At 35.6% G+C, this 72,089-nt stretch overlaps 2 protein-coding genes across 3 annotated transcripts; both read right to left on the minus strand.

The window, feature by feature from the left end:
• Positions 1-6,431: 6,431 nt before the first annotated feature.
• Positions 6,432-27,712, minus strand: LOC133805820 (rho GTPase-activating protein REN1-like). The gene is made up of 23 exons (XM_062243971.1): positions 27,536-27,712; positions 27,182-27,283; positions 26,763-26,799; positions 26,472-26,548; positions 25,873-25,943; positions 25,673-25,751; positions 25,298-25,445; positions 24,637-24,756; positions 23,846-23,923; positions 23,336-23,391; positions 23,168-23,237; positions 17,736-17,820; positions 17,353-17,596; positions 16,645-16,977; positions 14,935-15,252; positions 14,699-14,748; positions 14,490-14,550; positions 14,326-14,409; positions 13,894-14,007; positions 13,641-13,810; positions 13,428-13,491; positions 7,429-7,644; positions 6,432-7,226 (listed from the first exon to the last, which is right to left on the minus strand). Exons 1-23 carry the CDS (start codon positions 27,563-27,565, stop codon positions 6,882-6,884), a joined length of 2,952 nt encoding a protein of 983 aa, XP_062099955.1. The 5' UTR covers positions 27,566-27,712; the 3' UTR covers positions 6,432-6,881.
• Positions 27,713-49,421: 21,709 nt separating this feature from the next.
• Positions 49,422-54,226, minus strand: LOC133805291 (receptor protein-tyrosine kinase CEPR2). 2 transcript variants are annotated; one of them, XM_062243426.1, is made up of 4 exons: positions 53,687-54,226; positions 50,356-53,022; positions 49,861-50,217; positions 49,422-49,553 (listed from the first exon to the last, which is right to left on the minus strand). In XM_062243426.1, the coding sequence occupies exons 2-4, from the start codon at positions 52,901-52,903 to the stop codon at positions 49,546-49,548; spliced, it is 2,913 nt and encodes a 970-aa protein (XP_062099410.1). In that variant the 5' UTR covers positions 52,904-53,022; positions 53,687-54,226; the 3' UTR covers positions 49,422-49,545. The 2 variants fall into 2 exon arrangements, with proteins under 2 accessions (XP_062099410.1, XP_062099409.1); XM_062243425.1 differs by lacking the exon at positions 49,422-49,553 and having other exon boundaries at positions 49,588-50,217; positions 53,687-54,225.
• Between the last annotated feature and the right edge of the window lie 17,863 nt (positions 54,227-72,089).

The raw sequence follows: 72,089 nt of genomic DNA on the forward strand, positions 1-72,089 counted from the left end.
ATTTACTAAACAAAATAATAAAAAGAAATTATTGAAATTTATTATTCATAATAATTTCCATATTAATAGAAAATCAATAAAATATCTCTTTCTACAATTTATTAAGGGTCTATTTAAAAACAAATAATTGGGCAGCGCAGTGCCTATAAAATGGACAATCCCAAAATCAAAACATGTATCAAATATACATATAATCTCAGACAGCTAGTATAATTATAGAAAATATTCAGCTCATTAAGAATATATAAATATATACTATAAATACACATAATAACAATTACTCTAATTAGTCACAATTAAATCACAATATATTGGTCAAATAAATTATATCACAATGATCGGGTTTCAAAACAAGCTAAACGATGATTTTTGAAGCTCAAAACAAGCTTCGGAACCTCGAAAACTAAGTTTTTACCGTCGGTCAACGGTAGATCACGGTGGCTCGTGGTTGGCTCGCCACCCAACTATAGTAGACGTGGGAACAATTTATTGGGTTTTGAAGCCCACAGCACAAAGAGCACGATGGTGATGAAGGATCAGCTAACAGATGCTCGAGGTGGCCGGATCGCAACTTTGAAGTCGTGTGGTGGCCGAAGATAAATCGACCGATTGAGGTGCTTAATCGGTGAGTGAGCTCCAGATTCTTGCCTGGTCGATAGTTCGGAGGCCTCTAAATCCAACAGCCTAGCGCATGGCTATATATGGCAGCGGGAAAGTGGTGTTCATCGTCGGCAACAGTAGTACACCAAAGAGGAAAGAGAGAGGAAGAAAGAAGAAGAGAGAAAGAAAAAGAAAATTTTGAGAAGAGAGAGAGTTATGGGAAAAATAAGGTTGAGGTCTTTTTTTTCTTGAAATTACATTTGGACCCAAAATATTGAATTATTTTCATATAAGCCCTTTAGCAAAACTTTCTTAATTTTATAAAAAATAGTCAGTTAAAATTATATGGTATTTGGGTCAAGTCTCTCTTTCTTTAATCTTGTTAATAGCATAAAATAATGCTTTAAACACCATTTTTTTATTACTATTTCATAAATTATAAACTTATACATTTTATGTATTAAAAACTCTGATTTAAATAAAAAAAATGTATTATGAAAATGTTGGGTGTTACACTTACTGCATTTGAGGGGTTTGTCCTTCGGGTTGTTCGGGAATTTTATGCAAACTTCAGTGATGAATTGTTTGATTCCAAGTCTTTTATGTTTCAAAAGGTGTATGTCCGAGGTCATTGGTACCATTTTAGTGAATCTGAAATTGCTAATATTTTGCATATTCCTCTTGGTGTTGTTTCTGAGAATGTTGAGTTTGATAAGGGCATGGTGCTATATGAATTAGTGGGTCAAACTATGAAGGTGGAACCTCATGCCACAATAAAAGTCTCTGACCTCACTCATTTTTGTGATGTTCTTCACATTTTTGTGATGTTCTTCATAAATTTGCCCTCTCAAATTTGATGCCAACCACTCACTCATCCACCATCACTATTGAGTTGGCATTTTTTCTATTTTGCATCAGTATCGGAGTTAAGGTAAACTTGGCCTCTCTTATTTTTTATCAGATTACTGCTTTGGGAAAGGCTAAGAAAAAGGACATCATCTTGTTTTTCCCTCTATCATTTACAAAATCCTTGACTCTCAAAAAGGATTATGAAATTCTTGTACCACCATCTGTTGGGCTTCCCTACAAAGTCAAGGAGGATTCTAGTTCTTCAGTCAAGAAAACAAAAGGAATTTCTTTGAATTTTGATGCTTCGGACTCGACTCTCTCTGAGCTTGCTGCTGTCAAAACAGGGGTACACAACATTCATGAAAAGCTCACTGGGATGGACGCGCAACACTCCGACTGACACTTCCACTTGAACACTTTCTTAGTTTTTTTTTCTTCCATTAATCACTAATTTAAAAGAACAATTGTTATCGTCTTTTCTTTGGCTTTTTGCTAGACAAAAAGGGGGAGTTGGTTTATTTCACTGTTGAAGATGTTATTAGATAAAACTTTGTTAGAAAGTTGTCTTGTCTCTGTTATTACTGTTCGCAGGGGGAGTTTGTAGGTTTAAAACTAGTCCTTGTTTGTCTGCAGGTGTTCTTTATAGCTGTCTTATTTGCTCAACTTTTGCTTGGTTATTTGTTCTTGTTCTCAGTGAGAGTTTACTTGGAAACTCTTGTAAAATCATTTATTAGCATATTTGATAATATTGACAAAATTAATTAAAGAAGAATTTTCAAAATAGGTAGTTTCCTGTGTTGGTGTAATGTGTTTTCTATAATCAGATTATTCTATATATGTTAATAAAATAAATATATAATTTCCTATAAAAGAATATCTTTTCTTGAAATTTGTTTATATGGAAATTATTGGTATTTATTTTTTGAGCTGATTTGTTTGTCTAAAAACCATGTACAGCTTGCAGAGATAATGTATATTTTGTTTCCTTATTTATTTAAGGAAACTGGGTTTAAAAACTGTCCAGGTTCAATGAATCTGTTTGAACGGATTGCCAGTCTGTTTGAACAGATTATGACTTTCCTGTTTGGAAAAATTTTCCATTTATTGGCTGATTGGTTTCTGATTTGTTTTTCATGACCTAAAGGGATTCTAAAAAGTATATAATCATCCATAAGTCGTTGATTTTTTATCATCCCTCTTGGTGTATTATTTTCCAAATATTTTTCAAGTTTTAGAGAGACTTTTTATTATGTGAAGTACTTGAGTCCAGCAAGTTCTTAGTGGTTTATTACAATGTACTTCTGTATTGTTTTCTTTGTGTTAATTGTGCAGGTTGAACACACTTGGACATTGTTCATCAAGCTTCAGGAGAAGTCTTGTTCGTGAGTCACTTTTCAGGAGGAAAAGTGCAAGTGTTATGATTTGAAGGGAGTTCAAGATCTTAGCACTTCATAAATTTGATTAGGAGTTTAGATTACAATAGTTGCGACAAATTCAAGAGGGAGTCTTTATTTGTATAAGCCAATTTGGTTTTGTAATCGTTTAGATATTCTTCTAATAAATTTCACTCTCTGGGCGTGGCCCCGTGGACTAGTAGCAATCTGCAAAGATTGCTGATACCACGTATAATTTCGTGTGCTCTTTACCTTATGTTTGTTTTTATCTTCTGGTGATAAACTGTTTAAACATATATGATTTCTGTTCAAACAGTCTCTGTGTCCGTTTAAACATTTTTGTAACAGTTCACCAATTAATTATTTAATTTGAATAATTAAGTTGGTAATCATTAAAAAAAAAACGGAATTTCAACTCTTATTAAAAAAAAACTAAAACTAATCATTTGTCTCTGTAGGTACTTTTCTGAGTTGTAAAATAAATTGTTTTTTTTCCTATCGAATTGCCAAAGGGAGAATGTAAAATCTTTATTTTTGGCTAACTTTTTTAGACAAATATTCTACAACTCAAGTAGATCTTGTCATTCTATTTTAACATGGTCTTTGAGCTGAGCTTGCAAATTGTGTCCAGATTATATGGATTTTTGATGATTGATTGTATATTTTGTATAATCTTATATGTGATTGATTGTATATTATCTTTTTTCTCTAAATCAGATAATTTGAAGATTTCATGAAAATCACTTAAAACCGTGTGTGTACAACTTGGTTATACAATTGATCACAAAAAGGTTTTCATGTGTGTACACAAATCTCGGAGTTTAATATTTGATTGATGTTTTAAATATTTGATCATTATCTTTTAGATAAGTGAAGATATTTTTTAGTTAAATCAAATTTAGTCCCTTTGAACGTGGGCTTCTAATCTCTTATTGATGTGGTTAAAAAGATGTATCTAGACTGCCTAAATGACCAGGAATTGGGAATCCGTCAAAACTGATTGGTAAGCTGCTTTGACAAAATCAACAAGCTGGCTGATTTTTTCCTTGATCAAAGGAATTTTCCAAATCAACTTTCAATGTCTTCAGATCCCATTGGACGTCCTCTCCACAATAAATACCAGTCCAAAGGCTTCGGAAAAATGTGCTCTTTATCACATATAATTTTCTCATATTTACATCGCATTGGAAGGGTACTTTGTCTTTGTAAAAGATTAAGTTTGTTGATCTTGTTTTTCTTGTGTGTTGTGTGCACCATTTGTGCTTGCTTTGTTTATTGTGATTACAGGTAAAACAAAGCTGTGAATGTGAAAATAAAAATCTTCAAGAGAAGATTTGTTCAAGTCTCACTTCGGGAAGAAGAGAGCATCACTAAATCTTTGAAGGGATTTCAAGAGATACAATGGTTCATCAAAACTGGATTTTTATAGAGGAGTACATCATAGTTTGCGACAAGAGTTTAAGTTGAAGTCTTACATTGTTTAAGTCAGCACATTTTGTCTTTTTTGATTCTTTACTAATCAGTTTTTTTCTCTGGGCATGGTCCCGTAGAGATAGGGTATCCGAAAAGATATTTGAATCACATATAATTCTTCTTTGTGAATTTTTTTTTCTGCACTGGTTCATTAATCTGTTTCTACTATTCTCTAAGTTGTCGGGCCACAGAACACACATATATTTATATAATAAGGTACTGATTTTTTTTATAGTGTCAAAATAGTCGCCAGGTGTGCTTCCATGCATTACTTAGGAACTGATGGTTCATGATTCAAAATTTATATATTTGAAAAAGGTGAATTGGAACATAGAATTTGGAAATAATAGTAGAAAACAATAACAACATAATATCATCATTTTTCCATTTTTGTAGGATGCTACTTGGATTGAGTTTTGAAAAATGAATGACAAGCAAAAATTTAGAGCATTTCTAATGGATTGTCAAAAAGCTGATGCAATGCTATATTTAGTACACCTTACAAAAAAAAATATGATTCTAATGGTATTCCAAAAAGTGTGCCAAATTTGGCACATGTTAAAGTTGTGTCAAATTTGGTACAAAATATAGCATGGGCTAAATTTGGCACATCAATATATGTTACTTTTTATTTACCATATTAGCACTAATCATTATAATTTAGTAGTTGACAATTAATAACCAACCATACATCATTTTTTTAGGAAAATTTACAACAAGTGACAAAAAAGTCACTTTTTAAGCATTTTTTCTAATACACAGATTTTTTAACACTTTTATTGTTCATCATTTTTTTCTTTCATTTTTACGGACTCTCCTCTTCGGCTCCGGTGGAGCTCTTGCAGGCGGGAAGTTGGTGGGGCTGTGTGGGTGCTGGTAGAGGGGCTCACGCTAAGGGACTCTCGGCTAGTGGTTGGGACAAAGCGTGGGAGAGGCTCAGCATCGACATCAGCGTTTTGGGTGCTGGGTCTGTGGCTTTGCGACTGGGATCTCGGAGGTTGGTTTTGCGCACAATAAGGCTAGGTGCTTGGGGATCTAACAACTTGGAGCTAAGATGGGGAGAGGTGAAGGGTCCTGGGCTTGAGCAGAGGACTGGGTCGGGTCAGGCTTGCACAAGTGGAGTCGCACCTGTGACGTGCATAGGCGACCCAGCTCGGAGCTTGGACGGGGTCGCGAATCACAGGGATGCTCGGAGCTTTGGACTCGATGCACCTGGGCTCGATTTTGGGGCTTCGGTGAGGATGAGGCTAGGGGTTCTGGGTTCAAGGTTGGTTGGGTAGTGAAGTTTGGGTGCAAGTTCTGGATTTTTTTCAATGTTGTTGTTGTGAGGTTGTTGTCGTGTTGTTTTTAAGTGTAATGGGTTTCATTGTGTTGTTGTGAGGTTGTTGTTTAATGTTGGTTTTTAGTTGTTTAAGTTTATATATAGGTGTTATATTGTTGTGTTAATATCAATTTGTTGTTTAGTTGTTTTCATATATATTTTGATTTTTTTTTTAAAAAAACCATGTTAGCATGCAGTGGGTTAATGTTTAGTTGTTGTATTATTGTTGCTTTTAAGTTGTTTCATTGACACCGTAATTTTGTAAATATAAAACTTTAAAAAAACATATTTTTCAAAAACTTAAGGTAGTATTTTTGAAGAAAAAAAATCAGAGACCGTAAAAAAGTTAAAAAAACACCAAAAAAAGTATATTTTTGAAAGAAAAAATACCCTTTTTTTATTTCTTTTTATTTCTTGGAATACACAATTTGGATTAATAAAAAAATTAATTTTTCTATATTCTCAATAAATATTAAAGGAATTATTGATAATTACAAATATTTGGTCAAATATAGCAATAACTCATTTTTTATGCTAAATTTGGCCTAAAATTTGCATCTTTCATTGTAGATGGTCTTAAGTACGCTGACCAAAATCAACTATTTAATTAGTATTGATGTCAAAAAATTTACATTGGTAAGTGTTACAAAAATAACTAGTTAGAGAATTTTACCACAAATTTCTCTAATAATTATCAGTTGTTTGTAATATATATATTTTTTTTTTGAAAAAAAAAAGGTGACAAATTGAATTTATAAACACATCAACTATCAAAAGGTTCCTTGTAGCTTTGATTTCATTGGGGTTGTATAAGATGAGAGGGGTGACATGGAGTCTATGGGTCTCAAAAATAATACACTTAAACCACAGATGTGTGCAATAATACAGTTTACCAGTTTCTTCTGCATCAAGGCTGAACCACCAAAACAAATAGCAGTTAAACTGACAAAACTTATTTCGGTTACACTCAAGTGAAGGAGATGATTTTGTACAACTGACCAATGAAGATACAACCTCTACTTTACATACATCCTCTACTTTCTTTCTTTTTTCTTTTTCAAATGACTGACATGAAAATCAGAAACACAACCAATGAGAGATTGTACAACACCTCTTATCTGGTGTTTGTTCTTGAAGTGATGAACGATTGTTGTTGGCCTTCTACAGCTCGACCTTTATCCAGGTTAAGAGACACATGGTTTTCTGACTTTCCTCTGTCCAGGATGTGTGTTTTGCACATCTGATCATTTTGCTCTGTCTGTGTAGTTGGGTACATGACTCTCTGCCTTTTTAATCTTAACTGGACTTTCAAGCGATTGGCCTTCAGTCACCAGGTTCTGAAACAATTCGGGATTATCTAAGTCTATACCTTTTTCGGGGTTTGGGTTTCCTTGGACATCAGATCTTTGACCTTTCTCTGGGTTGTTGTGGGGCATTTTTCTACCCTTAACCGGATTTTGGACAGTCTGTGATGAACCTCGGCCTTTGTCCATATTTTGGAGTTCTGTAGCAATTTGGCTCCGCCGTTCCTTCAAAAAATTCAGTCGGGTGGTCAACTTTGATAGTGCAGAAGTCGTTGAATTCACTCCCTATTTTGCAGGTGAACAAGTGTTAAAAAAATAATGTCTAGTTCTTTCTCATGCAGCCTTTGGAGTGATATAAGAAGCTAACCATACCAAGCATATTTTGACTAATGCAAGAAGAAAGAAGAAAATGCAATTAGATATATTATGGAGCAAAGATCAGTGAATCTAGAATTAAAGTCAACTAGATAACATACAACAAACCTACCTCACCCTTTGTACCAATCCTCTTTGAGTTAGGAAGCGTATAACGTTTGGCTGCGAATAGCTCTGCAGGAGATGGATCTGCTGAAACCCCAACAGATCGATAGTTTGTACTAGATATCTCTCGCTGCTGCTGGTTTTGTTGTGCCTGCTTATTTGTTAAGGATGAAGAATCAACCGTCCTCTCATTCTCATTTTCTGTGGCACCTAAATGAGCCTCCTATTCCACCATAACATTGAAGTTTCAATGAAGATATAGAAACCAATCTATTATAGTTCAATAGTTTTCTTTTAACAAATTTCACAAACAATAACCTTCATCAGTTAAATTTCAAACCAAACTGGATCAACTCTAACCCATTTGTATGAAGGTATTTTCAAAGCTACATTTACTCTTGCCACATCCACTTTTTTAACATGCATACGACTCACCTGATTCTTCAACATATCTTCTCTAATATCCATCTTTAGTTTTTAACCTCCATAAATGCGCCAAACATCTCCAACTTGAGTCAAATAGTCAACTGTGACTTAAGTTGTTTGGGATGATGATAAGTTATAACTAAAATCTTAGCAAATATTTACTAGAAACTCAATCATGACGCAGTCACTTATGGCTATTGGCGAAGGCAAGTTCAAGATCATCAAAATATCACAATCCACCATCAAATGAATCCGTTTGCTGGATTCAAGTATAAAAAGAATAAAACTTCATTAGTTTAGCTATTAAAGTATCATCTAAAATCTGAATGTAGATTCTGCAGTTAAAACTTCTCATATAGAATAATCAGTTAAGCTTGATGACTCCAAAGCATAATAATTCCTTGGCCACAATACACCATCTATCCTCAATCTACTAATTCCAACCAAAAACATTGTTCCATGGTTACTGATGTAGAGACACAGGACCACAACGAACAAAGAGTATGAAAATGCTAATTGAGATCAGCTTAGCAAAAGCTGATCAAACAATTAGAGCTAAGTCTTTATTTATAGACAGAGAGTTTGATTACAAAACAGAATCAAGAAAAGGAAAACCAACTAACTAACTACCTTTAACAACTAACAACTAACTACTGAAAAACAGAAAGAGGTTAGGTGTTAATATCCCCCCTCAAACGAAACAAGGAGACAGCCATGTGAAGTTTGGATTTAAGGTAGTTAAGTCTCTCTGTAGACAAGGACTTTGTAAGTATGTCTGCCACTTGATCAATGGATGGGACAAAACGAACTGCTAACTTTTGTGCCACAATTTGATCACAAACAAAGTGTAAATTAATCTCAATGTGCTTCGAACGGGCATGAAACATAGGATTAGCCGCAAGAGCAGTAGCACTTTGATTATCAACCCATATCACAGGACATCGATTCATGTGAACTTTAAGCTCAGATAACAAAGATGTGATCCATTTTAGTTCAGCAGCAGTGTTAGCTAATGCTCTGAACTCGCTTTCAGTACTAGAACGAGCAACAACTTGCTGCTTTTTAGAAGACCACGATATCAGATTTCCTCCCAAGAAAACAACATATCCACCTGTAGAGCGTCGATCATCAATATAGCTCGCCCAATCCGCATCCGAGTAACTTTCTAGAACCATTTTAGTAGCAGGGCAAATGACTAAGCCTTCTGAAATGGTACCTTTGAGATATCGTAGTAGCCGTTTGCAAGCCTCCCAATGACAAGTAGTAGGAGCCTTGATGAATTGACTGAGTTTATTTACAATAAATGCCACATCTGGTCTTGTTAGTAACAAGTACTGTAGAGCTCCAATTGTACTTCTGTATAGTGTCATGTCTGAAAATGGTTCACCTTCAGCTAAGGAAAGTTTAGTGGCAGCACTAGTTGGATTAGGGGAACTCTTTGCACCTTCCATATGAAGCTTCACAAGAAGATCAGTGATATACTTAGTTTGAGAAAGGTACATACCAGTTGAATCTCGAAAAATTTCCACCCCCAAGAAGTAATGAACTTCACCTAGATCTTTAAGTGAAAAATGTTTGTTGAGATCATACGTGAGCTTGTTTATTAGAGTCAAATCAGGTCCTGTTACTAGTATGTCATCCACATACACTAGTAAAATGATTAGAGAAGTTCCTGAGCTGTAAACAAACAATGAGGTATCAGCTTTTGATGCTGTGAAACCCCACTGAAAGAGGCAATTTTTCAGCTTATCATTCCAAGCCCGTGGTGCTTGTTTGAGACCATAGATAGCTTTATGCAAAAGACACACATGATCTGGTCTTTCTGGATCAACAAACCCTGGGGGTTGACGCATGTACACTGTTTCAGTTAGAGATCCATTAAGAAATGCATTGCTCACATCAAGTTGTTTGACAGACCACTTGTGAGAGACAGCCAAAGAAAGGACAGTCCTGACTGTTACTGGTTTTACAACAGGGGAAAAAGTCTATTCGTAATCTATCCCTTGTGTTTGTAGGTATCCTTTGGCCACAAGTCTTGACTTGAATCGATCTAGTGTACCATCAGCATTCAGTTTTACTCTGTGCACCCATTTGTTAGCTATGACATGCATACCAAATGTATAGGGTACAAGAGTCCAAGTTCCAGCAGATTTAAGAGCACCAAATTCATTTTTCATGGAGGCAAGCCACTGAGGATTCTGTAAAGCATCTTTGAGACTTTTGGGTTCAGTTGGGAGAAGGGACTCTGGCAAAGGATGCTTTGTGGCCATATATGCTTTTGGCTTGACTATACCACTCTGTGATCTGGTTCTCATCAGGTGAGTTCGATTTGTAGCAACATCAAGTGAACTTCCTGGATTGGATTGTAGAGGAACCTGTGGTATGGCAATTGAGACATTTGTGTGATGGGGTAAAGTTGCTGCATTGGTAGTTGTATTTTGAGTAGGTAATGGAATAGGAGATGTGTTTGATGGTGCTGTGTTTATTTGTATTTCAGGGACAGGGTCAGGGATATGGTGTTGAGGTGTAGTGAGGGAAGGACAGCTCTGAAAGGGTGCAGCGGTAGGAAATTGAGTAGGAACAGATGGAGATTCGGATGGAGTGGCATTGACTTGATTTGTCTCAGTACCATTGGGAAACATAGTAGTAGAAGAACCAGGATTAGTATGTGATTGAAAGCATGATGTCGTAAAGCTAGTAGTAGGAACATTAGTAGTTTGAGAATGTACCTGAGCTGTAGCTTTGAAAGAGAGAACACCAGGGTAGTGGCTTTCATTAAAGACAAAATTTCTAGCAATAAAAATCCTTCCTTGAGCATTCTCACACAAATAACCCTTGTGATATGATGAATACCCTAGGAAAAGACATTGTTCAGATCTGAAATTCATCTTATGAGAGTGATAAGGTCTGAGATGTGGAAAACAAGCACACCCAAATGGTTTCATCATAGCATAATCTGGTGAAGAACCAAACAAACACTCAAAGGGACTGATATTGTTGAGAGTTGGAGTAGGCAGCCTGTTTATAGTGAAGGTTGCATATTGAAAAGCATGCCACCAATAAGAAAAATCTAGGCTAGATTGTGCAAGAAGTGTAAGTCCTGTCTCAACAATATGCATGTGTTTCCTCTCTGCCCTACCATTCTGTTCATGTGTGCGAGGACAAGGATGAGAAAAGATAATACCTTGATCAGCTAGAAATCTCTTAAATGGTGTGTATTCGCCTCCCCCATCAGCTTGAACACCTTTAATTGGCAAACCAAATTGTTTCTCAGCCATGCTTTTGAACTGAAGGAACATGTCAAGTGCTTGAGACTTAAGGGACAAAGGATAGATCCATGTAAATCTGCTAAAATCATCTATAAAGTGAATATAGTATTTGAATCCATCTTTAGATTGTATATGAGAGGGTCCCCAAAGGTCAGTATGGATTAGTTCAAGAGGTTGACTGGCACGGCTTGTGGATAAGGGAAATGGTAGTTTATGATTCTTGCCTTGCTGACAGGCATTGCAAAATTGCAGTGTCTTGATGGATCCAGTATGGGGCAATTTAGGTAGTAATTTGCTTAGTGTGGATAAGGATGGATGACCTAACTTGCAATGCCATACATTGATATCATGAAAAGGGGAAGCATAAAATGCAGAAGGCAGTGAAAAAAAGAAATTATCTTTATTGATAGATGATTCAGTACAATGAGATACAACATTATTGATAGTACAATTACTAGACTGAGAAATACAATTTGGACTTTGAACTGAATTGGATTCAGTAGCAAGAAGACACTGCAGAAAGGAATTGGATTTCACTGAACCATCACTCAGCATGTACAGACCATCCTTACGCTTTCCTTTGAGGAGAAGTGCACCTGTTTGCTTGTCCTTAACAAAACAGCAGTGTTTATGAAATTCAAGAAAAATGTCATTGTCATCAACAAGTTTAGAAACACTGACAAGATTCTTAGTTATGGAAGGCACTTGTAAAACAGAGTGTAATTTTAGAGGACAAGGTGGATTATAGGATGGAAGAGCAGAATGACCAACATGGGAAATGAGAAGTTTCTTACCATCACCCACTGCTAGAGTCTCAGTTCCAGTGTAAGGCTGCTGAGTTTCAAGATTAGCTTAATCGAATGTAACATGAGCTGTGGCCCCAGTGTCAGCATACCAAGAACAATCGTCACCAAAGTCTTGAACCAATGTTGTTGAGTAGGCCTGAGGATCATACTCAAAATCCACCTCTGTAAGATGAGCCCTTGCTGAAGGTTGATTAGACCTTGGAACGACCCAATTTTTGTCAAAACGATAGTAACAAACTGGAGTTGTATGGCCTGTTCTTAAGCACACTTGACAGATGACCCTTTGTTGATTGTATCGAGGATAACCCCTACCACGACCTGAGAAGGGTTGAGACAATTCAGGTTGAGGATTCTTGGAGTTGGCATAAGGTCGAACACCACCTCATCTGCCATTTCCAAAAGCAAGATTGGCTTGCATTTTGATAGCAAGATCAGACATGGATTGGTGATGTTCCAGTCTGCTTTCAAGGGAACTTCTTCAATGGTCAAGGCATCACTTCTTGACGTAATACCTGAGACAACAGAATCAAATTCTGGTCCAAGACCATTTAAGAGCTGTAGAATTAAATCTTGATCATTAACAGGGGAACCAGCAACACTCAGAGCATCAGAAATAGATTGAATCTTGTCAACAAACTCAGAAATAGAGAGACTTCCCTTTTGAATGTTGGAGAATTGTCCCTTGAGTTGAAGACGTCGAGCCTTGGTTTGGCTAGCAAATTTCTGTTCCAGAGCTTGCCACACAGCAAAGGAGGTGTTGTAATTGGCAACAGATGCAAGAATACTCTCCGTCATCGATGGGCGAGGCCAAGAAAGTAAGAGCTGATCCTTCCTCCGCCATTGAGCATACTCAGGATTTGGTATTCCAGTAACAAGATTCTGGGGTGGAGGAACTCCAGTGAAGAGAATCTCATCAAGATCGTGGCCAATCACAGTTGGAACCACTTGAGATTTCCATGACAGAAAGTTTAGACGATCGAGTTTGAGAGTGAGAGAAGAAGTGAGTGAGTTGGAGAACGGATTCCATGGTTGAGTTGGAGGAGCAGCGGAAGTAGTGGCATTCTCCATTGTTGCAGGAGCAGGATCGGTTGTAGAAGACGACATTGACGTTAGTCAACGGCTCGGATACCATGTAGAGACACAGGACCACTACGAACAAAGAGTATGAAAATGCTAATTGAGATCAGCTTAGCAAAAGCTGATCAAACAATTAGAGCTAAGTCTTTATTTATAGACAGAGAGTTTGATTACAAAACAGAATCAAGAAAAGGAAAACCAACTAACTAACTACCTTTAACAACTAACAACTAACTACTGAAAAACAAAAAGAGGTTAGGTGTTAATAACTGATACTAGAAAAAACTGCATCAAGAACGTAATGGTTACACCCAAGACACGAAAATACCAACGATAAAGAAATAGTTAATTTTGTAAGAGAAAAATCATAGTAATAAATCAAGTGTAAGCAATCAAAATTTTGTTCAAAAGAAAAATCATAGAATTACCTTATTTCTTGACCTTTCAAAATTTGATGGGGCTACGACTTCAGTGTCTTTTTGTTTTTCCTTCCTGTATCCATTGTTAGTTAACAAAAATTTAACTAAGCACCAGATAAAAATAAAGGTTCAAAATTCAAATCTGAGCATGTATTTTATGTTGGATTCATAGATAAAGTTGAGGCAAAGAGATTTGAATCCCAACTAGGAGGGAAAACATACAATTTGGTTTGAAAATCTTGATTATTTTGTGTTAGATTGCAAACGTTTGGGATAGATCCATGGTGTAGTTCGCGTTGTTGATTAAGCTGCATTCCGAGATCATCAAGTTTCTGCTTCAAATTGACAACATCTGCCTCTGCTTTGGCTATTTCTTCAAGCTCTGCTTTTGTCTTTAGCACATTTGTAGGTTACATTTTTGGTACATGACCAGAAATTTCATGGTATATAATGCCCTTTAAAGAAAAAGACTAACCTTTTCATCAATAGTAGCTAGATAGGGCAATGGTCCATGAGACATTTTAAGTCCTGCCTCAAGAACCAGTCTTAGATCTCTCTCCTTCTGCAACTGTTCTTGTAGTCTTGCTACCTACAAGTACGTTAAATTCCCACTGACAACAATAAGTTATCGTCATCAATGCAATAATTTGTCACTGAAAAAATCAATATTAACACTTCTCAAAGACAAGAATTATATCTATCATAAACTGGCAAGCTGAGTTTTTTAGTTCAATGCAGGAAATAATTTTTGTAATTTAGTTCAATGACAGCTGTAAATTCATATGCAATTCCAAATTTCTAGTCAAACTTATTTCATTATATGAAAATTTCATTTAACAAGAGAACCAGGAGACAGCAATTATTCTTAATTGGTAGGAAAAGAATAAAGAAAAATATTCTCCATTACATCTTGCTCAAGAGCTAGACGATGTTGAGTCAAATTCGTCTTCCTTCTTTCCAGATTTATTTTCAGAACTGCATTCTGATTAACCTATAACAAAAAGAAGACCTGATTATGAAAACTACCCAAACTTGATACAGAAGTTCATAAGAAAGAGGACAGATGCTTACCTCTTCTGCAATTCTGTGTTCTAGCTCAGATTTAGTGACCTCAAGTCTCTGGACTTCAACCCTTCATATTAAAAAATAAAAATAGTATGCTTGAGATCTAACTTTACGGATCACAAAAATCAATGTATCATGTGAAATAATTTAACAAATTATAGATGAATTTATCCAAAAAAAAAATGGTTGAAGACATATGTAGATGCATCACTTACTCATCTTCAGTACCATAATTAATGGATTCCATGGAAAGATTCTTTCTTCCCTACATTGTGCAAAAAGAAAACAGGTACTGTGTTAGGATCAAGCTAGCGTAATTTATGCAGAAGACAATTATCCTCGTAGTCAAGCAATATTTATTACCATTCCAAAACACAGAACATGGAGAATAGCATAACTAAAGGCCTAATGTGCAAACTGTTACATTAGCATCTTGTAAACATATACTCACAGAGGTACGTCCCCATGAAGTTCTATTCCGTCCACCACGCTCTGGTACGCTGGATATTGTTGTGGATATCTGACTCCATGAGGTAGCAATTGATGTCTGAGCTAAACTCATTCCTGAAGAAATATCTCTTACTACTTCACCCGGATCATTAGCCATTACCACTGAACTATAACTATTTTCAGTAAGATCATTAGCGTTGCATTGAACAATAGATTGAGATGGGGAAGTTTCACAAAAACTTGTCACCAAGTTTTGTTTAGGTTTGCTGTCATCACCTACTTCAGGTGAGTCTGGACCTGAGTCAGAGTCAGGACATTCCTGCATCTTTAAAGTAGTTAAAAAATATTGCATAGTTGTTTTATTAGACCAAAAGATAAGAAAATGCATGCATATTTTTATAGACTTATATATGACAGCTTTATAGCAGTGGATAGAATGAAACAAGGGGCAGAATCAAATCAAAATATTTAAAAAAAAACAAACAAACAAACAAATAAATCAACATGCGGTAAAATAAACTTTCGTTTTTAATCACTAACCATAAGTACTTTTAATATTTTCAGTATACGAGTAAGTTGCAATTATTTTAATGACCGTGTATATTGTAGTTATAGGAGACCTCTCGCAAATTTTAAGAAAATTTCAGCTAATTTAGTATGTCAAAACCATGATTCAAATAGTTTGTTGCACGTGCATATAAATTTTGAAACAAGCATTCATGCAACAAGCTGTTTGAATCATCATTTCGACATTTTAAATTATTCGAAATTTCCTAAAAATTTGTAGCACGTCTTCTATAACTACATTATACACCATCACGTAAACAAATAGAATTACAACTTATTTATGTACCAAAAAACTAAAGTACCTATGGATAGTGATTAAAAATAATCACTACCCATTAATTTTCCATTTATATATTTATAAAAAGTTTAACGGAATTTATTGTTTTCCATTAGATTTAACACTTCCTTTTTTATTGTTTCCTAACATTGTTAGTTTTAGTCATCTAAATATGGTAAATAATTTTTAAAAAAAACTAATAAATGAGCCATAATAATTTATCATCACAGAGTTTAAAATTTCATGTTAAAATATTTAAATTACTCTACTAATTATGTTTTCAAAACTATAACAAAAAAATATTTATATGCTTAAATTGATTCTTTCTTGTATTAATTATTTATTTTGTCATGAAACATATATGTAATAGTGAAATATGACATAAATATACATATTTTCTTATTTTTGTCATTTATTCTCTTTAATAAGAAATTTATTAATTTTAATTGTCTAGCCATTAATTAAATAATATATATTTATATTTAACATTTTGTTGGCTTTAGAAATTTTTAAATAAATAATTAAAATTTGATTAAGTAAACTTTTTAAATTCATAGTTTTAATTTAGAATTTTTTTAATATTTTATTATATTAAAATTCATAGGTATTCTTTTCTAAACAAAAAATTAAAAAATATTATTTAATTTTAAAACTAGAATGCACATATCCTTATATATAAAAAATGTGTATCTTACATATTCTTGATTTAACAGTTTTTTTTTTAAATTATAGACAATATTTTTGTTTAAAAAAATTTAATATGTTTCTGTCATTCTTTTATAATATATAACATTATTTATTTATTTAAAATTTATATGACAATCATAAAACTTAATAAAAATAATTAATAAATTTTGTAAAAAAAACTAAGCAACTTGCACATTGCTGGCACCTAGTATATATATAAAGAGAGAGAAGAGTAATTATATCCATCCTTATTCTTTTACACCTTTGTATGATTTGTTGCAGATGATAAATCAGAAAATTAGAAATAACCTTATCATTATGCAAAACACTGTCTCCGGAATCACCACTTTCACTACACATTTCACTTGAAGCATTTTCAGGATCATCATCAGACTCCTGTGTTGCATCATCATTTTCATCATCTTCATAAGACTCATCATCGTCAGTTGCCTCCCCAGACTCGCTTCCACTCTCTTCTGATTCGGTATTTGGTTCAGGTGTCATAGAATCTTCCTGCAAAATAAATGCAGGTTATGGAGCTCATATTGATGAAATAGTAAGTAATTAATCATATGGATAAAGAACTTCCCAAACATAAAATTGTTCAAAACTGTCGTCATCATTTTGGTAAAAGATACTTCTAAGGTCTTAGGTTTTAACCTAAGATTTTATAACTTTTCTAATTTTGATAAGTGATTTTTACTCTAAATTTAGTTTGCAGTCACTTCGAATGTTTGCTGCATATTGAGCCTGACATGCTCTCAACAGAGATGATAAAGTTTTGCAAAAAAGGATGTTACATGACCAAATGCGCATGTAGGTCAGTGGTAGAATAATAGGAAAACGTAACAGAACTCAGAAACACTTTAAGAACAAAGTATATTTTACCCCAAATATTTTATCGTACTCGTCCAACAAAGTTATAACAATGGCTTGTGCATGATTGGCTGCAGCAGCTGCTTGCAGAAGTTGAATAGACCCATCACCACCCACATCAAAATCATTTTCAATTTCACAATCACCAGCTAGAAGGGGGCGTAGAAGTAAGGGCGCCATGCAAGCTGCCACGGCTGAGCAGCTCATTCGATTTACATCCTTGTGAGAAGCCACATTCCGCATCATTACAAGTATTCTGAAAAGGGTGGGAAAATTTTTACGAGAAATCAATTAGTGGCCAATAAAAAACAAAAACAATTTTCAGTGAAGTGAAGTGAGAAGAAAAATGAAATTATCACCTAACAAATGATATAAACTAGTGAAGTGACAAATACCTTTGTAACAAGCGACGATTTGGCTCGGGGAATGCATCACATAATGCTGCTCGCATGGCATTGACTCTAAGACAACGGTCAGTACCTAATCATTGGTTAATGGTTAGAAGAAAATAAGAATCAGTGCTGGAAATTGTTTCATAATCCCTTTGGAAATTTCCAAATTCAGTGCAGCTAGAACTTCAACATATACATGCTAAGAAATTGAATTCATGGAGACAACTTACAGCATTACAAAAATTAAAAACCCAAAAAATATAAATTATTAACGGAAGCCCAAAACAGGTATAATTGGTTACTTGGAGGAGTAAAAAACATCCAGCGATTGCTCAAAGTAGTGCTGAAGCAGAACTTAGAGCTATCGCCCAAGGTGTATGCGAATTAATTTGGATTAAACGTATATGTAGACATATATGTTAAGGAAATCAAAATTATAATAAAATCAAATCATAATTATTTGATTATAGCTGTAGCTGTAGTATACGTATAGTTTTATGTACTTTCCTTGTTTATATGATTTAGTTGAATTGGTATTTATCTCATTTATTCTGTACAGCCCTGTATATTATTCTTCTCACAAAAAATTAAGAGAATTATTTTCTTCATTGTCTTTTTAGATAGTATCAGAGCCCGGTTAGTTCAGCATTAGATTTTTTTTTTCAATCTTCTTCTTTCTGCCCTTTTCTCAGAAAAAATATATTGTTCACGATGGTACGAGCGGTACATTTCACAATTTTTTTTTCTCCTTTTCAGGTCAGCAACCTCTTCCTGTCGATTTCTGGCAATTTTTTAGGCTTCATCTATTGATTTATCTGCTGCACCACTTCCAGTCATCTACTCCAACATGACTGCTGCATCCAACTCTTCTTTCTCAAAAATTCAATCTCAAACTCAATCCACCAGTGATGCTAATACTTCGGCCAATACATCTCCACCGTCATTCGGCAAAGAATAAGTTGAGCACTTATACAAACTCCTCAATCAGTCCTCTTTGGGTTCCGCTTTGCCCTCTGCCCAATATAGGTTCATGTTCTGTTGCTCACTTTGGTAATTGCTATTCTACTTTATCTTCCTCAATAGCATCTCAAGTACCATGGATAATTGATTCCGGTGCATCTGACCATATGACCAGTCATCATCATTTATTTGATTCATAAACTCCATGTTCTACTAAATCTAATATTCGAATTGTTGATGGTACATTATCTTCTCCTTAAATCGGTTCTTCATGTTCCGTCATTGACGTGTAATTTGATTTCTGTTTGCAAACTTACGTTTGATAATCACTGTGTTGTTAAATTTGTGTCCAATTCTTTTCAATTTCAAGAACTATCATCGGGGAGGATGATTGATAGTGTTAAGATCATGATGGACTTTATCTCTTTCAGAGTCCACATTCATCAAGACACCAACCTCTTATGTTTAGTTCTGCTTCTATTTATGTTTCCAGTAATAGAAAAATAATGTTGTGGCATTATAGACTTGGCCACCCAAGTTTTTCTTATTTAAAACATTTGTTTTCCATGTTATTTACTAATAAAGTTATGTTTCTTCTCATTGTGATATCTGTCAACTTGCAAAGCACACTCGAAGTTTTTTTCCTCCAAAATCCCATACTCTGACAACTCCATTCTCCCTAATCCATAGTGACTTACGGGAACTCTCCAAAGTTACCACTTCTCAAGCTAAACACTAGTTCATAACATTCACTGATGATCACACACGTATCACTTGAGTTTATCTTCTTAAACACAAATATGAGACCTTTCAAGTTCAAGTCTTTCAAAATTTGCATCATATGATTCAAACCCAATTTCAGACCAGCTAATGGCAAAGAATACTTTAATTCCACTTTAGGACCATACCTTATATAGAGTGGAATTATCCATCAAAGTTCGTGTGTTGATATCTCTCAACAGAATGGTGTCGCAGAAAGAAAGAATCGTCATCTGTTGGAAGTAGCTCGTGCCCTCATGTTTACCATGAATGTTCCAAAATATCTTTGGGGAGATGCTAACTTAACAACCACATACCTTATCAATTGTCTGCCAAGTCGTCCCCTTCAATTTCAAACACCATACTCAGTACTTCACCAATCTTATCCCCATGTTTCTAATAATACTCTTCCTATCAAAACCTTTGGTCGTGTCGCTTTTGTCCATATACATGCTCATGATCGCAACAAACTTGACCCTAGGGCTATTAAGTCAATTTTTATTGGCTATTCTCCAACTCAAAAAGACTATTGGTGTTATTGTCCTCTCACAAAAAGGATATATGTCTCATGTGATGTTAGTTTTTTTTTTTAAAATACTTGGTATTATCCGCCCCCCTCGGTTCAGAGGAGCATCCTTCTCCAACGCAAGAAGCTCAATGGTCGTGGGACACCCTAGAGTTAGAGTTACTGCTGAATCAACTTACTCCAACTCCTTCTCTGTCTCGTCCTAACATTTCAGTTGTCCCTGTTTCTACTCCAACTCCTTCTCCATCTCATCCTAATATTTAAGTTGTCCCATTTTCTACTCCAACTCCTTCTCTGTCTCTTCCTAATATTTCAGTTGTCCCTGTTTTTACTCTTCTTTCTCTTCCCAATGATTCGGTCATTCCTGTTTCTACTCAAGTTCTATCTGATGTTACTCTAGACAACCAACATGAACCAATCATAGAAACAAGGACAAGTCTTCCCGAGTTGAATCAACAACAAGAGCTACGTGTCTACACTAGAAGAAATGCCTCTCAAAGAAATAACAAAGTCATGAATCTTCACCACAGTCAAGAGCCTGATCCGGTGAAAGACCTCCATCATCAAATGTGTCAAGTAACCACCATTCAAATTCTTATCTAATCTAGATGTCCTTATTGCATTGAGAAAATGGACTAGGTCTTGTACCCAACATCCTATCTCCAAGTTTATTTCTTATTCTAATTTTTCATCTTCATTCAAAGCTTTCACCTCCATTTTGTCAAGTGTTCTTATTCCCAGGAATATTGAAGAAGCTCTTGATGTTCCCGAATGGAAAGCAGTTGTTCTTGAAAAGATGAAGCTCTTAAACAAAATAACACTTGGAGCCTAGTGGAATTGCCACACAATAAAAGTATTGTAGGGTGCAAATGGGTGTTCACTATTAAGTATGGCTCTATCGAGCGATACAAAGCACGTTTGGTGGCCAAGAGATTTACACAGGCCTATGGAATTGACTACATTGAAACCTTTGCTCCAGTTGCCAAGCTCAACACCATCAGAGTCTTGCTCTCACTAGCAGCAAACTTAGATTGGGAATTACATTAGCTTCATGTAAAAAAAAATGCATTTTTAAATGGTGTTCTTGAAGAGGAGTTCTACATGAGTCACAACCCCCAAGTGTTGAAGAAACTCTCAATAAGAATATTGTCTGCAGACTCAACAAGTCACTCTATGGCTTAAAGTAATCTCCTCGAGCTTGGTTTGATCATTTTCAAAGGTGGTCAAGAATCTTGGGTACATTCAAGGACAAACTGGTCATACTTTGTTTGTTAAGCACTCTGAGAAAGGAAAAGTAACCATCTTAATAGTTTATGTCAATGATATTATTATTATTGGTGATGATATCAAAGAGATGAATCTAATCGAGAAAATGATGGCAAGGGAATTTGAGGTTAAGGACCTTGGTGCATTAAAGTATTTTCTGGGTATGGAGTTTGCAAGGAGCAAAAAGGGCATTTCCGTGTTTCAGAGAAAATACACTCTCGACCTCTTGAAAGAAACAGGTATGCTAGGAAGCAAGTCTAGTAAAACTCATATTGAACTTGGGAGCAAAGCAAAAATGTTCGAAGGAGATCCAGTTGACAAAGGAAGATACCAGCAACTAGTTGGCAAGCTTATCTATCTTTCACACACTCAACTAGACATTGTCTTCGCTGTAAGTCTTGTAAGCCAATATATGCATAATTCTTGTCAAGGACATCTTAATGTTGTCTATAGAATTTTGAGATACTTGAAGCAAACACCAGGGAAAGGACTATAATTCAAAAAAAAATGAGTGATGTTCACAGACGCTGACTGGGCTGGTTCAATCGATGATAGAAAGTTCACCTCTGGTTATTGTACTCTCCTATGGGTTACTTGGTAACTTGGTGAAGTAAAAAGAGTATGTTGTTGCAAGAAGCAATCGAGAAACAAAGTACAAGGCTATGGCTCATGGAGTGTGTGAAACCATTTGGATAAAAAGACTGTTTGAAGAGTTGAAGATAAAGTATGAAGATCTCATTTAACTCTTTTGTGACAATAAATTCACCATCAGAATTGCTTATAATCTCGTTCACCACGATAGAACAAAGCATGTAAAAGTGGATCACCACTTCATTAAAGAAAAAATAATGATCCAGTGCAGAGTCAGAATATCGAGCTATGGCACAGTCTGTGTGAGATAATGTGGATATATTAGCTCTTGACTGAAGTAAGACTTAAAACTTCAATACCATTAAAATTGTGGTGTGATAACCAAGCTGCTCTTCACATTGCATCTAATCATGTATTTCGTGAGCGAGAAAATTCAGCAAGGCTTGATCCCTACAGGATATGTGAAGACGGGAGAACAACTAGGGGACATCTTCACGAAAGCTTTAAATGGGGTTCGGATTGACTATCTTTGTAACAAGTTGGGTATAATTAAGATTTATGCTCCAACTTGAGGGGAAGTGTTATAGTATGAATTAGCTGTCAAATTAGTATTAATTGTATTTATTTAGTATCTCTTATTTTCCTATAGTTTCCTAGAATAGCTCTCTAGTTTGTATATAAATATATGTTCAATACAATACAAAATATAAAAATTATCTTCACCATTTTGTACAATTCTCAAAGTAACTTCTAGCATAAACAAATATTCTTGGATGAGACAGTAACAATTGATATGTACTCCATACTTCTTGAAGCAAGTCCTTTTCTCATGTAATAGAAAAGTCAAGCTATGAATTTTGGCTACACTAACATAGGGTCCGTTTGGTAAAAATTTTATTCTTGAATTTTTTAAACACAAAAATAGAAATATAATTTTATTTTTGTTTCTTTATTTTTAAAAAATAAAAATATGTTTGATAACTATTTTTGTTTTTTGTTTTTAAAAATAAAAAATAATAAACGCGTTTGATAAATTTTATTTTTATTTTTTGTTTAACAATATAAGGTGTTGATTTGAAGAAGAGAAGAAAAAAAAGAAAGGAAAAATTGAAAGCTGTTTAAAAAAAATTTGAAAGTGAAAAAATTCTATATTTAAAATTTAATAAATTTTAATTAAAATTTAAAAAAATAATAAATAAAAATAGAGTTAGCAAATATATTTTATGTTTAATTTTTAAATTACTATTTTTTTTTGAAGTGTTACCAAACAACACCCATTTTTTATTTTTAAAAAAAAGTATCCTTAAAGACAGGAAGCTTCATAAAAACTTACGACATGCTTGAAGGAGAGCATTGCAGCAAGATGCTGGGACTGGAGAAGAGGGCAACTCTCGGAGGACATGCTGAACACATCAACACATTCAAAATTAACATGCAATGAGTAATCTTATAACCTTCATGAAAAACAATAAAAAAAAATATTTGGAATGAAAAAAGATACCTTAATACAATCTGCAACAATATGTGCATCCTCCCCAGAAGAAAACTCATTTTTTCCTAAATTACAAGGAAAGGAAAAATAATTATTAATTTGTACAAGGAAAGGAAAAATAATGATTAATTTGAGAGTAGAAAGGAAAAGTATGCATTGAGAAATTATCAGAAAGCATTTGAAACAATAAGCATAGATTATAATGACGATTAACTTGCACCAAAATCAACAATAAGTTCAATTAACATAAAAAATTCTACGAATGAAAAACAGTAAAACAAAATTATAATTAACTCCTATTTCTTCATGCCTTCATTCACATAATTCTCAATTATACTGCATATGTACCATGGATCCATCAGAAAGATAAAAGAAGTAAAGATCTTTGCTGAGATGGCACAATCATATTGGGCTCAAAACATGACTTAAGAAAATAGATTCTACAGGATACACATTTGAGGGATTCATTTCAAATCATAGTAAATGAACATAAGCAAATATATCTACTAATAAACTGACCTTGCTCATACTCCCGCACTCGATGTTCAACATCATCAACATCTGCAGCTTGTCTCAAGATCCCTTCTACTTTGACTCCTGCTAATATTAAATCAAATTTTCAGTATATATACATTAAAGTAAAAAGTAAATTAATAACAGAAATATCTGCGTCAGAACATATAAACAACAAGGCCTTAGATATAACATTCCAACTGTAATATAACAACATGAAGTTAAACATTGCAAATGGTAAAATAACAGAAGTATTCCTTAGAGAGTTTTGACTTGACAAGTATGAAATGAATAGAACACTGGGTCATGCCAAGTTTTGCTAGGCAATTATTACCAAGAAGGGGAAAAAAAGTGTGGAAGCAAAGAACATGTAAACTAATAGTTGATTCGTCACATCTACAACGCTGACCCAAATAAATAATAGAAATAATAAAAAAGAAGGGAAGCATGAAAGAGAAAGACAAAAAGGCACTAAATCCACAAAAAAATTGTCTAATGATATAGAAATAAAATTGAGCTCCACCAGAACTTTACTATAATAGTATACTTTTTTGTATCTACTTCTCTAATTGTTCGATAAACGCTCAGAGAAAACACTAGGAAGCGAGAGAAAGAAAGAAAGGAGCACAAAGACAAGGCTCTAGGAAGCATGAGAAACAATCAACGAGCAAAAATCAAAGAAGACTACAAGAAGCATGAGAAACAATCAAAGAAAGAAAGAAAAAAATACATCGAATTGAATGGAATAAGAAATTAGTAAAACATTATGACGAGACGAGAGAGGCAGAAAAACCCACCATGCTCTTCAATAAACTGAAGAGCTTTCTCCAAAAAAGATGGTGTTCCATCAGCATCTTCTAAGGCAAGCAAAATTGGCCTCCCAATAACTGAAGATTTCACTGATTGTCTATCAGTTGCTGAAAAAGATAAATATGATAACAATAAAACATCTACGTAAATGTTGAAGCAAAATAAGTAATTTATTAAAGTCATAAAATACTACCACCAAGTACTGCATGCCCATAACTCAGCCTTGTGGACAACAGATATGGGAACTTAGAGGAAACTTTAAATTATCATATTTAACAGAGCACAAAGACCACAATATTTAGAGCAACATTTTCTTTGTACTTCAACTACAGAAGAAATAATTAGCTGCCTTATTAAACTTAAAATATGAAACACCAGTCCTTAAAAGTTGTCATTTTTTTTCCAGACATGTCTTTTATAGTAACTCTCATTAAGATAATGTTACAAAGAAACTTAAAGCTTCTGACATGTGTCAACGGACTGACAACAAATAGGTTTTGGAGGAGACAATAAAAACTGGTTCCATAATGCTTGTGTGTTGTTTCTTCAATTATTTTATGTCTGTTTGAAAAATGGTTTTTCCGAATTGAGAAACGAGATGCAATTTTTATAATCATATATAAAGCACTCTACAAAAGAAGAGCATACACTGGTCCAAAGAACCATCAACTGAATCAATCTGATCACTCCTGAAGATACCATTTTGCCCCGTCGCATGAGCAGCAGAAGTTGGGGCTTGTGCCAAAGCGCTCTCAAGTGCTGTCTTCCACTCATTAAGATCCTCTGAAGTTTCAGCCTGAAGCACCAAGATAAACAAGCAGTCAGCAGCAGAATCATGCTGAAAAAACACACAAACTTTGTGTTTCCATATTAGGTCCGGAGTTCAAACTAATCCCTTTGAAATAATCAAACTTTACTAAAACAATAATGGTTACAAGAAACATGGAGAGAAAATGTCCTCAAAAGGCAAATAAGCATATCAGCGGCATTAGAAGAGACCTAACACATGGAGGAGAGGAGTACCTTAAGTGTGAAAGCTCGTCCATCACGACCATCAGGAAAGAGCACGGTCAAGAGTTTTTTGTCTGCTTTAACAACCACACTAGAGAAATGAACAATTAACAAAGAAATGTTAGTAAATTGCTCCATATATTTTAAAGGGGACAAACAGTAAAAAGAGACGTAGGAGAAGAAATATTTCCAATTTAGAATTACAAGCCAACCTGCCTGAATTGTTGAGGTCAATACCACCAAGGGTCAAATTCACTTCACTTCCCTTTTGAGGAACAGCACTCTGATATGTAAATAAACAAAAGATGAAAGATCTAGAATATTGACAATGGAATAAGTATGGAGACCCAGAGAAAATGTGGGAACAGAGGGGGAGAATAAATATAATAGTTAATACAGTATACCACTTAACATAAGCACTGTCATACTAAACCAGTTTCATTTGCTCTATTTACTTTTTCATCAAATTATATGTAATTTCCAAGCATTCATCTAATCCCCAGTTCTGAAATTGGATCAAATTTGGCAATAACTCTAGACATGGAAATAATATACATGCGCTGTATTCAAATATGAACTATTATTTATTAAAAAATTACACTTCCAAATGATCTTGCAGTAATAATCGTCCCACCAAAAAGGGTATCTAAACTCATTGCAAGAAAGCTACATACAGAAAACACAGTGCAACCAAATTACTACTTTCTTGGGGTTACCCAATTAAGTAAAGAACTGCAAGACAACCTTTCAAGTCCTCACAAAGTACATGAAAATTCATGCATACAATCTTTACCAGAAAATCACTGCTTACCGGGTCACTCCTGAAAAAGACCAACGAGGTACGAGTTAAGATAAACCACCTTTTCTTCCAGGATGTCCATCCAATTCCTACATGGAGAAGATCAGAAAAAGAAATTTACATTCTTTTTTTATTAACTGTCGAGAGGATAGTATGACATGTAAAACTAAACAATTCCACACAACATTTATAAACAACAAAAACTAGCCATTATTATTATATGAAAAATAAACGCTAGTCTGTACTTCACTTATTCCTCTCTACATTTCTGTAGAAACAATATACATCACTTGTATACCAGACCTTTCGATGATATGAAGAGTGGTCCACTCTTGAAAACCTGAAGGAAAAAAAATACATTGATTTAGATTACAGAGTTTCTGAATTTTCAAAAATCGATAGTGTTAGGAACAAATGACTTAATGAACCAACTGCTAAAGAATTTATGAAGAAGAAGTATAAACTCCATCATAATCAAAGTTGTCACAAATTTATGAAGATGTCATTCAATGAAAATTACTATTGATGAGTACAACATAAATGAGTCTGAACGAAATACTATGCCAAAAGAAACAACAATAGACATGGGTACTTTGGCTAATATGGTAACAATGATAACATTCAACAGAAGATAATGTTGATGCCTAACAAGAATCTAGTACAAACCAATGGATATAATTTAAATTCAGCTCCAAAATCTAGTGGGAAAACATGGTCTTTACCGTATTGCAAACACGAGTACGCAATTGTTCAGCTGGACTGGGCAGAGGAGGAGGAGTTGGAGCAGCAACACCACCACCACCAAGAGGAACACAATAATCACCCTAAACACAGATACCCCAGATGGTCATTTTCACCAAACAAACTTTCTAAATTATTAAAAAAGGGTAAATTATTATTATCAAAGTCTGATTTTCTAAACTATAATAGCTAGCTCGCCATGTAACCGAAAAAATAGATATGTAAAATATATATATATATATATATCTCTTCAGAAAATATGTATATACATACAAATATTGGAAAGAATAAAAAACAAGAATGAAGAATGGTACAACTATAAATTATAAAGCCACCTGAGCAGTTTCTGGGATTCGGGTAGTCATCCTCTGATCCCAAAATCATCAAAACATGTCGAATACAACCAGAAACTCAGATAGCCTGATCAACTCCACCCTGCATCCACATTTTGATCAAATTAAAATGCAGCTCAAATATCACAATACCAAGAACAACAACAATGAAACAGGAAAGTTCCATTGAATGATGATCAAAACAAATCATACTACACCAAAAAAAAAAGTGCATTTGAAACATAACCTTCATTGAAAACGTTGAGAAGAGTAGAGAAAAAAAAAAAAGGAAATGGGTACTTAAGATTAGGCGAAAAAAGATAGAAAGATAGCTGTTTGTTTGTTTCCTCAACGGAAAGAAAGCAAAGTCGTACAAATTAAATTAAATCACAGCCATGCACTTGAGAAATTAAGTCCTTAATAAGAGCTCTGAGCTCCCAATTCGCATTGGTTCTATTGAAAGAATTAATTCTGTTAGCCTTGGTGGTTCCTGTGTTGGCCTTTATTAAAGAAACATTTACATCCTAGCACATATATAACAAAATAATATCAACTTTGTTAGTTATTTTTTTATATACAGAGATATTAATATTAAATAACATAAATAATCAATATTATTAATTTATCTTCTAAGTAATTATACCCATTATATTTTAATTAAAATACAATCCTCTTAAATACCATATTTATAATATCAACTCAAAAGCAAATACATAATTAAAAAGCAAATTGTGGTTGAATAAAAAAGAAAAAAGAGTCTAATCTTGGAAAGGGTAAATGATTAGTTTGTATTGCCTTATTATTATTATTATTATTATTAACATGATTAGTAGTGTTTGATGTAACTTTGGAGTATATATCCAATAATTTTTATTATACACTTTTTTTATTATTATTTAGTATTCAAATTACATGATTGAGGATATATATTGTATGGTATCTTTATATTGTATATGGTATCATTTGTGTTATACCAAAACTTTTATTTCACTGACTAGTATCCAACAGTGCTATTTATTTAGGAAACCAACACTTTTGATTGATTCCAGTTTTTATTTGGCAACGTTTTTAAGTTAGAACCTGTTTTATACTATATATATGTTTTTGCTTCAAAATATTGAAAAATTATGGAGTAAGAAAATAATGTTTGGTAGGATAATAATCGTGTGCATTTTATTTTGTATTATTTATTTTGTGGTATTTATAAGTTTATATTCTCAAGTTTTTTCTACTAACGGTATCCAAAAACTATGGTATTTATAAACATAGTTTTTTTGATCCATTTTTCTACTCTTTGTTTGTATTGAGATGTTTTTGGGTTGGATACTTAATGAGCTTTTTTCTACTAATTAGTATCTAAAGCATAGTATTCACCTTTTAGTCTAATTTTTTACTCTTTTGGTATACTTTTTGGTGTTAGAGTTTTATAATGAGTTTTTTTGTCTTTGTACTAATTAGTATTCAATGCTTAACATTGATTGATTTTTGTCTATTTTTTACTATCTTATGTATTTTAGCATTTTTTTTTTATATAAATGAATTATTGTTGTTCTACTAATTAAAATTTATTTTATACTCTTTTAATTTATTGTTCTATAAATTGGTATCCAAAAATTGAACTAGAGACGAACGAAAAAAAAATTACCGTAATCGTCATCCACTACATATTAGTATCTAAACAATTGCATCAATTGCCAATGAGTATCTAAGGGTCTGATTGGTTCGCGATTAGAAAACTGTATTTTTGAAAAGTGGGATTCTGAAATGAAAATCTGAATTTAGTGACTGAAAACATGTTTCTGAAAATGTGATTGGTTTAATGTCAGTAAACTGTTTTTAAGTTTTAAAAAACTGAATCTGTGATTGAGATTAAATTTGAAAATATAATAGAAACTGAATATGTGATTGGTTTAGCTGAAAGTAAAATTTAATTATATTGATAAATTAAAATTTAATAATAGTGCATTAATTAAATTCATAACAATATTGCATTGTCATTAACTTTGATTTTTTTTATATTAAAGTTATATTTTTTTAGGACATGATTGATTAGTGATTTAAAAATTGTATTTTGAAAAAGTATGATTCTGAAAAAATAATCTAGATTTAGTGTCTGAAAATATGTTTATGAAAATGTGATTGAATGTATTGTCCGTTAACTATTTTTTAGTTTTATAAAATTGAATAATTTTTTGGTAGAAAATCTAAAAATTGAATATGTAATATATATATATATATTATTTTTGGTATAATAATAATTGAAGTGAAAATCTTTTTTTATTTATTTGTTGTAATTTTTATTTGATCAATGATTTTTTTTAGCAAATATATTGTAAATTAGAATTAAATTATATTCTGTTATATAATTTTATAATTAATTATTTTACTAAATTTATATAGATAAAAATTTTAAAAAGTAGATTGACTTGTAAAAATGACAAAAGAAAAAAAATCAAGACTATAAGAAAAATAAAAGAAAATTAGCAAGAATTTTTTTTTTTTTTTAAATAGTAAGATTATACTGAAAACATTAAGGGGCTAATTGGTAGTTAATTCAAAAATATAATTTTAGAAAATTATTTTCAAATCAAATGATTTGAAAATATTGAATTTAAAAATAAATTATAAATTTTTGAGATCTTGAATGGTTGGGTGTTTTTAAAATTTAAAATCTATAGAATAGAAAGAAAACAACAATTTGTTGTTTTCTCTTTTGCTGAAGGATTTTAACTTAGTTTTCAAAAATGGTTTTTTTATTTTCTAAAACAAGTGTGCCAATCAAGTTTTCATTGCTGTTTTCATTTTTTAAAATCTGAAAATGATAAAACTGTTTTTGAATCCCCTACCAATCACACCCTAAATTATTGTGTTGACTACCAATGAGTATGCATTTTCATCTTTTCACTAATGTATCATATTTTGTTATCTGAGGTAGGAAATTGTATATTCTACTTTTCCCAAATCATACAATGGTGATATATTGATAGTAGTCAAACCATTTAGGGGCTGTTTGGTAGGCAGAGTTCAAATTTTTCAGATTGCTAAGAAAGCTGAGGATGTTAATTTGATTATCTGAAAAACTATATTATTGTGTTTGGTTGTGTATTGGAATGATTCTTGAGAATATCAGTTTTCTGTGTTTGGTTGGACATGAATCTGATAATTTATAAAAAAAATTTACAAATTAACAAATACTTAATTTTTTTTATTAAATTCACGTATAGTGATTTTTTTTATTAAAGTCACATATAATATTATAATATATATAATAATTTATTAAAATTAAAATTTTAGTTTTACAATTTTGTAAAATATATTATTCAATCTAATATTATTTGTTTAAAAAAAGATCAAAATCAATATTTGTTTAAATTTAGTTAATTACTATTACAAAATCAATAGTAATATAACTTAAATATTACATATCCAATACGAATATCACTTAAATATTTTCTCATAAAATTATATTTAACAAATTATAACGAATTTCACATCATATATTTCACAAAAGTCATAAAAGTTACGTTATAATGTTAGAAAAGTTATATTATAAAGCATGTATATAGCAAAATTTTGTACAAAAAGTTTCCTAGCTAGCCTACCATTCATTTGGCAAATTAGTTTCTAAAGCAAGATGTGGCAAAACACTATACAAAAAGTTTCCCATCTAGACCACTATTCATTTGGCAAATTAGTTTCTAAAGCATGCATATGACAAAATGCTACACAAAAGGGTTCGTAGGTGGTCCATCATTCATTTGGTAAATTAGTTTCTAAAGCATGCATATGACAAAATGTTACACAAAAACTTTCCTAGGTAGCCCACCCTTAGCCTATTTTTAATCATTCCAGTAGTTCCATAAGAAATCAAAGCTTGAACTCTGGATTTAATGTGAAGAAGTAGTCAGTGTTAGCTTGATTCTGGACAAGAAGTTGTCCAACTCTAACTCGTTGGTCATTTGTTAGTCCATCAATCATTTTAATTTCATCAAAAACTGATGTCCTTCTAGCAGCACTATCAGCCTCAAATTGAAAGCAATCAACAAGTCTTTTTATGTTCTCATCGATTTGAGCTTGCATAGTAGTAAATTGTTTTACTGTGTTAGAAAGGACCTCAATCAATGGATCTTCAACCCTAGCTCTTTTTCGACCTTTTTTACCTACTTGTGTTGAAGATGAAGGGGTGTTTGTACAACTTGCATTACCAATCAACTCATTTAATGGATTGAAAGGATCAAACTCATTGTTTTGCTCATTCACAATCTCTGTCCCAATTTCTTCAATTGTTTCAAAAAATTACATTGCACCTTGACCATTAGCATGAACCTTCCCAAAACTTGTCCCAAATCATCATAATGAGGAAATGATTTTATTCTTAAGCCTTTTGCAATTAGACGACTCTACAATATTTAAAAAACATGAAAAAATAAATATTTAAACAATGAAAATAATTGATGACTAATAAAATTAAAATATTAAAGTAGATAAATTAACCTTCACCCATTCATCAATGACAGTTTTCTCTGACCCAAATCCACTAGCAATAGGCCCTAACATTTTAGAAATTGCATAGTATTGTTTCTTCAATAACTTAACACGTGAATCAATATGTGGTTGTGCTTTAAGTCCACAAGTTGGAATCTTTTCATTCATCCTTTTTTCTAGCTGTTGTAAGTAGCCAAACTTGAATGTTCCATTATCCGCCTTCCACCTTCCACTATTAGCTAAATCCAATAAGCATTCCACCAATTTTGAATCCTCAATGGTGGTCCATTGATGCTTTCTCCCACCAATTGATATTGATTGGGTATTATCATCCATTTTTTCGTAACAAATATCAAACATAGATATATACATATTAAACTTAAACAAACAAGTGTAGATTAATCCATCAAACAAGCAAATGTAAAAATCTAATAATGTTTGTCATAAACAATAATCCATCAAAATTATACAAGTCCATATAATCTTGTTACATAAAAAGAAAAAATTTCATAGTTCAAACTTAATCATAAAAAAAGTTCAACATAATCAAACATTTCATTAAACATCATAAAAAATAAAATATATGCATATCGACTTCCTCGCCATTGCTCAAACATTTTTTTATCCAGGTTGTCCCTCCAAGTTGCCCATGCACTCGATGATTCAATATGCCTATTATAATCATCACCTATATCATTACTATCATCATCAATATTACTTTCCTCAATTGGAGAATGTTCCAAAGGGTCCACAGACATTTCTCTTCTAATCAAGTTATGTAGAAGACAACAAGCTAAAATAATCTGACATTAGTATGATCGACCTCTATGAATTTCCCATCTTCCTTTCAATAATCCAAATGCTCTCTCAACTATATTCCTAGCAGATAAGTGTTTCATGTTCAACTATATTCCTAGCAGATAAGTGTTTCATGTTAAAAAATTCTTCAAGAGTATTTGGTGGGATATCTCAATCATTCAAATGATATCGTTGACCTCTATAAGGTGTTAAAAACCCTTCACCGTTTGGATATCCAGCATCACATAAATAGCAATATCCTACAAGTCATTTAACAAAAAAATTAGAATGCTAGTTTATATGAGTATGAATTCAAAATGTAGGATCATTTTTATTCAATTACCTTGTGGAACCTTAAAACCATTTGTTCTAGATATAGCATCTCTCAAGACTCTTGAATCAGTAGCTGAACCCTCCCATCCAAGTAGAACATAAATAAATTGCATATCTTGGGAAACCACCCCTAATACATTAGTGACAATTTCGTTCTTTCTAGTTCGATACCTAGGTCTATCTGATGTTAAAGCATTGACATTGATGTATGTTCCATCAAGTGCTCCTAGGCAATTCTTAAACCATTTCCACCTTTCATCTGTTGAATTATTTAGAATTGGCTCTGGTTTTTTTAGCAACACCTCATGGAGACGTAACAAAGCATCTAATATTAAATTGAATTGCCTACTAATTGTTTCACCTGAACATGCAAACTAGTGCCTTATAATTCTATTCTTCGAATCATGATATATGATATGTAAAAATATAGCTACCATTTCTTCAACATCCATATTTTTAGTTCCCTTTAAACCCACATTAGTCCTAAGAAGATGGCATAATATGGCAAAAGTTATCCTATCCATACGAGTGCTTTCTAACATGCTAAATTACTATCATGTATCATTTGATGATAATTAAGTTGGCGTATATGATACCTCTGAAAAGAAGTTTGATCCCATATTATTTTTCAACGTAATCTCCTATTAGTAATGATGATAAATAATATGAAAATAAACAAACACATCATATCATTTAACATCTCCATATATTGAATTAAATTTGTCATAATTATTTTCGTTGCAACCAATAGAAGACGGCCCATATCTGTACTTTTAACAATGAACATATTTAAATTATCTACTCTAAATAGCAAATTTTTTGCACAAAGAACTACAACTTTATATCTGAATTATATTTATCTCTAAGCAAATATATGTATAATCTAAATAAAATATATCTTGTATATGCAAAGACATTTCGCCGATATGTTTTAGATTATGAATCCATGTTATTTGTATTAATAATATATATCCATCAAAATATTCCAGTAACATGACGCTATAAATCTATAGATTTGCATAATGTATTATTTGATGCACTTGCAGAGTTAATAAACCACTCAAATATTTGTAGAAGGCAAGAGAATAGATTGACTCAGTAATCAGTAAAACTATATATATATATATAGAGAGAGAGAGAGAGAGGGGTACAAAAGATTGAAAGGGAGAAAGAACAACATAACAAAAAAACAAAAATCTATGAATCTAACGAAAAAAATCCCTCACTAGAAAAGAAAAAAAGTCTCTTTCTTACCCAACAACTCAGCTGAATGAAATGAGACCTATATATGTATATATATATATATATAGATATACACTTGCAGAGTTAATAAACCACCCAAACATATGTAGAAGGCAAGAAAATAGATTGATTTAGTAATTGGTAAAACTATATTTATATATATGGAAGACTTCTCAATGATTATTACCTATGGATGGTTACCATAAATCACTAAACAAGTTTTTGATGAGAAATTATTATAATGATGATGAAAATAAATAAATAAAATATATAAAATCAATAATTTCAAATTTTTTTAGATTAATTAGGCAATAAATATTAGTTGGAAAGATAATGGTCATATTAATTATTCCCATTAATTCCAAAATGATTTTTTTTCTTCTAATGGAATGGATAAAATGAATGAATGAAGAAGTAATGGAGAATGAATATTAAATAATATTGTTTACTATTTAATTAATAAATATGTGACCGCCATGTCATTAGGTAACTCTTGAAAAGTTTGAATAAGTAGAATATTAAATAAGATTTTTTACTATTTAATTAATAAATATGTGACCGCCATGTCATTAGGTAACTCTTCAAAAGTTTGAATAAGTCAAAATTTATTTTTAGAAATATTAATTAAAAATTATAAATATGGATCATTGATCTTAATCCAATAGTTAATACTAAAGTAACCATCCATGAGTAGTATCCACTAAGAGAGACATGCACTCTTAATGGTTATTACTCATGGATGGTTACTTTAATATTAACCATTGGATTAAGATCAATAGTCCATATTTATAGTTGTTAATTAACATTTCTAAAAATAATTTTTTATTTTTTTCAAATTTTTGGAAGGGTTACCTAATGAAAAAAATGTATTTATTATGAAAATATAATATTGTAAATTTTTCATTTTTCAAATGCATGTCAGTTTCTAAATATAACTAGTGTCTCTCATTGGTTGGAAACAACATTAATTATGGCAAAAAAATAACTAAATTCGAAACTAATGTAGAAAAAAAAATATTTACATGTTGGTGACTTGCTATACCAAGTCACTATGTTGCCACATCATCATAATTGTTAGTACCCATCTATGGGTAGTAACCATTAAAAAGACTTCCATATATATATATATAAATATATATATATATATATTGAACCATTCAATCTTAGCTAAATACTATATTTTTATAAAATTTTAATAATAATTACTTATTTTACAAAACTTATTAAAATTAACCTTAGAATCAATTTTGATATTTTTTTAGAGATATTTACCCAAAATGATTAAATGAGGCACTTTTTATATATACTAGGTAGAAGCAACATGCAAGGCGCGTTAAGTTGTAAATATCGTCTATATAATTTTAATAAAAATGACTTCACTGTTTTTTTTAATAAATATATATATAATAGAATGAATTATAGTTCTATAGTATATATAAATATTTATATCAATAATCTCTACATATATGACATCTAAAAACAACGTTGGCATATATATATATATATATATACACACACACGTGGCTACATGACATATATATAAAATACAATAATAATTAAAAAGAAACTAATAATAGAAATAAAATAAGAATAGAAAAAGTCATAGTGTAGACAGTAGTATACATGCATCAACTATTTTTAGTTTCTAATGTATCTCACAATGTCCATTGGTGAATTTAATGAAGAAAAAAAGCTTCAATCACTTAATAAAAAACAAACTATCACATAAATTTATAAGATAAAAAAATGATATATATGTCTTTATTATTTTTAAATAAATATGATTTAATTATTTAAATTATCATAAAATATCTTTAAAATATTCTATTTTAATTAATTAATTAATTTTTTTTAAAATTTATATTTGTTCTAATTTTTTAATTTAGCAATGACAACAAAAGATTATATATTATATATTTAGTATAATATTAAGTTTAAGATTAATTAAATTTTATTTAAGTTATTAACTATATGGTTTTATTATTTTTAAATAATTATCATTGTAAAATATCTAAAAATATCATATTTTAATTTGTTTAATTATTTATTTATTTAATTTGATTTAAGTTTAAGTCATATTTATAATTTACCATTAAATATAAGAATATTATGTTAAAGTTAACGGAAAAAAAAAAACCGTTATAACCAAGAATTTATGTTATCTACACATTTTTTATACAGAAGAGGTATATATATATATTTACTACGGGGTAGATTTTCTTTTCTTTTTTACTACTTTGGTTTATTTTTTGTACTATCTTTATAATTTTTAATTTACAAAATACTATTTAGTTACTAACACACACATTACCCACCACACATCACTTTTTTATTTTTCTTCTACTTTTATTTTTTCTCTCTTCTTCTTCTTCTTCCCCCATCACCTCCTTCCCCAAGCATGTCCTCTTCAGTTCTGGTCATCACGACGCACCAAATTCTAGCCACTTTTCTTTGTTGTCGGCGTGACCCACTATGTTATCATATTTTTCGTTTTGTTGATTTGATTTTGTTTACTCCCTTAGTTTGTTAGTGTATTTTATTGTCTTGCTGCTTTTTATGTTTATGTTACCTTTTTTCTTGGTTTGTTTGTTTTATTTTCGTATATATTATTGTTATTTTCCATAATGCACGCAATGTGTTTGATGTAATGCTTGAATGATTGAGATTTCAGTGTTTAGGTTGTGTTGGGTTGTTGTTTTAGGGTTTGTCTGAGAAAGAAGATTAACAAGTATCTATTGAATTTTGTTTATGTTTCAAGTTTTATTTTGTTTTGTTAGTTTCTCATTTTTTTGAATAGTTATATGTTGTTGTTTTGTTGTTCTGTAGTGATTGTATGTTTTTATAACATCATTTGCTAAGTACTTTGTTGAAGAAGCAAGTGGTAAATGTGGATAGTGATAGTAAAGCTCCAGTCAAGCCCAAAGTTAAATGGAGGGCTTTTGGAGTTGGCAAACTGATCATGCATATCAAAGTAATCAAGGTTGCAACAACAACAAAGCAACACAATTGTAACGACCCAAATTCGCTAATAAGGCTTAAGGGCCTTGATTAGTGTGCCTGGAGGGCATAATGGGAATTATGTGTGACTTTGATGAGTAAATGCATGATTATGATTTAGAGCGTGATATATGACTATTTGAATATCTGAGATGCATGACTATGCGTATTAGTATGCATGTATGCCCTGATTAGGTTAGAAGGGCATAATCGTAATTTTGGCCATTATGGGCATAACTGTATTGATATATGTGATAATTGTCGAGGCCACATTATTATGTGGATATATCTATGATCTGTGACTCGAGACGATCCTAGTGAGCAGAGTGGCAAAAAAGTCATGGCGGGGATTTATACCCGGCTCGGGGTGAGCCTAGGGGTATAAATGGGAATTTAGTGAGTATATTGGGGTCTGTTTTGACATCGAGGAATATTATTGGTGATTAGTTAGATATCGGGAATTAAGCGGTAAATATTGGCGACACTCAAGGAAATAGCGGGAATTGGGTAAAATGACTGAAATGCCCTTAAGTGGATTAAAGGATTAGAAATAAAGGGGAGGGCATTAAGGTCATTTGGCTTGCAAGGGATAGATATGCTGAGGCTTTATGTTAGTGGGAAATGTAGAAAGTAATAGAAGTCTGAAAGAAAGGAAGGAAGGAAAGAAAGAAAAGAGAAAAGGAAGGGAAAACAAAGTTGTATTCTCTTGGGTCGGTTTGTGGTTCTCTCAACACTTTTCTGGGGTTTTCTTGGAGCAAAGCTCAAAGGAGAGCTGGGTTAGGCTAAGCATCAAGAATCCTAAGCTAGGATTGGAGAATTGGCAGAGGTTTAGCAGGAACACCCTAACACTTGAGGGAATTCAGGCCAAAGGGTGAGGAAGAGCAAGCTAAGGAGGTGTAGAGGTTGTCTTGAAATCGAAACTCCATTAAAGGTGAGCGCTAGGGCTCGAGGGGGATCGTGCTCAAGGAGTCGAGGGATCAGAGCTAGCGAATCGAAAGGTAAGAAAACTGCACCCGGTTATATGTTTGTGATGGGACTAAGTGCTCCCGATATTTGTATCGTGTCAATGATGGTATTATGCCATGGGACATGTGAAAGCGGCCTAAGAGTTTCGTACATAATATTTTCGCACAGGGCGCGACTTGGCCACTGGTAGCCGAGGACAACTTAATATTCACTGAGCTCGGTTTAAGCGGGCCGGAGTCAGTGGGATAACGGAGGGAGCGGCCTGAGGGCGCTAGCCCTAGTTATCATCTGTGAACTGATATATGATATGAGTTGATATGTTTAGTATGTTGAATACTTGATTATACTTGATTGGACAGGTGGCTTATAGGCTGGCCTTGCCACCGTCGCTATCAGGAGTTCATAATGTGTTCCACGTCTCCATGTTGCGGAAGTATGTTTCTGATACGACACATGTACTGAGGTACGAGGACTTAGAGTTACAGACAGATTTGTCCTATGAGGAGCGACCAATTCAGATTTTGGATCGGAAGGACAAAGTCTTACGGAATAAGACAATTCCGTTGGTGAAAGTACTGTGGAGGAATAGTAAGGACGAGGAAGCGACCTGGGAGTTGGAGACAGCGATGCGGGATCAGTATCCCGAGCTATTCAGGTAAATTTCGAGGATGAAATTCTCATTAGGAGGGGATAGTTGTAACGACCCAAATTCGCTAATAAGGCTTAAGGGCCTTGATTAGTGTGCCGGGAGGGCATAAATGGGATTTGAGTGAATAGTATTTATTTGAATGAGATATTATGTGATTAATAGTGCTTAAATGATATTATATGATAATTGATGATATTATGTGATAATATGAAATAGATATGTTATATATGTGAGAACCACATTATTATGTGGATAATTCTGCAGCCGGCGACTCGAGGTAATCCTAGGGCTAGATAGCGGGAAAAGTCACAACGGGGCATTATAATTGAATTTGGATAAGTCAAGGAGTATTTTTGGTATCGAGTAGTGATTTAGACTATCGGGTGATGGAAATAAATAATTAGAGATATATTTGAGGTTAGGATGTCTAGGCGGAATTATTGGGGGATTTTACCGTTTTGCCCTCAGGGATGTTTCCAGTACCCCGAGCTTTGGGATTAGTCTGATAACTTAAGGATAGACTTAAGGATAGACTTAAGGAATATGTTAGAAAACAGTAGACACAAGTTTAAATCGACCTTTCTCTCCTTCTCTCTATTCTTTCTCTTAGCAAAGGCAAAACCTTGATTTTCAAGGGGAAAATTGACTGAAACTTGGGGGAAATTGAAGGGCTGAACCAGAGGATTAGCTCAAGGAACTAATCAAGGGTTGAATTAGAGCCAAGGTAAGCATTAATTTTCGAATCTGAGGTTAGAAATTTAAGGAAAAATGGCTGAGTTTTTAATAGTTGTGGTTTGGACATTCAAGGTGGAGTTGAGGCTTAAAACTCTAAAGATAGGCCAGGGGATCCTTGGAGAAACGATTCTACAGCTGAGGTAAGGTTTAATTTAAAGTTTGATGGTTGAATTTGAGAGTTTTCATGGCTGGTTTTGAGTTCTGTGGGTTTGAAATCTCAGAAATTGGAATTGGGATTTTGGTAAGTGTTAGGCTGGATTTTTGGTGGAGTTGTGTTGTTTAAATCATTCTAATGTTGTTATTATTAATTGGTTTTGAGTTGGGGGCTTTGGGATGGCTTAAGGTGAGGTTTAGAGATTGAAAATGGTGGATTTTTCTGGGTTCGAAGGGTCGGGCCGCGACATGGTTTTTGGTGAGCCGCGGCCCTTCGAGGTTGTTGCATGCTGAGGAAGGAGGGCGGGCCACGGCATGGTCCAAGCAATGCCGTGGCCCTTACCTGTTTTTGTGCCTTAGATGGTTCTATTTGGGGGCCATGCCGCAGCATGGGTGACCTATGCCGGGGCGCTTAAGGGATTTTGAGATTTTAGGCTTGGGAATTTAACCTAGGGTGCTCAGGATTGAATCTTTTACCATATTTGGTGAAGTTCAATGTTCCGGGGACTAGAACTTGGTTCGGAAACTCATTTAAGATTGTTAATGGTATCTTTCATCATGGTTGTGACTAGGTGTTAAGCTAGGGCTCGGGGATCGGATCGCGCTCAAGGAGTATCGCCCGTAGCTAATTCATCTAGAAGCTAAAAGTAAGAAAACTACACCCGGTTGAATATTTGAACGGGACTAAGGGCTCCCTGATATATATGATTGAAAGAATGGTATTATTCCATGTAAATTGTAAACCAACGGCCTAAGCGTGCCACGGTTAACTTGTGCAATTGGCACGGCTCGGACACTGGTATCCGAGGACAACTTATTATGCACTGAGCTCGGTTTAAGCGGGCCGGAGTCAGTGGGTTAAACAGAGGGTGCGACCTAAGGTGTCGACCCTAGTATTTGAGTTAATTGATTATTATATTTGGTTATGAATGTGATTAATGAGATTGTTGAATAATCTGAGTATAGATGAGGTTACTTGTACCTTGAAGTGTGCTTATATGATGTAACTTGAATATCTGAACATGCTTATTGGAATGTCTGTTTGATAATATTGTTTATGCTGTGTATGTTGTTTTCTTGCTAGGCCTTGGCTCACAGGTGCTGCATGGTGCAGGTAAAGGCAAGGGCAAGATCGATCAGCCCTGACTGGAGAGCTCTGCAGGGTGAATGTACATGTCAGGCCGCTCAACCGCCACGGTTGAGGAGATTACAGGGACGAGAGGACCAGAACCTTGTATTTTGCCTTAGTATGGCTAATGTTTACTCTTAACTGTTGAATTTTGTAAACCAACTTTTAAACATTGTTGATTTTGGGGATCCCTTCTGTAAACTGTTTATAACTTATAAAATGTATCTTTTGAGGCCAAAATGTCTTTTAGCCCTAGAACACTTTAGCTAATGACACGTTTTGATTAAACGACTTGATTAGCAAGTCTCACACCTTTATAAATACATAGTGTAGCGGTCTTGGCTATCCAGGGCGTTACAGTGACATTCCTTGGACATATCGTAGGTGCAGATGGGATTAAGGCGGATCCATCTAAGATAGAGGCGGTTAGGGATTGGCCGAGGCCAAGGAATGCCTCGGAGGTGCGAAGTTTTCTTGGATTGGCAGGTTACTACAGACGGTTTGTAGAGGGCTTCTCGAAGATAGCAGCACCGATGACAGAATTGATAAGAAAGAATTTGAAGTTTATCTGGTCAGACAAGTGCCAAGACAGTTTCCAAGAGTTAAAGCGACGACTTATTACAGCGCCAGTGTTGAGTCTTCCTTCGGAGGAAGGGAAGTTTGTTGTTTACTGTGATGCATCGAGGTTGGGCTTAGGCTGTGTGTTGATGCAGAATGAGAGGGTTATAGCTTATGCATCACGACAGTTGAAGGAGTATGAGCAACGGTATCCTACCCATGATTTGGAGCTGGCAGCAGTGGTTTTTGCACTGAAGATTTGGCGACACTACCTGTATGGAGAGAAGTGCGAGGTATACACTGACCATAAGAGCCTGAAGTATTTCTTTACACAGAAGGACCTGAACATGAGGCAAAGGCGTTAGCTAGAGTTGGTAAAGGATTATGATTGTGATATTCTTTACCATCCGGGGAAAGCCAATGTGGTGGCAGATGCATTGAGTCGGAGAGGTCCAGGTCAGCTGTATAGTTCTATTAAGATCTCAAGGGAGTTAGCTTATGAGATGGTTAGAGTAGGGATAGAGTTGGTGGTAGGACGGTTGGCTAGTATTACTCTACAGTCAACCCTGCTAGAGCGGATCAGAGAGGGGCAATTGGCAGATGCTCAGTTACAGAGGGTTAGAGAGGATGTCTTAGCGGGAGTAGCTAAGGACTTTTCTGTTTTTGAGGTTGGTTTACTTCGGTATCAGGGACAGATTTGTGTTCCAGCTGATGAGGGTATCAGACGAGAGATACTAGATGAGTCTCATATGACACCGTACTCACTTCATCCGGGTACCACAAAGATGTATCAGGATCTGCAGACTTTATATTGGTGGCTCGGGATGAAGAAGGATGTGGTAGAGTACGTTACCAGATGCTTAACCTATCAGTAGGTGAAAGCTGAGCATCAGCGACCAGCAGGGTTGCTTCAGCCTTTGGGTATTCCTGAATGGAAATGGGAGGACATTACTATGGATTTTGTGGGAGTTTTACCCAAGACAGTAGGACTTCATGACTCGGTGTGGGTGATAGTGGATAGATACACCAAGTCAGTTCATTTCCTTCCAGTGAGGTCGACATATACTGTGGATCAGTATGCTGAGTTGTATGTGAGGGAGATCGTACGTCTCCAGTGGGTTCCTAAGTCTATAGTATCAGACCGGGATCCTATTTTCACTTCCAAGTTTTGGGGAGGTTTGCAGAAAGCTTTGGGAACTCGGTTGAAGTTCAGTACAGCCTTTCATCCTCAGACTGATGGACAATCTGAGAGGACGATCCAGGTGTTGGAGGATATGCTCAGAGCATGTGTGCTTGATTTTGAGGGTTCATGGAGTAAGTATCTTCCGTTGATTGAATTCTCGTATAACAATAGTTATCAGTCAACGATTGAAGTGGCTCCCTATGAGATGTTATATGGGAGGAAGTGTAGATCACCCATTCATTGGGATGAGATAGGTGAGAGGAGATATTTGGGGCCAGATATGGTTCAGAAGACAAGTGAAGCTATAGAAAAGATCCGGGCTAGAATGCTCGCTTCTCAGAGCAGACAGAAAAGCTACGCTGTTCCTAAGCGTAGAGATGTGGAGTTCCAGGTTGGGGACCACGTCTTTCTTCGAGTTTCACCATTGCGAGGGGTGAGGAGGTTTGGAAAGAAGGGCAAGCTAAGCCCTAGATTCATTGGACCATTCAAGATTCTTGAAAGGGTTGGTCAGGTAGCTTACAGATTAGCCTTGCCACCATCGTTGTCTGGAGTTCATGATGTGTTCCATGTCTCCATGCTTCGGAAGTATGTCTCTGATGTGACTCACGTGTTGAGGTATGAAGATTTGGAGTTACAGACAGATTTGGCTTATGAAGAGCAACCGGTTCAGATCTTGGATCGAAAAGATAAAGTATTGCGGAATAAGACGATTCCTCTAGCTAAAGTGTTGTGGAGGAATAGTAAGGTCGAGGAGGCGACCTGGGAGCTTGAGACAGCGATGCGGGATCAGTATCCCGAGTTGTTCAGGTAAATTTCGAGGACGAAATTCTCATTAGGAGGGGATAGTTGTAACGACCCAAATTCAATAATAAGGCTTAAGGGCCTTGATTAGTGTGCTTGGAGGGCATAATGGGAATTATGTGTGACTTTGATGAGTAAATGCATGATTATGATTTAGAGCGTGATATATGACTATTTGAATATCTGAGATGCATGACTATGCGTATTAGTATGCATGTAGGCCCTGATTAGGTTAGAAGGGCATAATCGTAATTTTGGCCATTATGGGCATAACTGTATTGATATATGTGATAATTGTCGAGGCCACATTATTATGTGGATATATCTATGATCTGTGACTCGAGACGATCCTAGTGAGCAGAGTGGCAAAAAAGTCATGGCGGGGATTTATACCCGGCTCGGGGTGAGCCTAGGGGTATAAATGGGAATTTAGTGAGTATATTGGGGTCTGTTTTGACATCGAGGAATACTATTGGTGATTAGTTAGATATCGGGAATTAAGCGGTAAATATTGGCGACACTCAAGGAAATAGCGGGAATTGGGTAAAATGACTAAAATGCCCTTAAGTGGATTAAAGGATTAGAAATAAAGGGGAGGGCATTAAGGTCATTTGGCTTGCAAGGGATAGATATGCTGAGGCTTTATGTTAGTGGGAAATGTAGAAAGTAATAGAAGTCTGAAAGAAAGGAAGGAAGGAAAGAAAGAAAAGAGAAAAGGAAGGGAAAACAAAGTTGTATTCTCTTGGGTCGGTTTGTGGTTCTCTCAACACTTTTCTGGGGTTTTCTTGGAGCAAAGCTCAAAGGAGAGCTGGGTTAGGCTAAGCATCAAGAATCCTAAGCTAGGATTGGAGAATTGGCAGAGGTTTAGCAGGAACACCCTAACACTTGAGGGAATTCAGGCCAAAGGGTGAGGAAGAGCAAGCTAAGGAGGTGTAGAGGTTGTCTTGAAATCGAAACTCCATTAAAGGTGAGCGCTAGGGCTCGAGGGGGATCGTGCTCAAGGAGTCGAGGGATCAGAGCTAGCGAATCGAAAGGTAAGACAACTGCACCCGGTTATATGTTTGTGATGGGACTAAGTGCTCCCGATATTTGTATCGTGTCAATGATGGTATTATGCCATGGGACATGTGAAAGCGGCCTAAGAGTGCCGTACATAATATTTGCTCACAGGGCGCGGCTTGGCCACTGTTAGCCGAGGACAACTTAATATTCACTGAACTCGGTTTAAGCGGGCCAGAGTCAGTGGGATAACGGAGGGAGCGGCCTGAGGGCGCTAGCCCTAGTTATCATCTGTGAACTGATATATGATATGAGTTGATATGTTTAGTATGTTGAATACTTGATTATACTGAATGATTATATGGTTGAGTATATGTGATGCAATATGACATATTGATTTGTCTGTTGATTGCTTATGCTCTGTTGTTGTGTTTTCTTGTTGGGCCTTGGCTCACGAGTGCTTCGTGGAGCAGGTAAAGGCAAAGGCAAGCTGGGACAATCCTGAGGTGGAGAGCTGCGAGGTTGAATGGACATAGACAGTTGTTCGATCGCCATGGTCGAGGAGTGGATCAGGACAGGGATTACCTAACTGTCTATTTTGCCTTAATATGACATGTTATTGTATCTAAACCTTATAACTTTTGTAAACGGTCTTTAAACTTGATATTTTTTGGATCCCGTGTAAACAAGAAATGCTTATTAATGAAAATGTGGCTTTTGAGACCAAAACATTTTTACCCCTAGTTCCTTTATAGTTTCGATGACACGTTTTTAACTGGAGGACTTGATTCGCAAGTCTGGCACTTTATAAACATACAGTGTAACGGTCTTGGCTATCCAGGGCGTTACAACAATAGCTACTGTTTTTTATGATTTTGATATATGTTTATTGATTTTTAATTATAGACATCTATATTTGTATATTTAGTTTAATTCGTTGTTATATCACAATTCTGGATAATTGTCAAGTGTTTTTTAATCAATGTTGGACATCACATTTCATCCAAAATTAAGGATTCCCTTGAGCTTTTATTTTGCCAAAATATTGTCTATAATTTATTATATCAGCAGTTGTAATTTTAAAATTTTTGTACCGATTTTAGTTTTGCCAACGTTACGTCAACACCAAAGCAACACAACATAAACTAGTAAAGAAAGAAAATTATTAACATCAACACAATAACATAAAACGAGAAATCAACATAGTAGCATATTTTTATTCCAATTTTTTTTTTTATTTCTTATTTCTTACACTCTCTCTTCACTTATTTTCCCACGCCACTCTCTCTCCATTTGTTTCTTTTATGAGTCACATGTTACTCTCTATTATTATTATTATTATTATTATTATTATTATGAGATGATGATGATGTGTAGAAACAATTAATAGTTAGCAAGTGATATGACAAACTACCTATTTATTCTTTTTACACCTTTTAGGGTGTGGATGATATATCTTTTAAAATCACTTTTATGTGTATTAAGTTTGTAAAGATTCTTTGGAGAGTTTGATTGAGTTTCCCAATGAAAAGAGCTTTTTACTTTTATAAGTTATTTTTAGAGAAACTACAAAATGTGTCTTTGGAAAAGTATTTAATTACCTTTTTTTTGGCACGTTGCTCAATACCCCGTACCCATTTCACTTTCTATTCATCTTTTTTTTTTTTTTTTTTTATTCTTCAGAGATCAATATGATACATTGTCTATTATCCCTCTTTCTTTGTTTCTCGAGGCCAACATCTCTCTCTCCATCTCCTTCTATATTCATTCTTCTTCAAATATTTATGACAATGTTGACTTGTTGTTGCTTTGGTGTTGCTCTTGCATTAATTATACATGTTTTGGGTTAGGCCATAATTATTATGGTGTTTATCTGAGATCAATTATGTGTTGTTCTTCATATTCATGAATTAGTTCATTTTGTGTGTCATGTTATTGTGTTATTGTTGCTCTCTAAAAGTGAAAAATAGAATGACTGATTGTGTTGCATTATTTTTAGTGGTGGATAGCATTATTTCACTTGATACTATAGTTGAATGGTCATTGATTTTGGGTTGCCGTGTTGTTGCTGATACGATTTCTCAACAAGATCTTCATATTTGAAATCCTTCAGTATAAAGTCTTCACTTGCTTCAAATCAACATAATTCTTTTTTATCATCCAGTGTCCATTGTTTTGTACTAGAATCGGTATTGGATTCCATTATCTGAAATGTAAATAGTCTCAGTTTTTTTATTAGAAATTACAATATTTTCAGTGGTAATTATATATTTTATATCTCAAGTTTAGTGATATAAACACAAAAACAACTTGAAAACAATACCACATAAACGTTTGGATAAATATAAATTTTAAAATAATTTTTTTGTTTTTACTATATTTTCTATCTTACTTCCTTTATTTGAAGTTGTTTTCTGAATTTTTTAATTCATTTTGCTTCCAAATCTTAGTGAAAAGTGTTATTTTTCTTTGGGTTGAATTTTAGTTGATAGCTTGATGGTTGCTGAAGATAGTGATTTTTCGTTGCTGATCGCCATCGATTGTGAAGGTGATTGGATCGAGTTATTGTTGTGGTGTTTCTTTTCGGACTGGTCACCAACATCCATGGAGTTTTTTCGTTGCTCGAAGCTCCTTGCTATGGGTGACACGTGATGAGAAGCTCCTCCCCTCTGAGAGAGTGTTTACGACCAAGTTGTATTTTTGAAAGAAAAAAAAAAGTTTGCTGCCATAGAAATGTAAAAATACGCATATAGCCGTGTAAAAGTAATTTTTGACATGTAATCGTGTATACCAGAAAAGACTTTTTTTTTTTAATATGACACTCTTTTTAATATAATTATATATAGTTATTATAGACTGCATTAATGAGAATAAAATAATTGTACTAATTATTATTATTATTATTATTATTAAAATTGAATGTATGATTAGTTTTAGTAACTTTTATGAAACAACAAATATTATCAATTTTTTATTAAAAAAATATAAAATTAAATATGATATCTATATCTATATATTTATATAAAGGAGAGCCCTCACGAGATGATGTGACATTTTAAAATTGTTTTAAATTACTCTATCTACTTTCTTATTTTTTCTCATTTTCTTATTCAATTTTTTATTGATAAAATATATTTTTATTTTACTTTTTTTTTTAAATATAATAATAATAGTAATTAATTACATTTTATTTTATTTTACTTTCTAAATATCTATCTATATATAATAATAAATCAATTTTATTAAAAAAATGTAAAGAGAAAATTTGAAAAAAATGTATTTATGATTAATTAATAATTAAAGAAAAAACAAAAAATATCTATCTAAAATATTAAAAAACGTAAAGAGTATTTTTAATTTTTTTTTTAATTTATGATCATCAATTAATAATTAAGAAATAAAGAACAATTTAAAAAATATATTTATGATTATTAATTAATAATTAAAAAAACTTTAAATATATATATATATATATCTATACAAAGGAGAGGTCGAATAAGATGATGTTACATTTTATCTATTTTCTTATATTTTACTCAATTTTTTATAAAAAAAATATTTTTATCCTATTTTTTTTAAAAAATATAATAATAATAATAGTAATCAAATCTATTTTATTTTAAAAATTGCTTTAAACCCTTCTATCTATTTTCTTATTTTTTATTCAACTTTTTCTAAAATAAAAATATTTTTATTCTACTTTTTTTTTAAAATATAATAATAATAATAATAATAATAATAATAATAGAAATTAACTCTATTTTATTTTAGTTCATTTAATATTGCTTTAAATCACTCTATCGATTTTTTTATTTTTTATTCAACTTTTTCTAAAAATATAAATCACTATCTATTTTCTTTTTTTTTCTCTTTTTTTTATTTAACTTTTTTCTAAAAAAATTATTTTAAAAAATGGATGATTCCTAAAACGCAAAATGTCATGATTTATATGATGTAACTCATTCGGTAAATAAGTTAACAACTACCAAGTTATAAATTCCTCACCCTAAAAAAATTAAAATCTAAAAAAATGTATAAAATAAACCTAATTTTTTTTTAAAAAATAATAATTTTAATTATTGTAAAGACCACACAGGCGGTGGTTATATTTCCTAGTTTAATTATAATTGAAGGAAACAAAAAAAATTCTCTAATCAAAATAATAATATTAAAAGAAAAAAGTTTCAGAGAAATTTGTGAAAATGACTATTTTTATAAGAAATTTTGCACTCGGGCCTATTTTTGATAATTTTTTGCAAAATAACATGTCTAAAATTCGACTAGTTGTCTAAATTTTTCGACCAGTTGTCTAAAATTTTCAACTGACTGTTTGAATTTTTAGATCACCTGTCTAAATTTTCGACCAGAATTATTAAAACTAGACTAAAATACTAAATGATTTTAAAAAATAAGTCATTTTGCCAAATCACTCTTCTTCTTCTTATAATTGGTTCAGGTAAAATAATAATATTAAAACAATATTTAGTTATGACACGTACAAACAACATTTATTATAAAAAAGATATAATAATCTCTATGCCCCATGCATTGAAGCATGATTAAATAAAAGTCAGCAACAAATATTTTACTATAATTATAAATTGTGAAATGAAGAACGATTTATTGACAAATGATCACTTGCCAGTTGCAACTAATTAAGAAACTTTATAATTAATGCCCAAATCAAAACTAATACCCGACTAAGCAATAATGTGATAGTGATATATTTCGTCAAATTGAATATAATTTTGGTCAAATATTAGCTTATTGAAAATTCAAATATATAATTTTTTCTTAGACTTTAGGATTAAGTGACGACTAACTAATTTCATATAAACTTTCAGTTGACCACCAATACGTATATGAGTAAAACAGTTGAAAACTTATTCCTCAAAATAATCAGTACCGTATAATTAAACACCTCAATTCCATGACATCATTGATCACATCATTCATTTTTCATCACCATCCATTCTATTGCTGGATTAAATTTCTGAAAATGAAAAGAATTTGAGAAAAGTCATTGGTAGAAGTAGAAAATATAGTTTCATAGAAAGTATCTAGAAGATCCACTCTGATGTCAAGATTTTTGCTTCTACAAATTACAAAACATTATCATCATGCAAAGGCAAAACACTTGCCATGATACTCTATCAGATGGCAGAATTATAAGCCTTCTGATTGGAAATTCAATACCATAATATCTCTCCATTAAAAACTTGTGTGAGTTTTCAAACCTGTTGAGACATTGCTAAAAAGAAGGAAAAGTGCCTAGTAAAACATCTTACTATTTGTATTACCATAGTTTGTTCCGGAATTCTGATGAGGAAGCTTGGGAGTGCAAGACTCGGCATCCACTAGCATCTTGACAACCTCTCTCATGGTGGGGCGAAGTGAAGGAAGCTTTTTGGTGCAAGCGATAGCAACCTTCAAGACCTTGATCATGTCATCTTGGACAAGTTCAAATGCCACTTTCTTGTCAAGAATCTTGATCACATCTTCACGATTGTTGAGATGAGTTGAAACCCAATAAACAATATCTTTTCCTTCCCCATACTCTTCTTCGATCGACCTTCTACCTGTTACTAGTTCAAGAAGCACAACACCAAAGCTATACACGTCGCACTTTTCAGTCACTTTAAGAGTATATGCCAGCTCTGAAACAGCATATACATTAGACTAAGCAATTAGCAGAAGTTGGTATATTTATACTACTGATGACAAGTATAGAGTAGATGAATCTAAACATATTTGTAAGTTTGTCAAGCACAAGATAGCATAATATTGAAACTCACCAGGTGCAATGTAGCCATGTGTGCCAGCAAAAGAGCTAAAATCAGAACCCTTACGGGCTGCAATCTTTGCCACACCAAAATCAGCAACTTTTGGCTCATAATTGTCATTCAGTAGAATGTTGGTCGATTTTATATCTCGATGTATAATTGGTGGTGAACAATCATGGTGCAAATAAGCAATTCCCCTTGCAGCTCCTAAAGCAATTTTATATCTTTGATGCCAATCCAATTCCGGTTGTCCACATTTAATCTCGCGGTGAAGTGCTTGAAACAGATTACCCTTTGCCATGTACTCAAACACCAGGAAACTTGATCCTCCTTTCACTAAACATGCATAAAGCTTTAGTATATTGATATGTTTTATCTTACCTAAGATCTCCATTTCAGCTGCCAAAACTTTCAGAGCATCTCCTTTCCATAGTTGCTTGACAGCCACCGTGCCTCCATTTTTCCTCAGATCTAAGCGATAGACTTTCCCTGTGCTGCCACTTCCAATCAGATTGTGTTCTTCCAAATCACATATTTCCTCAGCTTCCAATTCCAATTGGTTGAAAGACGCTAGTTTCCATTTCGATTCTGTTTCTTTCCCATCTTCTATGTTACTGTCTAAATCAGAATCACCATGCTTGAAGTTCTTGTAACTGACAAAGAGTAAACCAGCTAAAATAGCAACCAACACAGATGCTATAATGCAAAACAAAACCAGTTTTCTTTGAAGTAAGCTTTTCTGACTTGGATTTCTACTACAAATATTCATATCAGAATTTGCCCTTAAGTTTTGATCAATGCATAGTCCTTTATTTCCTTGGAAAGCTTTGTCACCCATGGTCAGAAGATCTGATGGTACCGGTCCAAAGAACTGGTTTTCAGACAAATCTAAAGAACTAAACTTCAATTTACCCATATCTTGTGGAATCATTCCTGTAAGTTTATTCCCAGAAAGATTTAGGGAGTTTAGAGAGCTCATTTGTGAAAGTTCAACTGGGATATTACCAGTCAATGCATTCCTAGCAAGATTCAAGTCCACTATCCTGCTGCAGTTACTCAGTTGAGGAGGTATTGGACCTGTTAATGAATTTTCTTGAAGACGCAAAGACGAAAGCTGCTTCAGCGCTCCGATTTCTGAAGGTATTTCTCCAGAGAAGTTATTGCTACTCAAGTAGAGCTTGTACAAGACTGTCAACTTGCCAAGTTCTGATGGAAAATTGCCTGAAAAGCTATTGTTCCGTAATAACAACTGGTTCAAGTTGGTAGAGAAACCTATTCTTGGGGATATCCCTCCGCTGAAGTCATTATCACTAAAATCAATCATTTTTGCAAGTGGAAGTTCCCAAATCCCATCTGGAATCTTCCCAGACAAACGGTTGTTATTGATTCGTAGCCTCTCCAGGGTTTTACAATGACCATAAGAATCTGGAAAGTCCCCAGAAAAGTTATTCTCCACTGCAAGTAAGAACTTAAGTTTTCTTTTCTCACACAGAAACCTTGGGAAAGCACCTGAAAATTGATTTTCAGATATGTCGATGCTGTCCAACGCTGAAAATCGGCCAAGGTTGGCTGGGAAATCACCCGAGAACTGGTTTTCATAGATAGATAAGGCGAAGAGCTGTGGCATATCTCCAAAACCTGCAGGGAACTCTCCAGAGAAGTTATTTTGGTATACTTGGAATACCCCTAAGTTCTTTAGATTTCCAATCTCTTGAGGCAATTTCCCGTGGAGGTTATTGGCAGAGATATCAAACTCGTGTAGAAGAGTGAGTTTAGCAAGCTCTGGTGGGATTTCTCCGGTCAAGTTGTTAGCAAAAAGCTCAATCTTATTTATATTTTCTAGTTTAGAAATCGACCTGGACAGCCTCCCAGAGATCTTATTTCTCGAAAGATCCAAAGTCTGCAATTTCCGAAGATCGTACAGAGATTCAGGGATCTCCCCTCTCATCTGGCAATACGCTAGATATAACCAATTCAAGTTCTTCAAATTGCCAATACTTTCAGGAATCTCACCTTCATCATACACGTTTTCGCCTAGACCAAGATGAGTCAGGCCAGTCAAATGCCCCACCCAAGCTGGAAATGAGCCAGAGAAGTAGTTTTTAGAGAGATCAAGAATCACCAACTTCTGAAGCCTGGAAAGATCCGGGATTTTTCCCATTATCAAATTCGCAGTGAGATTCAACACTCTGAGATCGCTACAATTAGTCAGCTGGGGAGGAAGCTTTCCAGAAATATGATTCGAAGGCAAATGGAGTTTAGTCAAGCTCTTTAGGAGAGATATAGAAGGTGAAATCTCCCCAGATAAGGACTTGTTGTCGAGAGAAATCTCGGTGACTTTCCCTGAAATAGGATCACAAGTAACTCCGGCGAATCGACATGGAATCTCCGAGTCTTTCCATGAATCAAGATGGTTCAAAGGGTCTTTGAGCTGGTTTTTGAATTGAAGAAGGGCCTCAGTCTCGACCGTTACAGACAGGTAACAAGGCGGGAAGAACAAAAGAGTGAGCAGTGCGAAAATTGGTACGAAGTAGAAGGATATAATTGGGATTTCAGCCATTTAGCAGGGTCAAAATGGTAAATCAACAAAAAATAATAAGATCAGATCAGACCAGAATGCCTTTGCCTAAACCAACATTTATGTCCCAATTCGCGTTACACCATCTGGAAACAGCTGACCTGAGCATAAATAAAATAAAATAAAACGTTCAAGATTTATTTATTTTTGTATTTTAAAAAAACTAAAAATAAAAACATTCCCGAACGCAGCCATTGTTTTTCTTTTATTACATCAATAATAATAATAATAATAATAATAAAATCCAAAATTATTAATCACTGAGAAAATAAAGAGAGGAGAGAGAGAGAGAGAGAGAGAGAGTTAGGGTGAGGTTACAACGTCAATTTTGTTAGTGGGAAGGGAAGGGAAATGGATTGATTAGAAAATAAAGAAAGCAAAGGATGCTTTGAAGTTACTCAAAATAATCCTTAATCGCATCTCATCCATGTTTATTTTGTTTACTAAGCAAAGATAAAACAAAAAAGAAATAAAGTAAGATATATTTTTAAAACGAAAAGAAGACAACAAAATAAGTAAACAAATATAGATAGAAACTTTTTACTGTGTAACCAGGACTAATTAAAAGAAAAATCGAATTGGCCACTTTAATCAATTCAAAGCTACTAGAAAGAATAAACAGAAACAAAAAAGAGTAGATTTTGCTCGCTAGAAAGTACTTGTAAAGAATTGAGGAAGAAAAATAATGAAATATCTCACAAGTACCAACAAAAAAGAAATAATTAAACAACTTAATAATAATAAGAGAGTAATGATTTTTCTTACCTGAAACTGAAAAAGGTGGCAATACTGAGCAGAATTCTGTTTATTTCCGGTATTAATAACTGGGAAATTTTCTTTATTATTAACTTAAACTTGGTTTTGAAAACCATGGAAATGGAGGTAGAAGAAGAAGAAGAGTTTTAATGATCTCTTAGACAATAAGGAAAAAAATCAAAACTGGGTCTGCGTTGGCCGCTGTATTTATTGTACATTGACCCGCGTCCTCATCTTTCCCGAGAAATTTAACGGAGATCGAAGCTGAGAAAAAAGGAGAGAAAATCTGAGGGGAAACTTTGAAAAGGAAAGACGTTTAAGTTTAGGAGTTTGGAAGAAGAGAGAGAGAGAGGGAGAAAAAGTGGTGAGTTTGTTTGGTGGTGACTGTATTAGTAAGTAGTATATTATTATTTGTAATAACAATAATAAATGAATGATAAGAAGAAGAAGAAGAAACAAATTTGCTCTTAGAGAAGAGATTTGGAATCTACTGAGGGCCTCGGTAACAGAGAATATAGTAGTAAAAAGCAGACACAACGAAACAAATTTTGCGGTTGCATTATTTTCGTGTGTGATGAGATGAGATGAGATGAGATGAGTGATGATGGTGATGCGTTATGCGCGTAGAAGTTATGTAAATGTACCTTCTCTTATTTTTATTTATTATTTAAATTTTTTTTAAAAAATATTGTCCCCTTCTCTTAAAAAAACAAAACAAAAAAATCATACCTACTTTTTCACATTTATAAAATTACAAATTACAAATTAGGAATTTGTCTTTTTTCTTTTTTAGTTTTTCTCGTAATATCTTCACTTCAATGCTAATGTTATCCAGTCGTGAGAGCATTGTAATAGAGTAGTATGGTATCCAGTACCACTTTAGCATTGAATGGTGTAACTAATAATGTAACTTGTAATAATGTATGGTTCATGATTCTATGTTGTACCAATAATGATAGACTATGTCAAATGGTATTGGGCATTATTGGTACTCTTTTAGCAATACTCTTTACTCAAACTAGGGTATAAAACTAAGTGAGCACTCTCAATGGCTTGCATAAAAATATTTTCAAAACATTAGAAAAAGTAATTTAAAATAAAAAAGACAAGAATTTAATTTTATTATGATTGAGATACACTTTAAGGCTAAAATTTTATAAATAGAATTAAAATAACATACTTAAGTCATTTTACCTAAGAATAAATATGTGATAAAAAAATATATATTTTAAGAAATGGGTGCTTTTATAATAATTTGAAGGTGTAACTATAACTCTCCTTTGTTAAAATACATATATATTTGTTGATCCGATTTTCTGTCAACTATGAAAAATAAAAGAGAGCTTGCAAAAAAAATAATAAGAGAAAACAACCAACTTTTACGTAGTTCGGCCATTAATAAAGTCTAATCCACGAGTCACTTGTATTAGACAAATTCCTCGAAATTACAAGCTTTTTAGGATTTTACCGTTTGGGCAAATGATTGTCTTGCTCCAAGGTAAATGGGAGTCCAAGATTTAGGATTTTTGGATCCTTACAAATGACCCAATCATGCCCTATTTATAGATAGAATGAGGGTAAATAGGTTGTGAGTCATGCTGAATAAAACATTTACATTCATTTCCCCATTTTGTGGGAACTATATGTTACATGATTGATATCATACATGTTAGTAAAATATATATTGTCTCAATGGAAATGGTAAGAAAATATTACAACTCTATGCAAAATATTACAATAGACAATGATTGATTAAATGAAGTGTTACAACTCTATAACTGAAAATACAAATAAAAGGAGAAGGAGATAAAAGATGATAGAAATAGAAAGTACAACTCTATTACAAAACAATACAAGTAAACTAGAAGTGTTTGAACAAAGGAAATAAAAGGATTACAACTCTTAAACAAAAGTACAAGTAAATAGAATAAGAAGAAAAGAAGAAAGAGCAATAGAAGAAAATAAGAACAAGAATCAAAACAATAAACTCTCACTCACACAACCAAAGTGAAGAGTGTTGGGGATCACCAACTTGAACAAGGTTTGAAACATTTGTCCAAAAGCTTATTTCCCCCTAACTCAAGCACTAAGGGATCTTTCACAGATTATAGGAAAAGCTTTATGGAATTATCAAGCCTCAAGGTGTTTCTAGCCAAGTGCTCTAATGGATAGAAATGTTGTGTCTTACAAGTGAGCTATAGGCTCCTATTTATAGAGTTTAGAGGCACCCTTTGAATTTCAAATTCCACCAACCCCATGGCTGTTACCAATGTTTAATTGGATTAATATGGAATTAAAAATGAGATTTTAGAGTTATTTGGATTTTTTGAGCCGTTCAACAAAGATTGAAAAAAATGAAAAAAAAAAAAATTGGTCAGTTTTGGCCTGTGACCGCGGCCACTGGTCTCTGTCCCACAGACCGCGGCCACCGACCAATTTCAGCACAAAAAATGTGCTGTTTTTCCAAACGGTTCCAAACCCTCCCAAATGATTTTGTAACTCCCAAAACACATTATTAGAGTTAAAATCATATCTCTAACAGCCATATCACATATGACTTTATGAAATTCATCTCAATATTGTGTAACAACAATTTTACACAATAAAGGGTAATATTTAGAAGTGACAAATTTGTAACACCAAATATGTTACATTATTTGGATATATCTAAATATTGTAACTCTCTATTATATATTACAATATGTGACATACTTTGTCACATTTATTTAATCTAAAATATTATATTATAATATAACAATACACATGTCGCTAGACGATAGGTATGATTGGGTGGTCTTCTAACTTGAAAAATGAGGTAGTCCCTAAAATGATGAAATTAGATGGAGTACCCAGTTTTAGAGGGAGATTTTAATTTCTAGCTACTTTCTAATACTCTTATTTTTATACCCAATATTTCATTAAATCTACCCATTATACCCTTTTATTAATCTTTCTCCCACTCAATCCTTCCACTAACCCATCATCTTCCATTTACCAACTCAAATCCTTCCAGTTTTAGAGAGAGAAATTAATGGCAGAGATTTACATGAAGGTGAGTAGGGTTTTTGAGTAAGGGTACTGTGGGAAATGTGGTTATAAATCTAGGTAGTATTAAACTAAATATATTTATTGGCTAATTTTGGTTAACTAGTCTTAAAAGTGGGTATTTTCCGATTTATCCCCCCTAAAATCCTAAAGAAACTAATTAGTTTGTCTGCTACCTTATTGGGCTTTAGAGTATAAAACTGATTTTTGCTACTACAATTATGATGTGTATTTTATTTTAATTATGAATATTTTTAAGTAAGAACTATTTCTTTTTTAATTATATAATTGAGATTAATTACATGACATAGTATATAATTTTGTGTATGAGTATCACAATTATTCCTCATAAAAATACGGGACTAGACAATTTTTTTGTATAAAAGACAGGACACTTATGTCCAGCTTCTTAAATAATCTTATTAATTGTTTTTTTCTTCATTGTTATGAGATTTTTTGATGTTATAATGTTATTCATACGAAGAAAAAAAAATTACCAAAATATGGTAATCAAATAAAAAATATGCAAAATATGAGAATTTTGTTCAATATATAAAGATAAAAATCCATATTTCTATACCAAAAAGATATTTGGAAAAGACGTCACAGTAATCAATTAAATAGAGACTAATATTTTGAAAAAGAGGTCACATGAACCTGCACGGTAATTGGTTACTAATATTTGCAATAATAATGTTATATTATTTTATATAATATAATGTTAGATTAAATAATGTGCCAAAATGATATTTGTCTCACATTACTTTTGTTTCATCTCTTTACTTCTTCTTTATATATTTAGTTGTATCTTTTGCTGTAGAATTGTTTTTCCATCTACATATTTTGGTCTACATCCTTCTAGTTTATTTGTATCTTTTTGTATAAATCAACGATCTTCCAATCCAGATTCTGAAAGCTCACACCTTGATATTCTAGACCAATCCTCAAACACACAAGGACGTGTGTGGGCACGTAGGCTTCAAAATGTTGATTTAGGACTCTTTAGATGTACTCAACACATGAAATCCATAGATGTTTGATAGAGAGAAGATATATAGGATAGTTTTTCAGGTTTAAGAAAGCCTATTGTTTTTTTTTCAGAGAGAGAGAGTCTGACAGTCTATGAAAACCAAATCTTGTTTTTCTTGAAAAGTATCGCTTCTTTTCAGGATTATAAAGTTAATTAACTAATTTAATTAATGTTTATGTTATTAAAATTAAACTGATCAGTTATAACTTTGTTTAATTATTTAATTTAAATTATCTTTAAAAAATAATAATTAAATAAAAAAATTATTTGAAATTCAAAATTCAAATCTCAGAGATAGGAAATCATTGTGTGTGGCGCCACACTCACTGTACGGTGAGTGTGTCGACCACACCATTAGGATTATCCATAATTTTCTCATTTGTTTATTTAATTAATATTTAAGATAATATATTTTTCTCAAAATAAATATCAGTTACTTCAAAATTAACTTTATCTTAAAATATCAATTTTATATAAAATAATTATTAAATGAATATCTTATTCTAAAAATAAGATAAATATTAATCTCTCTTTATATTAATCCAAACATGATTGTTGATCCTCGTTTTGGTCAACTGACACAGAGTCAAACGCTTGATGTGGATAGATGTGTTGAAATAGATATAATGACAAAAACAGTAAAGAACACAGTAAATTATAGTGGTTCGGCCCCAAGAACTGGTAATGACCTACATCCACTGAAGCTATTATTGATATGAGTTCTCAAATGAGTGATCAAAGAACTAGGGTTCTCTGAGTTTCACAAGCCTGAGAGAGATAAACAATACAATCGTAATACAATAGCTCTAATTCTCTTGTGAGTGTATAGCTTTAATCAACCAAAAGCCAAAAAATCATTCCCTTGAGCTATTTCTCTCTATTTATAGGCTCAAGGAGGATTACATGAATTTGTTACATATATTCTCTCCTAATTAATCGGATAGTCAGGAATCATAGGAGATAATCTCGGAATTGATTATGATTTACCCAAGATCATCTTGAAATATGCGGAGTGTACGACCATGCTGGTCAAAAAGAAACTTCAAATGTTACGCCAGGAGAATCTTACTGGTCGATGGTCGAACAGAACTTCTGCCAGGTGTCAGCCACGTGTTTAAAAACATCTGCCACATCACTCGTGCTTGATTTGTGGATAACATTTGCCCCCAAGTTTATTTATTACTGTTGATTGTGTTTTTAGCCAACGACGTGAGAACGTCAAAAACGACAAACCTTCAAGAGAATTCAAACGACACAGACAGTTTAATCAAGAAAAGTAAATAACACACAAGATTTTTATAGTGGTTCAGCCCCGACCAGTCGGTAATAGCCTAATCCACTTAGAGATTTGATTACTTTATCTACACTCAAGATCAGATGTACCAGTGTCAACTGAGTTTCTTCAGTATAAATTCTCAGAATACAAAAGAGTTCTCTCTCAAGAAAACGCACTTTCTCTCTCTAGAAAACTCAGACCCAAAATTCAAAATTGCCAAAAGTCCCTTTCTGATCCCATTAACCCTCTATTTATAGGCATGGGATCAGAAACTGATATCCCACTAGTATCGGGATATTTTATTACTCATATTATATTTAAATTACACAAAATATTCAAAGTACAACAGAATCCTCAATTTGAGCGAAGAATGAGAGATTCCCGCACGTGCCCAGACCGATTCTTGTTGAAGCCGTTTCTGGGAATTTGACGTAGTCTGGTCCATTTGATTGATGAATATCGTCTTCTGGTCGAACACATGCATGCTGCATGCTGGACACATGCATACGGACCATACCCCTTAGAGTTTCCTCGAACCAAGGTCCGAACACACCTCTTGGCTCTCCTCGGACTAAGGTCCGATCACATCACTTGGGGCTCTCCTCGGACCAAGGTCTGATCACACAACTTGGGGCTCCTCGGACCACATCCTTGGGCTCTCCTCGGACCAAGGTCCGATCACACTTCTTGGGGCTCCTCAGACCAAAGTCCGACCACACTCTCCTTGGCTCTCCTCGGATCAAGGTCCGATCAGACCTCTTGGGGCTACTCCTCGGATCAAGGTCCGACCACATCTCTCCTTGGCTCTCCTCGGATCAAGGTCCGACCGGACCTCTTGGGGCTACTCCTCGGACCAAGGTCCGACCACACTCTCCTTGGAGTGCTCCTTGGACCAAAGTCCGACCAGGCACACCCTAGCCCAAGTACTCTCCTCGGGTGCACTTGGCTTGGTCATGACATCTCTCAAGCAGTCCAAACTCTTCACTGATGTATTGGGCTACTGCTAAGCCAGATCACCCAACTATTCCATGCCACTTGTCATTTCTATTGCCACATCATCATTTTCAAATTTTGGGATAACATTTGCCCCCCAAGTTTATTATATGATACTTTCACATAATAAACTTTTTTCTCCACAGTTGACGGCATTATATAAAAAATAACTGTTCATCTTCAGCAGACCACAACTTAGGCCACGATCACTGCAAAAAACTGTCCATGTGGGGAGAAAAAAATAGCCCCGGAATGCCAAGGGTCCAAAAATAAATAATAACTCCCACTTTTTTTCCTTTAAATAACCCCTACTCTTACACATTTTTCTTTACACAAGAAAATCACATTTTAAAAACCCTCTTTTTTCTTTCTTCTCTCTTGGCCGAACCTCTTGTCTTCTCCTTCCTTTGGTCGAATCTTCAAGGGACTTCAAGGGAAGCTCTTCATTTCTTCAAGCAATCTCCAAGCAAGTCAAAGGTTCTCCAAAGTTGAGTAATTCTTCTTCTCCATGCCTTTACATTGTTGTTATTTTTTCAAAAATTTCATGAAAAACCCATGCCATGGCCGAAACCCCATTGATAGCTTTTTTCTTGAATTTGCTCATAAATCTCATAGGAATGTTTGTATAATGTGTTGGGTGGCTTTTTTGATGATGTTTGTGCTATGGATAACCCAACATTACCCTTAATTTCATAGGAATTTCAAGAAAAATAGATCAATTTGGTATAAATCATGATTATGGATTTTGGGGTTTTTGATAGCATAGAAAGTTTCAAGAACATTGATGAACTTTTCAACTTCCCTTTTTTGATCTTGTGTTTGTATGTTTGGATGAAGAAATGTGTTTATGTTAGGGAATCTAGGGCCTTGCTTTCTCGGATTGGGTTTTATGGTTAGAGTTTTTGGTGAGATTTTGGGGCATGAAAAATGGGTATTTTTAAGGAAGTGGCCGATCGGCCACTTATTTTTCTCGGCAAACATGTGGTCCGATCGGACCACATGCGCACTCCTTGGACTCCCTAGGTACCTCCTATCCTCGTACACTCCATGCCCGATCGGACCTCTTTGGGCTGCTTGGTGCTGGGCTCCTCGGAGGTGCAAGGCAGCGCAGCCGCTCGGACGCTTGGACGCTCGGACGCCACTCCGCTCGGACCGTTGGTGCTGGTCGGATGCTTCGGCATCAGCATTCGGTCACTCAAGCACAACCGCTCGGACCAAACTCGCACGTCTCCCCCTCGGTTACATGGCATCCGATCAGACATGTGATGGGCATTCGGCTGGCCTGCTTGGATGCACACGGCTGGGGCGCGCTTTCTCCTCGGGCCTATGGTGTCCGACCGGACACACACTCCTAGCCCTTGTACGGGCCTTGTAGGATGCACAAGCCTTCCTTGGCACTAGGCAGTTTTAAACACTTAGGAAATTTTACATTTTTAGGCACTTTTAAGCACTAAAAATCTTTTTTCCATGCATGCTATATTTTTACTACTTAGATAAATTTTTCTAAGTGTAAAAATAAATTTTATTCTTGTTGAATTTTCTCTGTATGGTTACTCACCTCCCCATTATTTATTTATTTTTGTAGATGAATTGCTCCGATTATAGGGGAGGTGACAACCATACAGACTTCGACACTTCTATCCCGCAGTCAATCGAGACTCCTCTAAACAGCGATTCCTCATCAAAATCGTCCACCAGTTGTACTCCAAAGGACCGCCTTCGTCGCTTTAAGCAGATCCTTCCTCGCTCGGCCCTGTATTTCCTTCGCGAGGAACAGTTTCTCCAACAAGCTTCACAGTCGACGATGAGGGTGAAGAGATCTAATAGACTTCCCCAGGACCAAGACCCACAAGTTGCGCGCAGAGTGGTGCAGAAGGTGGTGGAGCGCAGTGTCGCCCGTACTGCAACTCCCTCTGAATCACCCTCCTCTCAGAAGTTTGCCACCGTGATCCAGAACTTGGCCATTCAAAAGCCACGGAAGGGGAGAGAAGAAGAACCTTCCTGGTTCACTGCCCAGCCCTCAAAACTTAACCCTGGGTCGTTCCATAAACACATCGAGGCTTTAGGTTTGAGTGGGGAGAACGTGATATGCCCGGGCTCTCATCAGAGAGCCAATAGGCCTGGTGGAGCATACTTTGCTTGGTCCAGGCATCATGTCCACGCAGGAGCGACACTTCCATTACATCCCTACTTCCGATTTATAGCGGATTATTTCAATGTCTCCCCATTCCAGATCGCACCGAATGGGATCCAGGCATTGTCTGCACTGTATATTCTCTACTTTCTGCAAGGTTGGGACGAGCCCACCCCTCATGAGGTGCACTATTTTTTTGACTTCAGGACCAATCCCATCCACAACAACACGGGCTTCTTTCACCTCTATCACAGGCAAAGGGGGACTACATACCTTAGTGGTATCTCTCACAAGTCGAACCCCGGGAAGTATTACAGAGAATATTTCCTCACATCAGACATCAAGGCCAACAACTTGGCCTTTACACATGCGGGTTCGTTCCAGCGACCCGTGCCTACTGAAGGGATGTTCAAACGAGCGGAGGCGTTAGCCAGCATGAGTACTGAGGAGAAAGACGTGAAAAGATTGGTCACTGTAGACTACCTTCAGATGGTGGGCCTGATACCGTGTGACCAAGATATGGCGGTGGAAAGTACCACTGGGGAGAACAACACAACTAATCAGTCCAATGCGGGCACGGAGATAGTGACTGACCAGTTTTCTCCTGGACCCTCTCCGCTTTCTCATAGACCTGGTGACCTTGTCATTAGGGAGCCTCAGTCTCAGCGCAGATCTGCTATTCCCGCTCGGTCCAGGAAAGGAAAGGCCATCCAGATTGAGAGAGGACTCAGCTCATCTTCGAACGACGAGGATGAGTTCATCGATCAAATTCTCAACTCAGGTCTAGTAATCATAGGAATACGTTTAATAACTTGGTGATTCGAGACTAACAAAGTTGTAGTAGTAATATACTTATCTACATTTTATTATGTTTATATTTCTAACAATTTTGTGTTTTCCTCTTTTGCAGATCCAGATATGTTCAGGCAGTGCATCGCTCCTTCTGCTCCAAAGAGGAAAGCTGGCGATGGAAGTGGCTCCACGCCCCCGAGGAAGATTCCGAAGGCAGTGCTGCCCAGCCGAGGGAGACAACCCGAGGGGTCGACTACACTCCCACCGTTGACTCCTTCGTCACTTCCTCCATCAGCGAGCCTAACTCCTCCAAGCCCGTCTGGCCCGAGAGAGGCACTCCGAGCTGCTGATACCAAGCTCAGGGGGGCAGCTGATCAGACCCTCCATGACTCATCAACGATTCAAGGCTTTGAATCTTTTCCTCGACTCAGTGTTGATGCTGTCTTAGATAGAGGGATTGCTCAGCTGACAAATGTAAGTACTTTACCACAAGATAGATTGTTACTTACGTTAATGCTTTGTAGTAACTTTTTGTTTTTCATGCAGACGCTTATGACCTTCTGTCATGCCCAGCAGCGATCAGTCGATTACAAGGAGTTGATCAAGGTACTAAATGATCAACTCGTGGAGGCCCAAGCTAAAGTAGAGACCCTAACTGCCTCGGAAAAAGACTCCAAATCCAAGTTGGAGCAGGCAGAGAAGACCGTGGCTGAACAGGATGAGTCTTTTAGGAAACTATCTGATGAGAATCAGCAGCAAGTTCAAACCAACAAGTCCTTGACCGCTCAACTGGAGAAGCTGACCCATGAGAATGAGGAGTTAGCTCGTGAGAATGAGGGACTAATCAGCGAGAATGAAGAGTTGAAGCAAGAGAAGGAAGTTGATTTAACTCGTTATGAGGAGGCTTGCTTCAACTGCTTTTATCAGGTATGGAAACTGAATAAACCTCTCAAGCTCGATTTTTTCACCGATGAGGTTCAGGCAGAGGAGCTTGCCAGGTGTGAAGCAAGGGCTGCTGAGGAAGCTTCCAATCCTCCTGGCCCTACACCCGCCTCCTCTACATTATCATTCCGAGCGAGAGGAGCAGCTGAAGCCGAGGAGGGGGTTGATCAACCCACCAGAGCAGCACGCCAGTGACTCCTCATCTTACCGGAGCGCTCCTGCATGATCAGTTGTAGTCTTACCAGTTTTTATCGTAGTTTGTTTTATTTTTATACTTTTGCTCGTATGACTGAGCAGCTTGACATTTGAACTTTACTTTTTTTTTCTTTTTTGACTGGCTTTAAACTTTTAAGTCTCTTACAAGTTTATTGTGAATAGTAAAGTTCCTATATGCCTTAAATTTCACATGAGTACTTAGTTTTCTAACTTAGAAATTCTAAACATTTCATAAGTCCATACTAAATATACTTCCTCATGCTCTTATTGCTCTAACATTTTATGAGCATAACTTTTATTATCACACGAATATCTGTTTCTAACTTAAAATTTTAAAAATTCTAAGTTACTTAAGCTTTGTCAAACAAGTTAGCTTAATGGCCTTTGTAGACTTCCAAATTTACAAGTCAGCCCAAAAACAGATATCTTTGCTCGTGCTCTTATTGCCTGTGTTGAAGTACACACCAGTATACTCTATGTGCCCCCCAAGTGATTGAGGGTTAAAAAATCCTTGATCACTTGCTACTTGACCGAATTTGTTCGAGCAGTGACTACTCGTGAAACACATAGAATATACAAACATATTTCAGCAGTTAACCACTACAAAAACATGCAACTATTTAAACGTTGGTCTTTCATCTCATGATACCGACCAGTTGAACACTGTCCGGTATATATGTATTTTCAGTTTTTTAGAAGACCAGTTTTATTTAAATCATAATGACAGTTGAACACTGCCAAGCAAGAATAATCAACACATATGCAAAATTTGTAGCAAGATTCGACCATGCTGCGCGTGATCTCTTTTATTACTCGTAATAATAAATGACAAAACGTGTCTAACAATGAGTTTCAAACAAAATAACATTGTTCAAAATAACATGACTGGTTAGCAAATAGCCAATCTACAAACAAAAACTTAAATAACAAGTTAAGCACTTGATACAAAGCCACTACTCTGTAAGCAGTATTTATTGATAATATTTCCTCAAGTGCTCGCCGTTCCAGTAATTCCTGATCAGCTCTCCATTCAACCGAGCCAGCTTGTAGGTGCCAGGTGGCAAGACTTGCTCAATTTGATATGGTCCTTCCCAGTTTGGTCTTAGCACACCAGCTGCTGGGTCTCTGACAAACACCCTTCTGAGGACCAAATCTCCGACCTGGAACTTTCGATCTCGGACTTTGGAATTGAAGTAGCGCGCCACTTTTTGCTGGTGAGTAGCAACTCTTAGGTTTGCCTCCTCTCTTCTCTCCTCGAGGAAGTCCAAGGATTCTGCTAGCAACTGATGATTCTCCTTTTGGTTGTACATGGTCCTTCTATGAGATGGAGGGTCTATCTCCACAGGTATCATGGCCTCATACCCATATGCCAAAGAAAATGGGGTATGTCCAGTTGCTGTCCGAGCAGTAGTCCTGTATGACCAAAGGACTTCTGGTAATTCTTCCGCCCAAGCACCCTTAGCTCGCTCCAGGCGCTTTTTCAGAGTGTCCTTCAATGTCTTGTTTACTGCTTCAACCTGCCCATTGGCTTGTGGATGGGCTACCGAGGAGAAACTTTTTGTGATGCCATGCCGAGTGCAAAAATCGGTAAATATGTCGCTGTCAAATTGGGTGCCGTTGTCAGACACTATCTTCTTAGGCAGACCACAGCGACATATTATGTTCTTAACCACAAAGTCCAATACTTTCTTCGATGTGATTGTGGCTAATGGTTCGGCCTCAGTCCACTTAGTGAAATAATCTACTGCAACCACCGCAAACTGTACTCCCCCTTTTCCTTTGGGCAACTTCCCGATCAGATCAATACCCCACACTGCAAAAGGCCATGGACTTTGCATTTGCTTCAAGACATTTGGGGGCGCTCTGGGCACTTTAGAAAATATTTGGCATTTGTCACACCTCTTCACGTATTCCATAGAGTCCTCGTTCATGGTAGGCCAGAAAAATCCTTGCCGCAAGATTTTTTTATATAGACTCTGCCCCCCAGCATGATCTCCACAGAACCCTTCATGCACCTCAGCTAATAAATTCTTTGACTGGTCGGGTGTTATGCACCTGAGTAGAGGTAGGGAATACCCTCTTCTATACAACACCCCATCCATCATGGTGTATCTAGCAGCTTGACTCATAACCTTTCTTGCTTCATTACGATCATCTGGGAGGGTCCCTTGCTCAAGGTAAGCAATGATGGGAGTCATCCAGGTGTCGGCTATCGTGATCGGCATGGCCTCTTGTTTATCAATGCTTGACTCTACCAAGTATTCTATCGGTACTATATTTAGAGTTTTGACATCTTTTGCACTAGCTAGCTTTGCTAGAGCATCTGCATTAGAATTCTGCTCCCATGGTACTAGCTTGATGGTATACTCCTCGAACTGTGCTAGCAGATCTTTGGTCTTGTTTAAGTATGCCACCATGCATAGGCCCCTTGCCTGGTACTCCCCCAAGACTTGGTAGACCACCAATTGGGAATCACTATTTACCTCCACCGACCGGGCACGTACATCTCTAGCCAGCCGCAAGCCTGCTAGGAGGGCTTCATACTCCGCCTCATTGTTAGAAGCATTGAATCTGAATCTCAGTGCACAATGAATTCGGTGCTTCTTTGGTGTGACCAATATAATTCCAGCTCCTGAATGATGCTCATTCGACGACCCATCAACAAAAAGTTGCCAAGTAGGAAGTTCTTCTTTCTGCCCAGTTACACTCTCTTGCTGGTCGGGAACATCAGCGATTCCGGTGCATTCGGCGATAAAATCTGCTAAAGCTTGACCCTTAATAGCAGTCCTCGGCTGGTACTTGATTTCGAATTGGCCTAACTCAACTGCCCATTTAAGCAGCCGACCAGACGACTCCGGCTTCTGTAAGACTTGGCGTAGAGGCTAGTCAGTAAGGACCTTAATGGGGTGTGCCTGAAAGTATGGCCGCAATTTTCGTGATGCAAGTACCAAGCAGTAAGCTAACTTCTCGATCACGAGATATCGAGACTCTGCTCTTATCAATTGCTTGCTAACATAGTACACCGGGTGCTGCACTATATCCTCCTCCCGTACTAAGGCAGCACTAACAGCATGCTCCGTGACTGCTAGGTACAGAAATAGGTCTTCTCCATCAACTGGCTTAGAAAGAACAGGAGGATGGGCCAAATGCTCCTTTATGGCCTGGAAAGCTTGTTCACATTCTGCAGTCCACTCAAACTTCTTGCCTCCCCTAAGCAGGTTGAAAAACGGGACGCACTTGTCCGTTGATTTCGAAACGAACCTGCTTAGAGCTGCAATCCTCCCATTCAAGCTTTGCACATCCTTTATTCTAGCTGGAGACTTCATTTCTATGAGGGCCTTTATCTTTTCTGGGTTTGCCTCTATGCCTCGGGAGTTCACAATAAACCCAAGAAATTTTCCAGAACCCACCCCAAATGAGCACTTGAGCGGGTTTAACTTCATGCGGTACTTTCTCAGTATTGCGAAGCACTCCTCTAAGTCTTACACGTGCCCTTCAGCTTCCTTTGACTTCACCAGCATATCGTCTACGTACACCTCCATGCTCTTGCCGATTAAGTCACAAACCATACCATTCACCAAGCGCTGATAGGTAGCCCCTGCATTCTTTAGTCCGAAGGGCATGACTCTATAGCAGTACAGCCCTATATTTGTTCGGAAGCTGGTATGCTCTTCATCAGGAGGATGCATGCTGATCTGGTTGTACCTGGAGTATGCATCCATGAAGGACAAGGTCTCATGACCAGAGGTTGCATCTACCAACTGGTCTATTCTTGGTAAAGGAAAGCAATCCTTTGGGCATGCTTTGTTCAGATCAGTAAAATCTACACAAGTCCTCCACTTTCCATTGGGTTTGGGCACCAACACTGGATTTGAAACCCAGGCAGGGTAGTATGCTTCCCTGATAAACCAATTCTCCTTTAATCGCTCTACCTCCTCCTTAAGAGCTTTTGCTCGATCCTTGTCAAGCAATCTCCTCTTCTGTTGCACTGCTGGATAGCTTTCATCCACGTTGAGCACGTGGCTGATCACAGTTGGTGAGATACCTACCATATCCTTGTGAGACCAGGCGAAGACATCTTGATTCCTTCGCAAGAATTCTATCAGCTGTGCTCTCACCTCTGCTTTCAACTTTTTCCCAATTTTGACCCCTCTTGTCGGGTCATTCTCATCTATAAGGACCTCCTCTAGCTCCTCGGACGGTCCCACATCACTTTCATAATCCCCAAAGCGAGGATCAAAGTCCCTTCCCTCGCTTTGGGCAACGCCCTATTTGGTGACTTCATCACCGGATGGGGTCTTCTGCTCTTCTAAACCAAGAGTGCTCTCCTGGCCAAACTCCTCTAACATCTCTTCATCGGTTACAACTGCAAGACTCTGGTCGACATCCATCTTTTCCACCTCCTCTCCCTCAACACATACAATCATGTTGTTCTCCTTGGCCCCTTTCTTTGCCTTAGCTACCGAGGCATTATAGCACTCCCTGGCTTCCCTTTGGTCTCCTTGGACATAGCCTATGCCAGCACTGGTCAGGAACTTCATGGAAAGGTGCTAGATTGAAACTACCGCATGCAAGTTTATGAGTAGTGGTTGACCAATAACCACATTGTAGGCGGACGGGCAGTCAACAATCAAGAACTCGGTCATTATGGTTTCATGCTTGGGAGCTTCCCCTGTCATGACTGACAGCTTAATTGTCCCGGCTGGTGACAATCCTTCTCCAGTAAACCCATAAATGACTTGAGAGCACGACTTCAAGTCATTGATAGATAGCTTCATTTTCTCGAAAGAGGACTTATAAATAATGTTTACAGAGCTCCCTGTATCGACCAGACATCTCTTCACTTTCATATTAGCTATTTGGACTGTCACAACAAGAGGGTCATTGTGAGGATACCTCACGTGTCGAGCATCTTCTTCAGTGAAAGTGAGGGACTCACTTTCATATCTTGGGTTCTTTGGTGGTCGCTCCTCCACTGTCATAACTTCGGAGGTGGATGCCGCACCCAACTCATGACGAAGGGTGCGAGCATACCTCTCCCTCGCCTTATTGCTGTCTCCAGCAAGATGTGGTCCTCCACATATAGTATCTAGCGTGAAGTCCACAGGTTCGGGTTGCAAAGGTGGGGACCGTTGCCGCTTGAACCCAGGATTGTTGTTGCTTCCCTCTCCTTGGGTCTTCTCTGCTCGATACTTTTTTAGCTTCCCCAACCGGAGGAGAAACTCTATCTCATCTTTGAGATGATTACACTCATTCGTGTTGTGACCATAGTCTCCATGGAAGCGACAGAACTTGTTCATATCTCTCTTACTCATCTCCTTCTTGATTGGTGGGGATTTCCGGTAAGGGACCTCTTGATGACTAGCCAAATAGATCTCTGCTCGGCTCGCTGATAGAGTGGTGTAGTTGGTGAATCGAGGTTCATACTTCGTTGGCTTGTCGTTTGGTCCCGACTTAGCCTTCTTCTCATTGTGGCAGTCAGACCCGTTATTCCCACGTTTCTTACCGCCATTCTGATCATTCCCACCATTCTTGGGGGGATCATTCGACCCGCTCGGATTGTTCAATCCATTTTCTCCCTTCTCAATTGCATCATCCAACTTCATATACTTATCTTCCCGGTCTAAAAATTGTTGTAATGTTGAAATTGGATGACGGTGGATGCTGTCCCACAAAGGACTTCGATAGATAATGTCGGAAGAGATCGCCACCATCTTCCCCTCATCTCCAACCGTAGTTGCCCGGTTAGCTTCTCTCATGAACCTTTGAATGTAGTTCTTGAGAGACTCATCTTTTCCTTGCCTAATATCCACCAAGTGATTGGCATAAACAGGAGGGGTTCGAGCAGTGCTAAACTGCCTGCAAAACTCCTTCCTAAAACTCTCCCAAGAAGTGATGGAGTCTGGTTTAAATTTCCAGTACCACTCTTGGGCAGTGTCTGACAATGTGGTGGGGAAGACTCTACAGCGATAATCATCACTTACCCCGAGCAGCTCCATCTGATCTTCAAACTTCCCAACGTGTCTTACCGGGTCTACCTTTTTTGTATAAACTGGCAGTACCGGTGCTTTGTATTTCGCTGGTGGTTGAGCTGCTCTAATTCGAGCACAAAAAGGGCTGCCACTTCTGTGGTCTACCTGATCAATCGCAACTGGTTGTGTTTGATAAACTCTGAACTGCTGCTGTCAAAGCATCAAGCTGGGCTTGGATGCCTGGGGCCACCGCTGGGGACTCACTTTCGGGACCGCTTGGTCGGGTGTTCCTATACGGCAAACCATCATCGAGTATTTCTACTCGACTGGTAGGACGGATTGGATCTTGCCCTTCGACTGGGACGGTCCTCCTTCTATCATCAATGACGTCCCTCAGGTCCTTCTGAGTAGTGTGTTTTCCCAACCGATCGAACACCGTACTCCGAGTCTTCTCGGATGGTTTGCTGGGTGGAACGTGCTCCTTGCCACTGCGCTGGTTGGGATGCCTTGGTGGCCTTCCTGTTTGAGCTGGTCGATCCTCCCCTCCTCGATGGTTATTATTATTCTTCTCCTTAGAATGGTCAGTGTGATGACTGTCAGCTTCATCACGCCCATGCCCATCTTTGAAGTGGGAAGTCTCATTGCCATGAGGAGCTTTATTGTGCTCCTGCTCAGGGGGTGTTTTCTTGCTGCTTGACTTGTGACTCCCTGATCTGGAAGTCTCTGATTGGTGGCTCCTTGAGGGGGTTTTGGAGTTCCCCCTTTGAGTTGAGGCAGTGCGCGATTGGGCTCCGTCCTCCTCATGACCAGGTGGGTTACTACCACCCCTGCCTGGTCTATCATTTTTCTTACGACCAGCTTCTGTGGTCCTTGCCTCTGTGGTGGCTGCTAACTTAGGTGCAACCTGGGCATTGGCTCGGGTCAGCTGCGTAGCTGCCTCCAGAGCGAGTGCAGCTTCGCGATGTCGCATATCGGCCTCCTCCTGCTGTCGACGGATCTCCTCACTCCTAGCGTCCATCTCCTGTTTCTGCTGCTCGAATGCGGCGTTCTGCCTAGCCATTTCCTCAGCGAACGCCTCTTGCCTGGTGTTGAACTGAGCCATCTCCTCTTGGAAGGCGCTCATGGCTTCCTAGAGCTCTTCAACTTCTGGTGCTACGTCCTCGAGCACGACTCTGGGCTCAGTTTCACGATCTTGAACGCTAGGACCTTCTGATCTAGCATGCTCTTTAAAGGAGCTCGTCTTCTTGGAGGCTGCATTGGTGTTCTTAGGCTCCATATTGCCTCAGGGACCGTCTGTTCTTCTCTTCAGGCTCTCAATGAAAGCACCAAAATGTTGACTGTGTTTTTAGCCATCGACGTGAGAACGTCAAAAACGACAAACATTCAAGAGAATTAAAATGACACAGACAGTTTAATCAAGAAAAGTAAATAACACACAAGATTTTTATAGTGGTTCAGCCCCGATCAGTCGGTAATAGCCTAATCCACTTAGATATTTGATTACTTTATCTGCACTCAAGATCAGATGAACCAGTTTCAACTGAGTTTCTTCAGTGTAAATTCTCAGAATACAAAAGAGTTCTCTCTCAAGAAAACGCACTTTCTCTCTCTAGAAAACTCAGACCCAAAATTCAAAATTGCCAAAAGTCCCTTTCTGATCCCATTAACCCTCTATTTATAGGCTTGGGATCAGAAACTGATATCCCACTAGTATCGGGATATTTTATTACTCATATTATATTTAAATTACACAAAATATTCAAAGTACAACAGAATCTTCAATTTGAGCGAAGAATGAGAGATTCCCGCGCGTGCCCAGACCGATTCTTGTTGAAGCCGTTTATGGGAATTTGACGTAGTCTGGTCCATTTGATTGGTGAATATCGTCTTCTGGTCGAACACATGCATACGGACCATACCCCTTAGATTTTCCTCGAACCAAGGTCCGAACACACCTCTTGGCTCTCCTTGGACTAAGGTCCGATCACATCACTTGGGGCTCTCCTCGGACC

The sequence above is a fragment of the Humulus lupulus genome, chromosome X, assembly GCF_963169125.1.
Source record: "Humulus lupulus chromosome X, drHumLupu1.1, whole genome shotgun sequence".
Lineage (NCBI taxonomy): Eukaryota > Viridiplantae > Streptophyta > Magnoliopsida > Rosales > Cannabaceae > Humulus > Humulus lupulus.

What these genes read in the sequence shown, in the direction of transcription:
- LOC133805820 (XM_062243971.1), bottom strand. Translation starts at nt 27,565, where the DNA reads ATGACTACCCGAATCCCAGAAACTGCTCAG. An exon ending in AGTACGATAAAATATTTGGG is followed by an intron (nt 16,978 to 17,352) that starts GTAAAATATACT and finishes TTTATTTTGCAG; the next exon opens with GAAGATTCTATGACACCTGA. An exon ending in GGATTGGTACAAAGGGTGAG is followed by an intron (nt 7,227 to 7,428) that starts GTAGGTTTGTTG and finishes CCTGCAAAATAG; the next exon opens with GGAGTGAATTCAACGACTTC.
- LOC133805291 (XM_062243425.1), bottom strand. Translation starts at nt 52,903, where the DNA reads ATGGCTGAAATCCCAATTATATCCTTCTACTTCGTACCAATTTTCGCA. An exon ending in ACATGGCTACATTGCACCTG is followed by an intron (nt 50,218 to 50,355) that starts GTGAGTTTCAAT and finishes ATGCTGTTTCAG; the next exon opens with AGCTGGCATATACTCTTAAA.